The sequence below is a fragment of the Saccoglossus kowalevskii genome, unplaced genomic scaffold (genome assembly GCF_978046115.1).
Source record: "Saccoglossus kowalevskii unplaced genomic scaffold, keSacKowa6.1 SCAFFOLD_88, whole genome shotgun sequence".
NCBI classification, from domain to species: Eukaryota; Metazoa; Hemichordata; class Enteropneusta; family Harrimaniidae; genus Saccoglossus; species Saccoglossus kowalevskii.
This window is the reverse complement of record NW_028188633.1, coordinates 8902-75274: the sequence shown is the minus strand read 5'-3', so window position 1 is coordinate 75274 and position 66373 is coordinate 8902.

Genomic DNA, 66373 nt, shown 5'->3' with positions numbered 1-66373 from the left:
GCAAAGTCGTGGCAAAGTGCTGAAAAGTGTGGCAAAGTACTGAGATGTTGTGGCGAGTGCTGAAAAGTCGTGGCAATGTACTGAAAAGTGTGGCAAAGTACTGAAAAGTTGTGGCAAAGTGCTGAAAAGTCGTGGCAAAGTCGTGGCAAAGTACTGAAAAGTGTGGCAAAGTACTGAAAAGTTGTGGCAAAGTGCTGAAAAGTCGTGGCAAAGTACTGAAAAGTGTGGCAAAGTACTGAAGAGTTGTGGCAAATTCGTGGCAAAGTACTGAAAAGAGTGGCAAAGTGCTGCAAAGTCGTGGCAAAGTACTGAAAAGTGTTGCAAAGTACTGAAAAGTTGTGGCAAAGTACTGAAAAGTGTGGCAAAGTACTGAAAAGTAGTGGCGAAGTGCTGAAAAGTGTGGCAAAGTACTGAAAAGTTGTGGCAAAGTCGTGGCAATGTACTGAAAAGTGTGGCAAAGTACTGAAAAGTAGTGGCGAAGAGCTGAAAAGTCGTGGCAAAGTACTGCAAAGTCGTGGCAAAGTACTGAAAAGTGTGGCAAAGTACTGAAAAGTTGTGGCAAAGTACTGAAAAGTGTGGCAAAGTACTGAAAAGTAGTGGCGAAGTGCTGAAAAGTCGTGGCAAAGTACTGAAAAGTGTGGCAAAGTACTGAAAAGTTGTGGCAAAGTCGTGGCAAAGTACTGAAAAGTGTGGCAAAGTACTGAAAAGTTGTGGCAAAGTCGTGGCAAAGTACTGAAAAGTGTGGCAAAGTACTGAAAAGTAGTGGCAAAGTGCTGAAAAGTGTGGCAAAGTACTGAAAAGTTGTGGCAAAGTGCTGAAAAGTAGTGGCAAAGTACTGAAAAGTCGTGGCAAAGTACTGAAAAGTGTGGCAAAGTACTGAAGAGTTGTGGCAAAGTCGTGGCAAAGTACTGAAAAGAGTGGCAAAGTGCTGCAAAGTCGTGGCAAAGTACTGAAAAGTGTGGCAAAGTACTGAAAAGTTTGGGCAAAGTGCTGAAAAGTGTGGCAAAGTGCTGCAAAGTCGTGGCAAAGTGCTGAAAAGTGTGGCAAAGGACTGAAAAGTTGTGGCAAAGTGCTGACAAGTGTGGCAAAGTCGTGGCAAAGTACTGAAAAGTGTGGCAAAGTACTGAAAAGTTGTGGCAAAGTGCTGAAAAGTGTGGCAAAGTGCTGCAAAGTCGTGGCAAAGTACTGAAAAGTGTGGCAAAGTACTGAAAAGTTGTGGCAAAGTACTGAAAAGTGTGGCAAAGTACTGAAAAGTAGTGGCGAAGTGCTGAAAAGTCGTGGCAAAGTACTGAAAATTGTGGCAAAGTACTGAAAAGTTGTGGCAAATTCGTGGCAAAGTACTGAAAAGAGTGGCAAAGTACTGAAAAGTTGTGGCAAAGTCGTGGCAAAGTAATGAAAAGTGTGGCAAAGTACTGAAATTTTGTGGCGAAGTGCTGAAAAGTCGTGGCAAAGTACTGAAAAGTGTGGCAAAGTACTGAAAAGTAGTGGCAAAGTGCTGAAAAGTGTGGCAAAGTACTGAAAAGTTGTGGCAAAGTGCTGAAAAGTGTGGCAAAGTACTGAAAAGTTGTGGCAAAGTGCTGAAAAGTAGTGGCAAAGTACTGAAAAGTCGTGGCAAAGTACTGAAAAGTGTGGCAAAGTACTGAAGAGTTGTGGCAAAGTCGTGGCAAAGTACTGAAAAGTGTGGCAAAGTACTGAAAAGTTGTGGCAAAGTGCTGAAAAGTGTGGCAAAGTGCTGCAAAGTCGTGGCAAAGTGCTCAAAAGTGTGGCAAAGGACTGAAAAGTTGTGGCAAAGTGCTGAAAAGTGTGGCAAAGTGCTGCAAAGTCGTGGCAAAGTGCTGAAAAGTGTGGCAAAGGACTGAAAAGTTGTGGCAAAGTGCTGAAAAGTGTGGCAAAGTACTGAAAAGTAGTGGCGAAGTGCTGAAAAGTGTGGCAAAGTACTGAAAAGTCGTGGCAAAGTACTGAAAAGTGTGGCAAAGTACTGAAGAGTTGTGGCAAAGTCGTGGCAAAGTACTGAAAAGAGGGCAAAGTGCTGCAAAGTCGTGGCAAAGTACTGAAAAGTTGTGGCAAAGTGTTGAAAAGTAGTGGCAAAGTACTGAAAAGTTGTGGCAAAGTGCTGAAAAGTGTGGCAAAGTACTGAAAAGTAGTGGCGAAGTGCTGAAAAGTCGTGGCAAAGTACTGAAAAGTGTGGCAAAGTACTGAAAAGTTGTGGCAAAGTCGTGGCAAAGTACTGAAAAGTGTGGCAAAGTACTGAAAAGTTGTGGCAAAGTCGTGGCAAAGTACTGAAAAGAGTGGCAAAGTACTGAAAAGTTGTGGCAAAGTCGTGGCAAAGTACTGAAAAGTGTGGCAAAGTACTGAAATTTTGTGGCGAAGTGCTGAAAAGTCGTGGCAAAGTACTGAGAAGTGTGGCAAAGTACTGAAAAGTAGTGGCAAAGTGCTGTAAAGTGTGGCAAAGTACTGAAAAGTTGTGGCAAAGTGCTGAAAAGTGTGGCAAAGTACTGAAAAGTTGTGGCAAAGTGCTGAAAAGTAGTGGCAAAGTACTGAAAAGTCGTGGCAAAGTCCTGAAAAGTGTGGCAAAGTACTGAAGAGTTGTGGCAAAATCGTGGCAAAGTACTGAAAAGAGTGGCAAAGTGCTGCAAAGTCGTGGCAAAGTACTGAAAAGTTGTGGCAAAGTGTTGAAAAGTAGTGGCAAAGTACTGAAAAGTCGTGGCAAAGTACTGAAAAGTGTGGCAAAGTACTGAAGAGTTGTGGCAAAGTCGTGGCAAAGTTCTGAAAAGAGTGGCAAAGTGCTGCAAAGTTGTGGCAAAGTACTGAAAAGTGTGGCCAAGTACTGAAAAGTTGTGGCAAAGTGCTGAAAAGTGTGGCAAAGTGCTGCAAAGTCGTGGCAAAGTGCTGAAAAGTGTGGCAAAGTACTGAAAAGTTGTGGCGAGTGCTGAAAAGTCGTGGCAATGTACTGAAAAGTGTGGCAAAGTACTGAAAAGTTGTGGCAAAGTGCTGAAAAGTAGTGGCAAAGTACTGAAAAGTCGTGGCAAAGTACTGAAAAGTGTGGCAAAGTACTGAAGAGTTGTGGCAAAGTCGTGGCAAAGTACTGAAAAGAGTGGCAAAGTGCTGCAATGTCGTGGCAAAGTACTGAAAAGTTGTGGCAAAGTGTTGAAATGTCGTGGCAAAGTACTGAAAAGTCGTGGCAAAGTACTGAAAAGTGTGGCAAAGTAATGAAGAGTTGTTGCAAAGTCGTGGCAAAGTACTGAAAAGAGTGGCAAAGTGCTGCAAAGTCGTGGCAAAGTGCTGAAAAGTGTGGCAAAGTGCTGCAAAGTCGTGGCAAAGTGCTGCAAAGTCGTGGCAAAGTGCTGAAAAGTGTGGCAAAGTACTGAGATGTTGTGGCGAGTGCTGAAAAGTCGTGGCAATGTACTGAAAAGTGTGGCAAAGTACTGAAAAGTTGTGGCAAAGTGCTGAAAAGTCGTGGCAAAGTCGTGGCAAAGTACTGAAAAGTGTGGCAAAGTACTGAAAAGTTGTGGCAAAGTGCTGAAAAGTCGTGGCAAAGTACTGAAAAGTGTGGCAAAGTACTGAAGAGTTGTGGCAAATTCGTGGCAAAGTACTGAAAAGAGTGGCAAAGTGCTGCAAAGTCGTGGCAAAGTACTGAAAAGTGTGGCAAAGTATTGAAAAGTTGTGGCAAAGTGTTGAAAAGTAGTGGCAAAGTACTGAAAAGTCGTGGCAAAGTACTGAAAAGTGTGGCAAAGTACTGAAGAGTTGTGGCAAAGTCGTGGCAAAGTACTGAAAAGTGTGGCAAAGTACTGAAAAGTTGTGGCAAAGTGCTGAAAAGTGTGGCAAAGTGCTGCAAAGTCGTGGCAAAGTGCTCAAAAGTGTGGCAAAGGACTGAAAAGTTGTGGCAAAGTGCTGAAAAGTGTGGCAAAGTGCTGCAAAGTCGTGGCAAAGTGCTGAAAAGTGTGGCAAAGGACTGAAAAGTTGTGGCAAAGTGCTGAAAAGTGTGGCAAAGTACTGAAAAGTTGTGGCAAAGTCGTGGCAAAGTACTGAAAAGTGTGGCAAAGTACTGAAATTTTGTGGCGAAGTGCTGAAAAGTCGTGGCAAAGTACTGAGAAGTGTGGCAAAGTACTGAAAAGTAATGGCAAAGTGCTGTAAAGTGTGGCAAAGTACTGAAAAGTTGTGGCAAAGTGCTGAAAAGTGTGGCAAAGTACTGAAAAGTTGTGGCAAAGTGCTGAAAAGTAGTGGCAAAGTACTGAAAAGTCGTGGCAAAGTCCTGAAAAGTGTGGCAAAGTACTGAAGAGTTGTGGCAAAATCGTGGCAAAGTACTGAAAAGAGTGGCAAAGTGCTGCAAAGTCGTGGCAAAGTACTGAAAAGTTGTGGCAAAGTGTTGAAAAGTAGTGGCAAAGTACTGAAAAGTCGTGGCAAAGTACTGAAAAGTGTGGCAAAGTACTGAAGAGTTGTGGCAAAGTCGTGGCAAAGTTCTGAAAAGAGTGGCAAAGTGCTGCAAAGTTGTGGCAAAGTACTGAAAAGTGTGGCAAAGTACTGAAAAGTTGTGGCAAAGTGCTGAAAAGTGTGGCAAAGTGCTGCAAAGTCGTGGCAAAGTGCTGAAAAGTGTGGCAAAGTACTGAAAAGTTGTGGCGAGTGCTGAAAAGTCGTGGCAATGTACTGAAAAGTGTGGCAAAGTACTGAAAAGTTGTGGCAAAGTGCTGAAAAGTAGTGGCAAAGTACTGAAAAGTCGTGGCAAAGTACTGAAAAGTGTGGCAAAGTACTGAAGAGTTGTGGCAAAGTCGTGGCAAAGTACTGAAAAGAGTGGCAAAGTGCTGCAATGTCGTGGCAAAGTACTGAAAAGTTGTGGCAAAGTGTTGAAATGTCGTGGCAAAGTACTGAAAAGTCGTGGCAAAGTACTGAAAAGTGTGGCAAAGTAATGAAGAGTTGTTGCAAAGTCGTGGCAAAGTTCTGAAAAGAGTGGCAAAGTGCTGCAAAGTCGTGGCAAAGTGCTGAAAAGTGTGGCAAAGTGCTGCAAAGTCGTGGCAAAGTGCTGCAAAGTCGTGGCAAAGTGCTGAAAAGTGTGGCAAAGTACTGAGATGTTGTGGCGAGTGCTGAAAAGTCGTGGCAATGTACTGAAAAGTGTGGCAAAGTACTGAAAAGTTGTGGCAAAGTGCTGAAAAGTCGTGGCAAAGTCGTGGCAAAGTACTGAAAAGTGTGGCAAAGTACTGAAAAGTTGTGGCAAAGTGCTGAAAAGTCGTGGCAAAGTACTGTAAAGTGTGGCAAAGTACTGAAGAGTTGTGGCAAATTCGTGGCAAAGTACTGAAAAGAGTGGCAAAGTGCTGCAAAGTCGTGGCAAAGTACTGAAAAGTGTGGCAAAGTATTGAAAAGTTGTGGCAAAGTGTTGAAAAGTAGTGGCAAAGTACTGAAAAGTCGTGGCAAAGTACTGAAAAGAGTGGCAAAGTACTGAAGAGTTGTGGCAAAGTCGTGGCAAAGTACTGAAAAGTGTGGCAAAGTACTGAAAAGTTGTGGCAAAGTGCTGAAAAGTGTGGCAAAGTGCTGCAAAGTCGTGGCAAAGTGCTCAAAAGTGTGGCAAAGGACTGAAAAGTTGTGGCAAAGTGCTGAAAAGTGGGGCAAAGTGCTGCAAAGTCGTGGCAAAGTGCTGAAAAGTGTGGCAAAGGACTGAAAAGTTGTGGCAAAGTGCTGAAAAGTGTGGCAAAGTACTGAAAAGTAGTGGCGAAGTGCTGAAAAGTGTGGCAAAGTACTGAAAAGTTGTGGCAAAGTGCTGAAAAGTGTGACAAAGTACTGAAAAGTTGTTAAAGTGCTGAAAAGTAGTGGCAAAGTACTGAAAAGTCGTGGCAAAGTACTGAAAAGTGTGGCAAAGTACTGAAGAGTTGTGGCAAAGTCGTGGCAAAGTACTGAAAAGAGGGCAAAGTGCTGCAAAGTCGTGGCAAAGTACTGAAAAGTTGTGGCAAAGTGTTGAAAAGTAGTGGCAAAGTACTGAAAAGTTGTGGCAAAGTGCTGAAAAGTTTGGCAAAGTACTGAAAAGTAGTGGCGAAGTGCTGAAAAGTCGTGGCAAAGTACTGAAAAGTGTGGCAAAGTACTGAAAAGTTGTGGCAAAGTCGTGGCAAAGTACTGAAAAGTGTGGCAAAGTACTGAAAAGTTGTGGCAAAGTCGTGGCAAAGTACTGAAAAGAGTGGCAAAGTACTGAAAAGTTGTGGCAAAGTCGTGGCAAAGTACTGAAAAGTGTGGCAAAGTACTGAAATTTTGTGGCGAAGTGCTGAAAAGTCGTGGCAAAGTACTGAGAAGTTTGGCAAAGTACTGAAAAGTAGTGGCAAAGTGCTGTAAAGTGTGGCAAAGTACTGAAAAGTTGTGGCAAAGTGCTGAAAAGTGTGGCAAAGTACTGAAAAGTTGTGGCAAAGTGCTGAAAAGTAGTGGCAAAGTACTGAAAAGTCGTGGCAAAGTCCTGAAAAGTGTGGCAAAGTACTGAAGAGTTGTGGCAAAATCGTGGCAAAGTACTGAAAAGAGTGGCAAAGTGCTGCAAAGTCGTGGCAAAGTACTGAAAAGTTGTGGCAAAGTGTTGAAAAGTAGTGGCAAAGTACTGAAAAGTCGTGGCAAAGTACTGAAAAGTGTGGCAAAGTACTGAAGAGTTGTGGCAAAGTCGTGGCAAAGTTCTGAAAAGAGTGGCAAAGTGCTGCAAAGTTGTGGCAAAGTACTGAAAAGTGTGGCAAAGTACTGAAAAATTGTGGCAAAGTGCTGAAAAGTGTGGCAAAGTGCTGCAAAGTCGTGGCAAAGTGCTGAAAAGTGTGGCACAGTACTGAAAAGTTGTGGCGAGTGCTGAAAAGTCGTGGCAATGTACTGAAAAGTGTGGCAAAGTACTGAAAAGTTGTGGCAAAGTGCTGAAAAGTCGTGGCAAAGTAGTGGCAAAGTACTGAAAAGTGTGGCAAAGTACTGAAAAGTTGTGGCAAAGTGCTGAAAAGTAGTGGCAAAGTACTGAAAAGTCGTGGCAAAGTACTGAAAAGTGTGGCAAAGTACTGAAGAGTTGTGGCAAAGTCGTGGCAAAGTACTGAAAAGAGTGGCAAAGTGCTGCAATGTCGTGGCAAAGTACTGAAAAGTTGTGGCAAAGTGTTGAAATGTCGTGGCAAAGTACTGAAAAGTCGTGGCAAAGTACTGAAAAGTGTGGCAAAGTAATGAAGAGTTGTTGCAAAGTCGTGGCAAAGTTCTGAAAAGAGTGGCAAAGTGCTGCAAAGTCGTGGCAAAGTGCTGAAAAGTGTGGCAAAGTGCTGCAAAGTCGTGGCAAAGTGCTGCAAAGTCGTGGCAATGTGCTGAAAAGTGTGGCAAAGTACTGAGATGTTGTGGCGAGTGCTGAAAAGTCGTGGCAATGTACTGAAAAGTGTGGCAAAGTACTGAAAAGTTGTGGCAAAGTGCTGAAAAGTCGTGGCAAAGTCGTGGCAAAGTACTGAAAAGTGTGGCAAAGTACTGAAAAGTTGTGGCAAAGTGCTGAAAAGTCGTGGCAAAGTACTGAAAAGTGTGGCAAAGTACTGAAGAGTTGTGGCAAATTCGTGGCAAAGTACTGAAAAGAGTGGCAAAGTGCTGCAAAGTCGTGGCAAAGTACTGAAAAGTGTGGCAAAGTATTGAAAAGTTGTGGCAAAGTGTTGAAAAGTAGTGGCAAAGTACTGAAAAGTCGTGGCAAAGTACTGAAAAGTGTGGCAAAGTACTGAAGAGTTGTGGCAAAGTCGTGGCAAAGTTCTGAAAAGAGTGGCAAAGTGCTGCAAAGTCGTGGCAAAGTACTGAAAAGTGTGGCAAAGTACTGAAAAGTTGTGGCAAAGTGCTGAAAAGTGTGGCAAAGTGCTGCAAAGTCGTGGCAAAGTGCTGAAAAGTGTGGCAAAGTAATGAGAAGTTGTGGCGATGCTGAAAAGTCGTGGCAAAGTGCTCAAAAGTGTGGCAAAGGACTGAAAAGTTGTGGCAAAGTGCTGAAAAGTGTGGCAAAGTGCTGCAAAGTCGTGGCAAAGTGCTGAAAAGTGTGGCAAAGGACTGAAAAGTTGTGGCAAAGTGCTGAAAAGTGTGGCAAAGTACTGAAAAGTAGTGGCGAAGTGCTGAAAAGTGTGGCAAAGTACTGAAAAGTTGTGGCAAAGTGCTGAAAAGTTGTGGCAAAGTCGTGGCAAAGTACTGAAAAGTGTGGCAATGGAATGAAAAGTTGTGGCAAAGTGCTGAAAAGTGTGGCAAAGTGCTGCAAAGTCGTGGCAAAGTGCTGAAAAGTGTGGCAAAGGACTGAAAAGTTGTGGCAAAGTGCTGAAAAGTCGTGGCAAAGTCGTGGCAAAGTACTGAAAAGTGTGGCAAAGTACTGAAAAGTTGTGGCAAAGTGCTGAAAAGTCGTGGCAAAGTACTGAAAAGTGTGGCAAAGTACTGAAGAGTTGTGGCAAAGTCGTGGCAAAGTACTGAAAAGAGGGCAAAGTGCTGCAAAGTCGTGGCAAAGTACTGAAAAGTTGTGGCAAAGTGTTGAAAAGTAGTGGCAAAGTACTGAAAAGTTGTGGCAAAGTGCTGAAAAGTGTGGCAAAGTACTGAAAAGTAGTGGCGAAGTGCTGAAAAGTCGTGGCAAAGTACTGAAAAGTGTGGCAAAGTACTGAAAAGTTGTGGCAAAGTCGTGGCAAAGTACTGAAAAGTGTGGCAAAGTACTGAAAAGTTGTGGCAAAGTCGTGGCAAAGTACTGAAAAGAGTGGCAAAGTACTGAAAAGTTGTGGCAAAGTCGTGGCAAAGTACTGAAAAGTGTGGCAAAGTACTGAAATTTTGTGGCGAAGTGCTGAAAAGTCGTGGCAAAGTACTGAGAAGTGTGGCAAAGTACTGAAAAGTAGTGGCAAAGTGCTGTAAAGTGTGGCAAAGTACTGAAAAGTTGTGGCAAAGTGCTGAAAAGTGTGGCAAAGTACTGAAAAGTTGTGGCAAAGTGCTGAAAAGTAGTGGCAAAGTACTGAAAAGTCGTGGCAAAGTCCTGAAAAGTGTGGCAAAGTACTGAAGAGTTGTGGCAAAATCGTGGCAAAGTACTGAAAAGAGTGGCAAAGTGCTGCAAAGTCGTGGCAAAGTACTGAAAAGTTGTGGCAAAGTGTTGAAAAGTAGTGGCAAAGTACTGAAAAGTCGTGGCAAAGTACTGAAAAGTGTGGCAAAGTACTGAAGAGTTGTGGCAAAGTCGTGGCAAAGTTCTGAAAAGAGTGGCAAAGTGCTGCAAAGTTGTGGCAAAGTACTGAAAAGTGTGGCAAAGTACTGAAAAGTTGTGGCAAAGTGCTGAAAAGTGTGGCAAAGTGCTGCAAAGTCGTGGCAAAGTGCTGAAAAGTGTGGCAAAGTACTGAAAAGTTGTGGCGAGTGCTGAAAAGTCGTGGCAATGTACTGAAAAGTGTGGCAAAGTACTGAAAAGTTGTGGCAAAGTGCTGAAAAGTCGTGGCAAAGTAGTGGCAAAGTACTGAAAAGTGTGGCAAAGTACTGAAAAGTTGTGGCAAAGTGCTGAAAAGTAGTGGCAAAGTACTGAAAAGTCGTGGCAAAGTACTGAAAAGTGTGGCAAAGTACTGAAGAGTTGTGGCAAAGTCGTGGCAAAGTACTGAAAAGAGTGGCAAAGTGCTGCAATGTCGTGGCAAAGTACTGAAAAGTTGTGGCAAAGTGTTGAAATGTCGTGGCAAAGTACTGAAAAGTCGTGGCAAAGTACTGAAAAGTGTGGCAAAGTAATGAAGAGTTGTTGCAAAGTCGTGGCAAAGTTCTGAAAAGAGTGGCAAAGTGCTGCAAAGTCGTGGCAAAGTGCTGAAAAGTGTGGCAAAGTGCTGCAAAGTCGTGGCAAAGTGCTGCAAAGTCGTGGCAAAGTGCTGAAAAGTGTGGCAAAGTACTGAGATGTTGTGGCGAGTGCTGAAAAGTCGTGGCAATGTACTGAAAAGTGTGGCAAAGTACTGAAAAGTTGTGGCAAAGTGCTGAAAAGTCGTGGCAAAGTCGTGGCAAAGTACTGAAAAGTGTGGCAAAGTACTGAAAAGTTGTGGCAAAGTGCTGAAAAGTCGTGGCAAAGTACTGAAAAGTGTGGCAAAGTACTGAAGAGTTGTGGCAAATTCGTGGCAAAGTACTGAAAAGAGTGGCAAAGTGCTGCAAAGTCGTGGCAAAGTACTGAAAAGTGTGGCAAAGTATTGAAAAGTTGTGGCAAAGTGTTGAAAAGTAGTGGCAAAGTACTGAAAAGTCGTGGCAAAGTACTGAAAAGTGTGGCAAAGTACTGAAGAGTTGTGGCAAAGTCGTGGCAAAGTTCTGAAAAGAGTGGCAAAGTGCTGCAAAGTCGTGGCAAAGTACTGAAAAGTGTGGCAAAGTACTGAAAAGTTGTGGCAAAGTGCTGAAAAGTGTGGCAAAGTGCTGCAAAGTCGTGGCAAATGCTGAAAAGTGTGGCAAAGTAATGAGAAGTTGTGGCGATGCTGAAAAGTCGTGGCAATGTATGAAAAGTGTGGCAAAGTACTGAAAAGTTGTGGCAAAGTGCTGAAACGTCGTGGCAAAGTCGTAGCAAAGTACTGAAAAGTGTGGCAAAGTACTGAAAAGTTGCGGCAAAGTGCTGAAAAGTGTGGCAAAGTACTGAAGAGTTGTGGCAAATTCGTGGCAAAGTACTGAAAAGAGTGGCAAAGTGCTGCAAAGTCGTGGCAAAGTACTGAAAAGTGTGGCAAAGTACTGAAAAGTTGTGGCAAAGTACTGAAAAGTGTGGCAAAGTACTGAAAAGTTGTGGCAAAGTCGTGGCAATGTACTGAAAAGTGTGGCAAAGTACTGGAAAGTAGTGGCGAAGTGCTGAAAAGTCGTGGCAAAGTACTGCAAAGTCGTGGCAAAGTACTGAAAAGTGTGGCAAAGTACTGAAAAGTTGTGGCAAAGTACTGAAAAGTTGGCAAAGTACTGAAAAGTAGTGGCGAAGTGCTGAAAAGTCGTGGCAAAGTACTGAAAAGTGTGGCAAAGTACTGAAAAGTTGTGGCAAAGTCGTGGCAAAGTACTGAAAAGAGTGGCAAAGTACTGAAAAGTTGTGGCAAAGTCGTGGCAAAGTACTGAAAAGTGTGGCAAAGTACTGAAATTTTGTGGCGAAGTGCTGAAAAGTCGTGGCAAAGTACTGAAAAGTGTGGCAAAGTACTGAAAAGTGTGGCAAAGTACTGAAGAGTTGTGGCAAAGTCGTGGCAAAGTACTGAAAAGAGTGGCAAAGTGCTGCAATGTCGTGGCAAAGTACTGAAAAGTTGTGGCAAAGTGTTGAAAAGTCGTGGCAAAGTACTGAAAATCGTGGCAAAATACTGAAAAGTGTGGCAAAGTAATGAAGAGTTGTTGCAAAGTCGTGGCAAAGTTCTGAAAAGAGATGCAAAGTGCTGCAAAGTCGTGGCAAAGTGCTGAAAAGTGTGGCAAAGTGCTGCAAAGTCGTGGCAAAGTGCTGCAAAGTCGTGGCAAAGTGCTGAAAAGTGTGGCAAAGTACTGAGATGTTGTGGCGAGTGCTGAAAAGTCGTGGCAATGTACTGAAAAGTGTGGCAAAGTACTGAAAAGTTGTGGCAAAGTGCTGAAAAGTCGTGGCAAAGTCGTGGCAAAGTACTGAAAAGTGTGGCAAAGTACGAAAAGTTGTGGCAAAGTGCTGAAAAGTCGTGGCAAAGTACTGAAAAGGGTGGCAAAGTACTGAAGAGTTGTGGCAAATTCGTGGCAAAGTACTGAAAAGAGTGGCAAAGTGCTGCAAAGTCGTGGCAAAGTACTGAAAAGTGTGGCAAAGTACTGAAAAGTTGTGGCAAAGTGTTGAAAAGTAGTGGCAAAGTACTGAAAAGTCGTGGCAAAGTACTGAAAAGTGTGGCAAAGTACTGAAGAGTTGTGGCAAAGTCGTGGCAAAGTTCTGAAAAGAGTGGCAAAGTGCTGCAAAGTCGTGGCAAAGTACTGAAAAGTGTGGCAAAGTACTGAAAAGTTGTGGCAAAGTGCTGAAAAGTGTGGCAAAGTGCTGCAAAGTCGTGGCAAAGTGCTGAAAAGTGTGGCAAAGTAATGAGAAGTTGTGGCGATGCTGAAAAGTCGTGGCAATGTATGAAAAGTGTGGCAAAGTACTGAAAAGTTGTGGCAAAGTGCTGAAAAGTCGTGGCAAAGTCGTAGCAAAGTACTGAAAAGTGTGGCAAAGTACTGAAAAGTTGTGGCAAAGTGCTGAAAAGTGTGGCAAAGTACTGAAGAGTTGTGGCAAATTCGTGGCAAAGTACTGAAAAGAGTGGCAAAGTGCTGCAAAGTCGTGGCAAATTACTGAAAAGTGTGGCAAAGTACTGAAAAGTTGTGGCAAAGTACTGAAAAGTGTGGCAAAGTACTGAAAAGTTGTGGCAAAGTCGTGGCAATGTACTGAAAAGTGTGGCAAAGTACTGGAAAGTAGTGGCGAAGTGCTGAAAAGTCGTGGCAAAGTACTGCAAAGTCGTGGCAAAGTACTGAAAAGTGTGGCAAAGTACTGAAAAGTTGTGGCAAAGTCGTGGCAAAGTACTGAAAAGAGTGGCAAAGTACTGAAAAGTTGTGGCAAAGTCGTGGCAAAGTACTGAAAAGTGTGGCAAAGTACTGAAATTTTGTGGCGAAGTGCTGAAAAGTCGTGGCAAAGTACTGAAAAGTGTGGCAAAGTACTGAAAAGTGTGGCAAAGTACTGAAGAGTTGTGGCAAAGTCGTGGCAAAGTACTGAAAAGAGTGGCAAAGTGCTGCAATGTCGTGGCAAAGTACTGAAAAGTTGTGGCAAAGTGTTGAAAAGTCGTGGCAAAGTACTGAAAATCGTGGCAAAATACTGAAAAGTGTGGCAAAGTAATGAAGAGTTGTTGCAAAGTCGTGGCAAAGTTCTGAAAAGAGAAGCAAAGTGCTGCAAAGTCGTGGCAAAGTGCTGAAAAGTGTGGCAAAGTGCTGCAAAGTCGTGGCAAAGTGCTGCAAAGTCGTGGCAAAGTGCTGAAAAGTGTGGCAAAGTACTGAGATGTTGTGGCGAGTGCTGAAAAGTCGTGGCAATGTACTGAAAAGTGTGGCAAAGTACTGAAAAGTTGTGGCAAAGTGCTGAAAAGTCGTGGCAAAGTCGTGGCAAAGTACTGAAAAGTGTGGCAAAGTACGAAAAGTTGTGGCAAAGTGCTGAAAAGTCGTGGCAAAGTACTGAAAAGGGTGGCAAAGTACTGAAGAGTTGTGGCAAATTCGTGGCAAAGTACTGAAAAGAGTGGCAAAGTGCTGCAAAGTCGTGGCAAAGTACTGAAAAGTGTGGCAAAGTACTGAAAAGTTGTGGCAAAGTGTTGAAAAGTAGTGGCAAAGTACTGAAAAGTCGTGGCAAAGTACTGAAAAGTGTGGCAAAGTACTGAAGAGTTGTGGCAAAGTCGTGGCAAAGTTCTGAAAAGAGTGGCAAAGTGCTGCAAAGTCGTGGCAAAGTACTGAAAAGTGTGGCAAAGTACTGAAAAGTTGTGGCAAAGTGCTGAAAAGTGTGGCAAAGTGCTGCAAAGTCGTGGCAAAGTGCTGAAAAGTGTGGCAAAGTAATGAGAAGTTGTGGCGATGCTGAAAAGTCGTGGCAATGTATGAAAAGTGTGGCAAAGTACTGAAAAGTTGTGGCAAAGTGCTGAAAAGTCGTGGCAAAGTCGTAGCAAAGTACTGAAAAGTGTGGCAAAGTACTGAAAAGTTGTGGCAAAGTGCTGAAAAGTGTGGCAAAGTACTGAAGAGTTGTGGCAAATTCGTGGCAAAGTACTGAAAAGAGTGGCAAAGTGCTGCAAAGTCGTGGCAAAGTACTGAAAAGTGTGGCAAAGTACTGAAAAGTTGTGGCAAAGTACTGAAAAGTGTGGCAAAGTACTGAAAAGTTGTGGCAAAGTCGTGGCAATGTACTGAAAAGTGTGGCAAAGTACTGGAAAGTAGTGGCGAAGTGCTGAAAAGTCGTGGCAAAGTACTGCAAAGTCGTGGCAAAGTACTGAAAAGTGTGGCAAAGTACTGAAAAGTTGTGGCAAAGTACTGAAAAGTGTGGCAAAGTACTGAAAAGTAGTGGCGAAGTGCTGAAAAGTCGTGGCAAAGTACTGAAAAGTGTGGCAAAGTACTGAAAAGTTGTGGCAAAGTCGTGGCAAAGTACTGAAAAGAGTGGCAAAGTACTGAAAAGTTGTGGCAAAGTCGTGGCAAAGTACTGAAAAGTGTGGCAAAGTACTGAAATTTTGTGGCGAAGTTCTGAAAAGTCGTGGCAAAGTACTGAAAAGTGTGGCAAAGTACTGAAAAGTAGTGGCAAAGTGCTGAAAAGTGTGGCAAAGTACTGAAAAGTTGTGGCAAAGTGTTGAAAAGTAGTGGCAAAGTACTGAAAAGTCGTGGCAAAGTACTGAAAAGTGTGGCAAAGTACTGAAGAGTTGTGGCAAAGTCGTGGCAAAGTACTGAAAAGAGTGGCAAAGTGCTGCAAAGTCGTGGCAAAGTACTGAAAAGTGTGGCAAAGTACTGAAAAGTTGTGGCAAAGTGCTGAAAAGTGTGGCAAAGTGCTGCAAAGTCGTGGCAAAGTGCTGAAAAGTGTGGCAAAGGACTGAAAAGTTGTGGCAAAGTGCTGAAAAGTGTGGCAAAGTTCTGCAAAGTCGAGGCAAAGTGCTGAAAAGTGTGGCAAAGGACTGAAAAGTTGTGGCAAAGTGCTGGAAAGTGTGGCAAAGTACTGAAAAGTAGTGGCGAAGTGCTGAAAAGTGTGGCAAAGTACTGAAAAGTTGTGGCAAAGTGCTGAAAAGTGTGGCAAAGTACTGAAAAGTGTGGCAAAGTACTGAAGAGTTGTGGCAAAGTCGTGGCAAAGTACTGAAAAGAGTGGCAAAGTGCTGCAATGTCGTGGCAAAGTACTGAAAAGTTGTGGCAAAGTGTTGAAAAGTAGTGGCAAAGTACTGAAAAGTCGTGGCAAAGTACTGAAAAGTGTGGCAAAGTACTGAAGAGTTGTGGCAAAGTCGTGGCAAAGTTCTGAAAAGAGTGGCAAAGTGCTGCAAAGTTGTGGCAAAGTACTGAAAAGTGTGGCAAAGTACTGAAAAGTTGTGGCAAAGTGCTGAAAAGTGTGGCAAAGTGCTGCAAAGTCGTGACAAAGTGCTGAAAAGTGTGGCAAAGTACTGAAAAGTTGTGGCGAGTGCTGAAAAGTCGTGGCAAAGTAGTGGCAAAGTACTGAAAAGTGTGGCAAAGTACTGAAAAGTTGTGGCAAAGTGCTGAAAAGTAGTGGCAAAGTACTGAAAAGTCGTGGCAAAGTACTGAAAAGTGTGGCAAAGTACTGAAGAGTTGTGGCAAAGTCGTGGCAAAGTACTGAAAAGAGTGGCAAAGTGCTGCAATGTCGTGGCAAAGTACTGAAAAGTTGTGGCAAAGTGTTGAAAAGTCGTGGCAAAGTACTGAAAATCGTGGCAAAATACTGAAAAGTGTGGCAAAGTAATGAAGAGTTGTTGCAAAGTCGTGGCAAAGTTCTGAAAAGAGATGCAAAGTGCTGCAAAGTCGTGGCAAAGTGCTGAAAAGTGTGGCAAAGTGCTGCAAAGTCGTGGCAAAGTGCTGCAAAGTCGTGGCAAAGTGCTGAAAAGTGCGGCAAAGTACTGAGATGTTGTGGCGAGTGCTGAAAAGTCGTGGCAATGTACTGAAAAGTGTGGCAAAGTACTGAAAAGTTGTGGCAAAGTGCTGAAAAGTCGTGGCAAAGTCGTGGCAAAGTACTGAAAAGTGTGGCAAAGTACGAAAAGTTGTGGCAAAGTGCTGAAAAGTCGTGGCAAAGTACTGAAAAGGGTGGCAAAGTACTGAAGAGTTGTGGCAAATTCGTGGCAAAGTACTGAAAAGAGTGGCAAAGTGCTGCAAAGTTGTGGCAAAGTACTGAAAAGTGTGGCAAAGTACTGAAGAGTTGTGGCAAAGTCGTGGCAAAGTTCTGAAAAGAGTGGCATAGTGCTGCAAAGTCGTGGCAAAGTACTGTAAAGTGTGGCAAAGTACTGAAAAGTTGTGGCAAAGTGCTGAAAAGTGTGGCAAAGTGCTGCAAAGTCGTGGCAAAGTGCTGAAAAGTGTGGCAAAGTAATGTGAAGTTGTGGCGAGTGCTGAAAAGTCGTGGCAATGTACTGAAAAGTGTGGCAAAGTACTGAAAAGTTGTGGCAAAGTGCTGAAAAGTCGTGGCAAAGTCGTAGCAAAGTACTGAAAAGTTGTGGCAAAGTACTGAAAAGTGTGGCAAAGTACTGAAAAGTTGTGGCAAAGTCGTGGCAATGTACTGAAAAGTGTGGCAAAGTACTGGAAAGTAGTGGCGAAGTGCTGAAAAGTCGTGGCAAAGTACTGCAAAGTCGTGGCAAAGTACTGAAAAGTGTGGCAAAGTACTCAAAAGTTGTGGCAAAGTACTGAAAAGTGTGGCAAAGTACTGAAAAGTAGTGGCGAAGTGCTGAAAAGTCGTGGCAAAGTACTGAAAAGTGTGGCAAAGTACTGAAAAGTTGTGGCAAAGTCGTGGCAAAGTACTGAAAAGAGTGGCAAAGTACTGAAAAGTTGTGGCAAAGTCGTGGCAAAGTACTAAAAAGTGTGGCAAAGTACTGAAATTTTGTGGCGAAGTGCTGAAAAGTCGTGGCAAAGTACTGAAAAGTGTGGCAAAGTACTGAAAAGTAGTGGCAAAGTGCTGAAAAGTGTGGCAAAGTACTGAAAAGTTGTGGCAAAGTGTTGAAAAGTAGTGGCAAAGTACTGAAAAGTCGTGGCAAAGTACTGAAAAGTGTGGCAAAGTACTGAAGAGTTGTGGCAAAGTCGTGGCAAAGTACTGAAAAGAGTGGCAAAGTGCTGCAAAGTCGTGGCAAAGTACTGAAAAGTGTGGCAAAGTACTGAAAAGTTGTGGCAAAGTTCTGAAAAGTGTGGCAAAGTGCTGCAAAGTCGAGGCAAAGTGCTGAAAAGTGTGGCAAAGGACTGAAAAGTTGTGGCAAAGTGCTGGAAAGTGTGGCAAAGTACTGAAAAGTAGTGGCGAAGTGCTGAAAAGTGTGGCAAAGTACTGAAAAGTTGTGGCAAAGTACTGAAAAGTTGTGGCAAAGTGCTGAAAAGTGTGGCAAAGTGCTGCAAAGTCGTGGCAAAGTGCTGAAAAGTGTGGCAAAGTACTGAAGAGTTGTGGCAAAGTCGTGGCAAAGTTCTGAAAAGAGTGGCAAAGTAATGAGAAGTTGTGGCGATGCTGAAAAGTCGTGGCAATGTATGAAAAGTGTGGCAAAGTACTGAAAAGTTGTGGCAAAGTGCTGAAAAGTCGTGGCAAAGTCGTAGCAAAGTACTGAAAAGTGTGGCAAAGTACTGAAAAGTTGTGGCAAAGTGCTGAAAAGTGTGGCAAAGTACTGAAGAGTTGTGGCAAATTCGTGGCAAAGTACTGAAAAGAGTGGCAAAGTGCTGCAAAGTCGTGGCAAAGTACTGAAAAGTGTGGCAAAGTACTGAAAAGTTGTGGCAAAGTACTGAAAAGTGTGGCAAAGTACTGAAAAGTTGTGGCAAAGTCGTGGCAATGTACTGAAAAGTGTGGCAAAGTACTGGAAAGTAGTGGCGAAGTGCTGAAAAGTCGTGGCAAAGTACTGCAAAGTCGTGGCAAAGTACTGAAAAGTGTGGCAAAGTACTGAAAAGTTGTGGCAAAGTACTGAAAAGTGTGGCAAAGTACTGAAAAGTAGTGGCGAAGTGCTGAAAAGTCGTGGCAAAGTACTGAAAAGTGTGGCAAAGTACTGAAAAGTTGTGGCAAAGTCGTGGCAAAGTACTGAAAAGAGTGGCAAAGTACTGAAAAGTTGTGGCAAAGTCGTGGCAAAGTACTGAAAAGTGTGGCAAAGTACTGAAATTTTGTGGCGAAGTGCTGAAAAGTCGTGGCAAAGTACTGAAAAGTGTGGCAAAGTACTGAAAAGTAGTGGCAAAGTGCTGAAAAATGTGGCAAAGTACTGAAAAGTTGTGGCAAAGTGTTGAAAAGTAGTGGCAAAGTACTGAAAAGTCGTGGCAAAGTACTGAAAAGTGTGGCAAAGTACTGAAGAGTTGTGGCAAAGTCGTGGCAAAGTACTGAAAAGAGTGGCAAAGTGCTGCAAAGTCGTGGCAAAGTACTGAAAAGTGTGGCAAAGTACTGAAAAGTTGTGGCAAAGTGCTGAAAAGTGTGGCAAAGTGCTGCAAAGTCGTGGCAAAGTGCTGAAAAGTGTGGCAAAGGACTGAAAAGTTGTGGCAAAGTGCTGAAAAGTGTGGCAAAGTTCTGCAAAGTCGAGGCAAAGTGCTGAAAAGTGTGGCAAAGGACTGAAAAGTTGTGGCAAAGTGCTGGAAAGTGTGGCAAAGTACTGAAAAGTAGTGGCGAAGTGCTGAAAAGTGTGGCAAAGTACTGAAAAGTTGTGGCAAAGTGCTGAAAAGTGTGGCAAAGTACTGAAAAGTGTGGCAAAGTACTGAAGAGTTGTGGCAAAGTCGTGGCAAAGTACTGAAAAGAGTGGCAAAGTGCTGCAATGTCGTGGCAAAGTACTGAAAAGTTGTGGCAAAGTGTTGAAAAGTAGTGGCAAAGTACTGAAAAGTCGTGGCAAAGTACTGAAAAGTGTGGCAAAGTACTGAAGAGTTGTGGCAAAGTCGTGGCAAAGTTCTGAAAAGAGTGGCAAAGTGCTGCAAAGTTGTGGCAAAGTACTGAAAAGTGTGGCAAAGTACTGAAAAGTTGTGGCAAAGTGCTGAAAAGTGTGGCAAAGTGCTGCAAAGTCGTGACAAAGTGCTGAAAAGTGTGGCAAAGTACTGAAAAGTTGTGGCGAGTGCTGAAAAGTCGTGGCAATGTACTGAAAAGTGTGGCAAAGTACTGAAAAGTTGTGGCAAAGTGCTGAAAAGTCGTGGCAAAGTAGTGGCAAAGTACTGAAAAGTGTGGCAAAGTACTGAAAAGTTGTGGCAAAGTGCTGAAAAGTAGTGGCAAAGTACTGAAAAGTCGTGGCAAAGTACTGAAAAGTGTGGCAAAGTACTGAAGAGTTGTGGCAAAGTCGTGGCAAAGTACTGAAAAGAGTGGCAAAGTGCTGCAATGTCGTGGCAAAGTACTGAAAAGTTGTGGCAAAGTGTTGAAAAGTCGTGGCAAAGTACTGAAAATCGTGGCAAAATACTGAAAAGTGTGGCAAAGTAATGAAGAGTTGTTGCAAAGTCGTGGCAAAGTTCTGAAAAGAGATGCAAAGTGCTGCAAAGTCGTGGCAAAGTGCTGAAAAGTGTGGCAAAGTGCTGCAAAGTCGTGGCAAAGTGCTGCAAAGTCGTGGCAAAGTGCTGAAAAGTGTGGCAAAGTACTGAGATGTTGTGGCGAGTGCTGAAAAGTCGTGGCAATGTACTGAAAAGTGTGGCAAAGTACTGAAAAGTTGTGGCAAAGTGCTGAAAAGTCGTGGCAAAGTCGTGGCAAAGTACTGAAAAGTGTGGCAAAGTACGAAAAGTTGTGGCAAAGTGCTGAAAAGTCGTGGCAAAGTACTGAAAAGGGTGGCAAAGTACTGAAGAGTTGTGGCAAATTCGTGGCAAAGTACTGAAAAGAGTGGCAAAGTGCTGCAAAGTCGTGGCAAAGTACTGAAAAGTGTGGCAAAGTACTGAAAAGTTGTGGCAAAGTGTTGAAAAGTAGTGGCAAAGTACTGAAAAGTTGTGGCAAAGTACTGAAAAGTGTGGCAAAGTACTGAAGAGTTGTGGCAAAGTCGTGGCAAAGTTCTGAAAAGAGTGGCATAGTGCTGCAAAGTCGTGGCAAAGTACTGTAAAGTGTGGCAAAGTACTGAAAAGTTGTGGCAAAGTGCTGAAAAGTGTGGCAAAGTGCTGCAAAGTCGTGGCAAAGTGCTGAAAAGTGTGGCAAAGTAATGAGAAGTTGTGGCGAGTGCTGAAAAGTCGTGGCAATGTACTGAAAAGTGTGGCAAAGTACTGAAAAGTTGTGGCAAAGTGCTGAAAAGTCGTGGCAAAGTCGTAGCAAAGTACTGAAAAGTTGTGGCAAAGTACTGAAAAGTGTGGCAAAGTACTGAAAAGTTGTGGCAAAGTCGTGGCAATGTACTGAAAAGTGTGGCAAAGTACTGGAAAGTAGTGGCGAAGTGCTGAAAAGTCGTGGCAAAGTACTGCAAAGTCGTGGCAAAGTACTGAAAAGTGTGGCAAAGTACTCAAAAGTTGTGGCAAAGTACTGAAAAGTGTGGCAAAGTACTGAAAAGTAGTGGCGAAGTGCTGAAAAGTCGTGGCAAAGTACTGAAAAGTGTGGCAAAGTACTGAAAAGTTGTGGCAAAGTCGTGGCAAAGTACTGAAAAGAGTGGCAAAGTACTGAAAAGTTGTGGCAAAGTCGTGGCAAAGTACTAAAAAGTGTGGCAAAGTACTGAAATTTTGTGGCGAAGTGCTGAAAAGTCGTGGCAAAGTACTGAAAAGTGTGGCAAAGTACTGAAAAGTAGTGGCAAAGTGCTGAAAAGTGTGGCAAAGTACTGAAAAGTTGTGGCAAAGTGTTGAAAAGTAGTGGCAAAGTACTGAAAAGTCGTGGCAAAGTACTGAAAAGTGTGGCAAAGTACTGAAGAGTTGTGGCAAAGTCGTGGCAAAGTACTGAAAAGAGTGGCAAAGTGCTGCAAAGTCGTGGCAAAGTACTGAAAAGTGTGGCAAAGTACTGAAAAGTTGTGGCAAAGTTCTGAAAAGTGTGGCAAAGTGCTGCAAAGTCGAGGCAAAGTGCTGAAAAGTGTGGCAAAGGACTGAAAAGTTGTGGCAAAGTGCTGGAAAGTGTGGCAAAGTACTGAAAAGTAGTGGCGAAGTGCTGAAAAGTGTGGCAAAGTACTGAAAAGTTGTGGCAAAGTACTGAAAAGTTGTGGCAAAGTGCTGAAAAGTGTGGCAAAGTGCTGCAAAGTCGTGGCAAAGTGCTGAAAAGTGTGGCAAAGTACTGAAGAGTTGTGGCAAAGTCGTGGCAAAGTTCTGAAAAGAGTGGCAAAGTGCTGCAAAGTTGTGGCAAAGTACTGAAAAGTGTGGCAAAGTACTGAAAAGTTGTGGCAAAGTACTGAAAAGTGTGGCAAAGTGCTGCAAAGTCGTGGCAAAGTGCTGAAAAGTGTGGCAAAGTACTGAAGAGTTGTGGCAAAGTCGTGGCAAAGTTCTGAAAAGAGTGGCAAAGTGCTGCAAAGTTGTGGCAAAGTACTGAAAAGTGTGGCAAAGTACTGAAAAGTTGTGGCAAAGTGCTGAAAAGTGTGGCAAAGTGCTGCAAAGTCGTGGCAAAGTGCTGAAAAGTGTGGCAAAGTACTGAAAAGTTGTGGCGAGTGCTGAAAAGTCGTGGCAATGTACTGAAAAGTGTGGCAAAGTACTGAAAAGTTGTGGCAAAGTGCTTTAAAGTCGTGGCAAAGTAGTGGCAAAGTACTGAAAAGTGTGGCAAAGTACTGAAAAGTTGTGGTAAAGTGCTGAAAAGTAGTGGCAAAGTACTGAAAAGTCGTGGCAAAGTACTGAAAAGTGTGGCAAAGTACTGAAGAGTTGTGGCAAAGTCGTGGCAAAGTACTGAAAAGAGTGGCAAAGTGCTGCAATGTCGTGGCAAAGTACTGAAAAGTTGTGGCAAAGTGTTGAAAAGTCGTGGCAAAGTACTGAAAAGTCGTGGCAAAGTACTGAAAAGTGTGGCAAAGTAATGAAGAGTTGTTGCAAAGTCGTGGCAAAGTTCTGAAAAGAGTGGCAAAGTGCTGCAAAGTCGTGGCAAAGTGCTGAAAAGTGTGGCAAAGTGCTGCAAAGTCGTGGCAAAGTGCTGCAAAGTCGTGGCAAAGTGCTGAAAAGTGTGGCAAAGTACTGAGATGTTGTGGCGAGTGCTGAAAAGTCGTGGCAATGTACTGAAAAGTGTGGCAAAGTACTGAAAAGTTGTGGCAAAGTGCTGAAAAGTCGTGGCAAAGTCGTGGCAAAGTACTGAAAAGTGTGGCAAAGTACTGAAAAGTTGTGGCAAAGTGCTGAAAAGTTGTGGCAAAGTACTGAAAAGTGTGGCAAAGTACTGAAGAGTTGTGGCAAATTCGTAGCAAAGTACTGAAAAGAGTGGCAAAGTGCTGCAAAGTCGTGGCAAAGTACTGAAAAGTGTGGCAAAGTACTGAAAAGTTGTGGCAAAGTGTTGAAAAGTAGTGGCAAAGTACTGAAAAGTCGTGGCAAAGTACTGAAAAGTGTGGCAAAGTACTGAAGAGTTGTGGCAAAGTCGTGGCAAAGTTCTGAAAAGAGTGGCAAAGTGCTGCAAAGTCGTGGCAAATTACTGAAAAGTGTGGCAAAGTACTGAAAAGTTGTGGCAAAGTGCTGAAAAGTGTGGCAAAGTGCTGCAAAGTTGTGACAAAGTGCTGAAAAGTGTGGCAAAGTAATGAGAAGTTGTGGCGAGTGCTGAAAAATCGTGGCAATGTACTGAAAAGTGTGGCAAAGTACTGAAAAGTTGTGGCAAAGTGCTGGAAAGTGTGGCAAAGTACTGAAAAGTAGTGGCGAAGTGCTGAAAAGTGTGGCAAAGTACTGAAAAGTTGTGGCAAAGTGCTGAAAAGTGTGGCAAAGTACTGAAAAGTAGTGAAGTGTGGCAAAGTACTGAAAAGTTGTGGCAAAGTGCTGAAAAGTGTGGCAAAGTACTGAAAAGTGTGGCAAAGTACTGAAGAGTTGTGGCAAAGTCGTGGCAAAGTACTGAAAAGAGTGGCAAAGTGCTGCAATGTCGTGGCAAAGTACTGAAAAGTGTGGCAAAGTACTGAAGAGTTGTGGCAAAGTCGTGGCAAAGTTCTGAAAAGAGTGGCAAAGTGCTGCAAAGTCGTGGCAAAGTACTGAAAAGTGTGGCAAAGTACTGAAAAGTTGTGGCAAAGTGCTGAAAAGTGTGGCAAAGTGCTGCAAAGTCGTGGCAAAGTGCTGAAAAGTGTGGCAAAGTAATGAGAAGTTGTGGCGAGTGCTGAAAAGTCGTGGCAATGTACTGAAAAGTGTGGCAAAGTACTGAAAAGTTGTGGCAAAGTGCTGGAAAGTGTGGCAAAGTACTGAAAAGTAGTGGCGAAGTGCTGAAAATTGTGGCAAAGTACTGAAAAGTTGTGGCAAAGTGCTGAAAAGTGTGGCAAAGTACTGAAAAGTGTGGCAAAGTACTGAAGAGTTGTGGCAAAGTCGTGGCAAAGTACTGAAAAGAGTGGCAAAGTGCTGCAATGTCGTGGCAAAGTACTGAAAAGTTGTGGCAAAGTGTTGAAAAGTGTGGCAAAGTACTGAGATGTTGTGGCGAGTGCTGAAAAGTCGTGGCAATGTACTGAAAAGTGTGGCAAAGTACTGAAAAGTTGTGGCAAAGTGCTGAAAAGTCGTGGCAAAGTCGTGGCAAAGTACTGAAAAGTGTGGCAAAGTACTGAAAAGTTGTGGCAAAGTGCTGAAAAGTCGTGGCAAAGTACTGAAAAGTGTGGCAAAGTACTGAAGAGTTGTGGCAAATTCGTAGCAAAGTACTGAAAAGAGTGGCAAAGTGCTGCAAAGTCGTGGCAAAGTACTGAAAAGTGTGGCAAAGTACTGAAAAGTTGTGGCAAAGTGTTGAAAAGTAGTGGCAAAGTACTGAAAAGTCGTGGCAAAGTACTGAAAAGTGTGGCAAAGTACTGAAGAGTTGTGGCAAAGTCGTGGCAAAGTTCTGAAAAGAGTGGCAAAGTGCTGCAAAGTCGTGGCAAAGTACTGAAAAGTGTGGCAAAGTACTGAAAAGTTGTGGCAAAGTGCTGAAAAGTGTGGCAAAGTGCTGCAAAGTCGTGGCAAAGTGCTGAAAAGTGTGGCAAAGTAATGAGAAGTTGTGGCGAGTGCTGAAAAGTCGTGGCAATGTACTGAAAAGTGTGGCAAAGTACTGAAAAGTTGTGGCAAAGTGCTGGAAAGTGTGGCAAAGTACTGAAAAGTAGTGGCGAAGTGCTGAAAAGTGTGGCAAAGTACTGAAAAGTTGTGGCAAAGTGCTGAAAAGTGTGGCAAAGTACTGAAAAGTGTGGCAAAGTACTGAAGAGTTGTGGCAAAGTCGTGGCTGAAAAGTACTGAAAAAGTACTGAAAAGAGTGGCAAAGTGCTGCAATGTCGTGGCAAAGTACTGAAAAGTTGTGGCAAAGTGTTGAAAAGTAGTGGCAAAGTACTGAAAAGTCGTGGCAAAGTACTGAAAAGTGTGGCAAAGTACTGAAGAGTTGTGGCAAAGTCGTGGCAAAGTTCTGAAAAGAGTGGCAAAGTGCTGCAAAGTTGTGGCAAAGTACTGAAAAGTGTGGCAAAGTACTGAAAAGTTGTGGCAAAGTGCTGAAAAGTGTGGCAAAGTGCTGCAAAGTCGTGGCAAAGTGCTGAAAAGTGTGGCAATGTACTGAAAAGTTGTGGCGAGTGCTGAAAAGTCGTGGCAATGTACTGAAAAGTGTGGCAAAGTACTGAAAAGTTGTGGCAAAGTGCTGAAAAGTCGTGGCAAAGTAGTGGCAAAGTACTGAAAAGTGTGACAAAGTACTGAAAAGTTGTGGCAAAGTGCTGAAAAGTAGTGGCAAAGTACTGAAAAGTCGTGGCAAAGTACTGAAAAGTGTGGCAAAGTACTGAAGAGTTGTGGCAAAGTCGTGGCAAAGTACTGAAAAGAGTGGCAAAGTGCTGCAATGTCGTGGCAAAGTACTGAAAAGTTGTGGCAAAGTGTTGAAAAGTCGTGGCAAAGTACTGAAAAGTCGTGGCAAAATACTGAAAAGTGTGGCAAAGTAATGAAGAGTTGTTGCAAAGTCGTGGCAAAGTTCTGAAAAGAGTGGCAAAGTGCTGCAAAGTCGTGGCAAAGTGCTGAAAAGTGTGGCAAAGTGCTGCAAAGTCGTGGCAAAGTGCTGCAAAGTCGTGGCAAAGTGCTGAAAAGTGTGGCAAAGTACTGAGATGTTGTGGCGAGTGCTGAAAAGTCGTGGCAATGTACTGAAAAGTGTGGCAAAGTACTGAAAAGTTGTGGCAAAGTGCTGAAAAGTCGTGGCAAAGTCGTGGCAAAGTACTGAAAAGTGTGGCAAAGTACGAAAAGTTGTGGCAAAGTGCTGAAAAGTCGTGGCAAAGTACTGAAAAGTGTGGCAAAGTACTGAAGAGTTGTGGCAAATTCGTGGCAAAGTACTGAAAAGAGTGGCAAAATGCTGCAAGTCGTGGCAAAGTACTGAAAAGTGTGGCAAAGTACTGAAAAGTTGTGGCAAAGTGTTGAAAAGTAGTGGCAAAGTACTGAAAAGTCGTGGCAAAGTACTGAAAAGTGTGGCAAAGTACTGAAGAGTTGTGGCAAAGTCGTGGCAAAGTTCTGAAAAGAGTGGCAAAGTGCTGCAAAGTCGTGGCAAAGTACTGAAAAGTGTGGCAAAGTACTGAAAAGTTGTGGCAAAGTGCTGAAAAGTGTGGCAAAGTGCTGCAAAGTCGTGGCAAAGTGCTGAAAAGTGTGGCAAAGTAATGAGAAGTTGTGGCGAGTGCTGAAAAGTCGAGGCAATGTACTGAAAAGTGTGGCAAAGTACTGAAAAGTTGTGGCAAAGTGCTGAAAAGTCGTGGCAAAGTCGTAGCAAAGTACTGAAAAGTGTGGCAAAGTACTGAAAAGTTGTGGCAAAGTGCTGAAAAGTCGTGGCAAAGTACTGAAAAGTGTGGCAAAGTACTGAAGAGTTGTGGCAAATTCGTGGCAAAGTACTGAAAAGAGTGGCAAAGTGCTGCAAAGTCGTGGCAAAGTACTGAAAAGTGTGGCAAAGTACTGAAAAGTTGTGTCAAAGTACTGAAAAGTGTGGCAAAGTACTGAAAAGTTGTGGCAAAGTCGTGGCAATGTACTGAAAAGTGTGGCAAAGTACTGGAAAGTAGTGGCAAAGTGCTGAAAAGTCGTGGCAATGTACTGAAAAGTGTGGCAAAGTACTGAAAAGTTGTGGCAAAGTGCTGAAAAGTCGTGGCAAAGTCGTGGCAAAGTACTGAAAAGTGTGGCAAAGTACGAAAAGTTGTGGCAAAGTGCTGAAAAGTCGTGGCAAAGTACTGAAAAGTGTGGCAAAGTACTGAAGAGTTGTGGCAAATTCGTGGCAAAGTACTGAAAAGAGTGGCAAAATGCTGCAAAGTCGTGGCAAAGTACTGAAAAGTTGTGGCAAAGTGCTGAAAAGTCGTGGCAAAGTCGTGGCAAAGTACTGAAAAGTGTGGCAAAGTACGAAAAGTTGTGGCAAAGTGCTGAAAAGTCGTGGCAAAGTACTGAAAAGTGTGGCAAAGTACTGAAGAGTTGTGGCAAATTCGTGGCAAAGTACTGAAAAGAGTGGCAAAATGCTGCAAAGTCGTGGCAAAGTACTGAAAAGTTGTGGCAAAGTGCTGAAAAGTCGTGGCAAAGTCGTGGCAAAGTACTGAAAAGTGTGGCAAAGTACGAAAAGTTGTGGCAAAGTGCTGAAAAGTCGTGGCAAAGTACTGAAAAGTGTGGCAAAGTACTGAAGAGTTGTGGCAAATTCGTGGCAAAGTACTGAAAAGAGTGGCAAAATGCTGCAAAGTCGTGGCAAAGTACTGAAAAGTGTGGCAAAGTACTGAAAAGTTGTGGCAAAGTGTTGAAAAGTAGTGGCAAAGTACTGAAAAGTCGTGGCAAAGTACTGAAAAGTGTGGCAAAGTACTGAAGAGTTGTGGCAAAGTCGTGGCAAAGTTCTGAAAAGAGTGGCAAAGTGCTGCAAAGTCGTGGTAAAGTACTGAAAAGTGTGGCAAAGTACTGAAAAGTTGTGGCAAAGTGCTGAAAAGTGTGGCAAAGTGCTGCAAAGTCGTGGCAAAGTGCTGAAAAGTGTGGCAAAGTAATGAGAAGTTGTGGCGAGTGCTGAAAAGTCGAGGCAATGTACTGAAAAGTGTGGCAAAGTACTGAAAAGTTGTGGCAAAGTGCTGAAAAGTCGTGGCAAAGTAGTGGCAAAGTACTGAAAAGTGTGGCAAAGTACTGAAAAGTTGTGGCAAAGTGCTGAAAAGTAGTGGCAAAGTACTGAAAAGTCGTGGCAAAGTACTGAAAAGTGTGGCAAAGTACTGAAGAGTTGTGGCAAAGTCGTGGCAAAGTACTGAAAAGAGTGGCAAAGTGCTGCAATGTCGTGGCAAAGTACTGAAAAGTTGTGGCAAAGTGTTGAAAAGTCGTGGCAAAGTACTGAAAATCGTGGCAAAATACTGAAAAGTGTGGCAAAGTAATGAAGAGTTGTTGCAAAGTCGTGGCAAAGTTCTGAAAAGAGATGCAAAGTGCTGCAAAGTCGTGGCAAAGTGCTGAAAAGTGTGGCAAAGTGCTGCAAAGTCGTGGCAAAGTGCTGCAAAGTCGTGGCAAAGTGCTGAAAAGTGTGGCAAAGTACTGAGATGTTGTGGCGAGTGCTGAAAAGTCGTGGCAATGTACTGAAAAGTGTGGCAAAGTACTGAAAAGTTGTGGCAAAGTGCTGAAAAGTCGTGGCAAAGTCGTGGCAAAGTACTGAAAAGTGTGGCAAAGTACGAAAAGTTGTGGCAAAGTGCTGAAAAGTGTGGCAAAGTACTGAAGAGTTGTGGCAAAGTCGTGGCAAAGTTCTGAAAAGAGTGGCAAAGTACTGCAAAGTCGTGGTAAAGTACTGAAAAGTGTGGCAAAGTACTGAAAAGTTGTGGCAAAGTGTTGAAAAGTAGTGGCAAAGTACTGAAAAGTTGTGGCAAAGTACTGAAAAGTGTGGCAAAGTACTGAAGAGTTGTGGCAAAGTCGTGGCAAAGTTCTGAAAAGAGTGGCATAGTGCTGCAAAGTCGTGGCAAAGTACTGTAAAGTGTGGCAAAGTACTGAAAAGTTGTGGCAAAGTGCTGAAAAGTGTGGCAAAGTGCTGCAAAGTCGTGGCAAAGTGCTGAAAAGTGTGGCAAAGTAATGAGAAGTTGTGGCGAGTGCTGAAAAGTCGTGGCAATGTACTGAAAAGTGTGGCAAAGTACTGAAAAGTTGTGGCAAAGTGCTGAAAAGTCGTGGCAAAGTCGTAGCAAAGTACTGAAAAGTTGTGGCAAAGTACTGAAAAGTGTGGCAAAGTACTGAAAAGTTGTGGCAAAGTCGTGGCAATGTACTGAAAAGTGTGGCAAAGTACTGGAAAGTAGTGGCGAAGTGCTGAAAAGTCGTGGCAAAGTACTGCAAAGTCGTGGCAAAGTACTGAAAAGTGTGGCAAAGTACTCAAAAGTTGTGGCAAAGTACTGAAAAGTGTGGCAAAGTACTGAAAAGTAGTGGCGAAGTGCTGAAAAGTCGTGGCAAAGTACTGAAAAGTGTGGCAAAGTACTGAAAAGTTGTGGCAAAGTCGTGGCAAAGTACTGAAAAGAGTGGCAAAGTACTGAAAAGTTGTGGCAAAGTCGTGGCAAAGTACTAAAAAGTGTGGCAAAGTACTGAAATTTTGTGGCGAAGTGCTGAAAAGTCGTGGCAAAGTACTGAAAAGTGTGGCAAAGTACTGAAAAGTAGTGGCAAAGTGCTGAAAAGTGTGGCAAAGTACTGAAAAGTTGTGGCAAAGTGTTGAAAAGTAGTGGCAAAGTACTGAAAAGTCGTGGCAAAGTACTGAAAAGTGTGGCAAAGTACTGAAGAGTTGTGGCAAAGTCGTGGCAAAGTACTGAAAAGAGTGGCAAAGTGCTGCAAAGTCGTGGCAAAGTACTGAAAAGTGTGGCAAAGTACTGAAAAGTTGTGGCAAAGTTCTGAAAAGTGTGGCAAAGTGCTGCAAAGTCGAGGCAAAGTGCTGAAAAGTGTGGCAAAGGACTGAAAAGTTGTGGCAAAGTGCTGGAAAGTGTGGCAAAGTACTGAAAAGTAGTGGCGAAGTGCTGAAAAGTGTGGCAAAGTACTGAAAAGTTGTGGCAAAGTACTGAAAAGTTGTGGCAAAGTGCTGAAAAGTGTGGCAAAGTGCTGCAAAGTCGTGGCAAAGTGCTGAAAAGTGTGGCAAAGTACTGAAGAGTTGTGGCAAAGTCGTGGCAAAGTTCTGAAAAGAGTGGCAAAGTGCTGCAAAGTTGTGGCAAAGTACTGAAAAGTGTGGCAAAGTACTGAAAAGTTGTGGCAAAGTACTGAAAAGTGTGGCAAAGTGCTGCAAAGTCGTGGCAAAGTGCTGAAAAGTGTGGCAAAGTACTGAAGAGTTGTGGCAAAGTCGTGGCAAAGTTCTGAAAAGAGTGGCAAAGTGCTGCAAAGTTGTGGCAAAGTACTGAAAAGTGTGGCAAAGTACTGAAAAGTTGTGGCAAAGTGCTGAAAAGTGTGGCAAAGTGCTGCAAAGTCGTGGCAAAGTGCTGAAAAGTGTGGCAAAGTACTGAAAAGTTGTGGCGAGTGCTGAAAAGTCGTGGCAATGTACTGAAAAGTGTGGCAAAGTACTGAAAAGTTGTGGCAAAGTGCTTTAAAGTCGTGGCAAAGTAGTGGCAAAGTACTGAAAAGTGTGGCAAAGTACTGAAAAGTTGTGGTAAAGTGCTGAAAAGTAGTGGCAAAGTACTGAAAAGTCGTGGCAAAGTACTGAAAAGTGTGGCAAAGTACTGAAGAGTTGTGGCAAAGTCGTGGCAAAGTACTGAAAAGAGTGGCAAAGTGCTGCAATGTCGTGGCAAAGTACTGAAAAGTTGTGGCAAAGTGTTGAAAAGTCGTGGCAAAGTACTGAAAAGTCGTGGCAAAGTACTGAAAAGTGTGGCAAAGTAATGAAGAGTTGTTGCAAAGTCGTGGCAAAGTTCTGAAAAGAGTGGCAAAGTGCTGCAAAGTCGTGGCAAAGTGCTGAAAAGTGTGGCAAAGTGCTGCAAAGTCGTGGCAAAGTGCTGCAAAGTCGTGGCAAAGTGCTGAAAAGTGTGGCAAAGTACTGAGATGTTGTGGCGAGTGCTGAAAAGTCGTGGCAATGTACTGAAAAGTGTGGCAAAGTACTGAAAAGTTGTGGCAAAGTGCTGAAAAGTCGTGGCAAAGTCGTGGCAAAGTACTGAAAAGTGTGGCAAAGTACTGAAAAGTTGTGGCAAAGTGCTGAAAAGTTGTGGCAAAGTACTGAAAAGTGTGGCAAAGTACTGAAGAGTTGTGGCAAATTCGTAGCAAAGTACTGAAAAGAGTGGCAAAGTGCTGCAAAGTCGTGGCAAAGTACTGAAAAGTGTGGCAAAGTACTGAAAAGTTGTGGCAAAGTGTTGAAAAGTAGTGGCAAAGTACTGAAAAGTCGTGGCAAAGTACTGAAAAGTGTGGCAAAGTACTGAAGAGTTGTGGCAAAGTCGTGGCAAAGTTCTGAAAAGAGTGGCAAAGTGCTGCAAAGTCGTGGCAAAGTACTGAAAAGTGTGGCAAAGTACTGAAAAGTTGTGGCAAAGTGCTGAAAAGTGTGGCAAAGTGCTGCAAAGTTGTGACAAAGTGCTGAAAAGTGTGGCAAAGTAATGAGAAGTTGTGGCGAGTGCTGAAAAATCGTGGCAATGTACTGAAAAGTGTGGCAAAGTACTGAAAAGTTGTGGCAAAGTGCTGGAAAGTGTGGCAAAGTACTGAAAAGTAGTGGCGAAGTGCTGAAAAGTGTGGCAAAGTACTGAAAAGTTGTGGCAAAGTGCTGAAAAGTGTGGCAAAGTACTGAAAAGTAGTGGCGAAGTGCTGAAAAGTGTGGCAAAGTACTGAAAAGTTGTGGCAAAGTGCTGAAAAGTGTGGCAAAGTACTGAAAAGTGTGGCAAAGTACTGAAGAGTTGTGGCAAAGTCGTGGCAAAGTACTGAAAAGAGTGGCAAAGTGCTGCAATGTTGTGGCAAAGTACTGAAAAGTGTGGCAAAGTACTGAAGAGTTGTGGCAAAGTCGTGGCAAAGTTCTGAAAAGAGTGGCAAAGTGCTGCAAAGTCGTGGCAAAGTACTGAAAAGTGTGGCAAAGTACTGAAAAGTTGTGGCAAAGTGCTGAAAAGTGTGGCAAAGTGCTGCAAAGTCGTGGCAAAGTGCTGAAAAGTGTGGCAAAGTAATGAGAAGTTGTGGCGAGTGCTGAAAAGTCGTGGCAATGTACTGAAAAGTGTGGCAAAGTACTGAAAAGTTGTGGCAAAGTGCTGGAAAGTGTGGCAAAGTACTGAAAAGTAGTGGCGAAGTGCTGAAAAGTGTGGCAAAGTACTGAAAAGTTGTGGCAAAGTGCTGAAAAGTGTGGCAAAGTACTGAAAAGTGTGGCAAAGTACTGAAGAGTTGTGGCAAAGTCGTGGCAAAGTACTGAAAAGAGTGGCAAAGTGCTGCAATGTCGTGGCAAAGTACTGAAAAGTTGTGGCAAAGTGTTGAAAAGTGTGGCAAAGTACTGAGATGTTGTGGCGAGTGCTGAAAAGTCGTGGCAATGTACTGAAAAGTGTGGCAAAGTACTGAAAAGTTGTGGCAAAGTGCTGAAAAGTCGTGGCAAAGTCGTGGCAAAGTACTGAAAAGTGTGGCAAAGTACTGAAAAGTTGTGGCAAAGTGCTGAAAAGTCGTGGCAAAGTACTGAAAAGTGTGGCAAAGTACTGAAAAGTTGTGGCAAAGTGCTGAAAAGTCGTGGCAAAGTACTGAAAAGTTGTGGCAAAGTGTTGAAAAGTAGTGGCAAAGTACTGAAAAGTCGTGGCAAAGTACTGAAAAGTGTGGCAAAGTACTGAAGAGTTGTGGCAAAGTCGTGGCAAAGTTCTGAAAAGAGTGGCAAAGTGCTGCAAAGTCGTGGCAAAGTACTGAAAAGTGTGGCAAAGTACTGAAAAGTTGTGGCAAAGTGCTGAAAAGTGTGGCAAAGTGCTGCAAAGTCGTGGCAAAGTGCTGAAAAGTGTGGCAAAGTAATGAGAAGTTGTGGCGAGTGCTGAAAAGTCGTGGCAATGTACTGAAAAGTGTGGCAAAGTACTGAAAAGTTGTGGCAAAGTGCTGGAAAGTGTGGCAAAGTACTGAAAAGTAGTGGCGAAGTGCTGAAAAGTGTGGCAAAGTACTGAAAAGTTGTGGCAAAGTGCTGAAAAGTGTGGCAAAGTACTGAAAAGTGTGGCAAAGTACTGAAGAGTTGTGGCAAAGTCGTGGCAAAGTACTGAAAAGAGTGGCAAAGTGCTGCAATGTCGTGGCAAAGTACTGAAAAGTTGTGGCAAAGTGTTGAAAAGTAGTGGCAAAGTACTGAAAAGTCGTGGCAAAGTACTGAAAAGTGTGGCAAAGTACTGAAGAGTTGTGGCAAAGTCGTGGCAAAGTTCTGAAAAGAGTGGCAAAGTGCTGCAAAGTTGTGGCAAAGTACTGAAAAGTGTGGCAAAGTACTGAAAAGTTGTGGCAAAGTGCTGAAAAGTGTGGCAAAGTGCTGCAAAGTCGTGGCAAAGTGCTGAAAAGTGTGGCAAAGTACTGAAAAGTTGTGGCGAGTGCTGAAAAGTCGTGGCAATGTACTGAAAAGTGTGGCAAAGTACTGAAAAGTTGTGGCAAAGTGCTGAAAAGTCGTGGCAAAGTAGTGGCAAAGTACTGAAAAGTGTGACAAAGTACTGAAAAGTTGTGGCAAAGTGCTGAAAAGTAGTGGCAAAGTACTGAAAAGTCGTGGCAAAGTACTGAAAAGTGTGGCAAAGTACTGAAGAGTTGTGGCAAAGTCGTGGCAAAGTACTGAAAAGAGTGGCAAAGTGCTGCAATGTCGTGGCAAAGTACTGAAAAGTTGTGGCAAAGTGTTGAAAAGTCGTGGCAAAGTACTGAAAAGTCGTGGCAAAATACTGAAAAGTGTGGCAAAGTAATGAAGAGTTGTTGCAAAGTCGTGGCAAAGTTCTGAAAAGAGTGGCAAAGTGCTGCAAAGTCGTGGCAAAGTGCTGAAAAGTGTGGCAAAGTGCTGCAAAGTCGTGGCAAAGTGCTGCAAAGTCGTGGCAAAGTGCTGAAAAGTGTGGCAAAGTACTGAGATGTTGTGGCGAGTGCTGAAAAGTCGTGGCAATGTACTGAAAAGTGTGGCAAAGTACTGAAAAGTTGTGGCAAAGTGCTGAAAAGTCGTGGCAAAGTCGTGGCAAAGTACTGAAAAGTGTGGCAAAGTACGAAAAGTTGTGGCAAAGTGCTGAAAAGTCGTGGCAAAGTACTGAAAAGTGTGGCAAAGTACTGAAGAGTTGTGGCAAATTCGTGGCAAAGTACTGAAAAGAGTGGCAAAATGCTGCAAAGTCGTGGCAAAGTACTGAAAAGTGTGGCAAAGTACTGAAAAGTTGTGGCAAAGTGTTGAAAAGTAGTGGCAAAGTACTGAAAAGTCGTGGCAAAGTACTGAAAAGTGTGGCAAAGTACTGAAGAGTTGTGGCAAAGTCGTGGCAAAGTTCTGAAAAGAGTGGCAAAGTGCTGCAAAGTCGTGGCAAAGTACTGAAAAGTGTGGCAAAGTACTGAAAAGTTGTGGCAAAGTGCTGAAAAGTGTGGCAAAGTGCTGCAAAGTCGTGGCAAAGTGCTGAAAAGTGTGGCAAAGTAATGAGAAGTTGTGGCGAGTGCTGAAAAGTCGAGGCAATGTACTGAAAAGTGTGGCAAAGTACTGAAAAGTTGTGGCAAAGTGCTGAAAAGTCGTGGCAAAGTCGTAGCAAAGTACTGAAAAGTGTGGCAAAGTACTGAAAAGTTGTGGCAAAGTGCTGAAAAGTCGTGGCAAAGTACTGAAAAGTGTGGCAAAGTACTGAAGAGTTGTGGCAAATTCGTGGCAAAGTACTGAAAAGAGTGGCAAAGTGCTGCAAAGTCGTGGCAAAGTACTGAAAAGTGTGGCAAAGTACTGAAAAGTTGTGTCAAAGTACTGAAAAGTGTGGCAAAGTACTGAAAAGTTGTGGCAAAGTCGTGGCAATGTACTGAAAAGTGTGGCAAAGTACTGGAAAGTAGTGGCAAAGTGCTGAAAAGTCGTGGCAATGTACTGAAAAGTGTGGCAAAGTACTGAAAAGTTGTGGCAAAGTGCTGAAAAGTCGTGGCAAAGTCGTGGCAAAGTACTGAAAAGTGTGGCAAAGTACGAAAAGTTGTGGCAAAGTGCTGAAAAGTCGTGGCAAAGTACTGAAAAGTGTGGCAAAGTACTGAAGAGTTGTGGCAAATTCGTGGCAAAGTACTGAAAAGAGTGGCAAAATGCTGCAAAGTCGTGGCAAAGTACTGAAAAGTTGTGGCAAAGTGCTGAAAAGTCGTGGCAAAGTCGTGGCAAAGTACTGAAAAGTGTGGCAAAGTACGAAAAGTTGTGGCAAAGTGCTGAAAAGTCGTGGCAAAGTACTGAAAAGTGTGGCAAAGTACTGAAGAGTTGTGGCAAATTCGTGGCAAAGTACTGAAAAGAGTGGCAAAATGCTGCAAAGTCGTGGCAAAGTACTGAAAAGTTGTGGCAAAGTGCTGAAAAGTCGTGGCAAAGTCGTGGCAAAGTACTGAAAAGTGTGGCAAAGTACGAAAAGTTGTGGCAAAGTGCTGAAAAGTCGTGGCAAAGTACTGAAAAGTGTGGCAAAGTACTGAAGAGTTGTGGCAAATTCGTGGCAAAGTACTGAAAAGAGTGGCAAAATGCTGCAAAGTCGTGGCAAAGTACTGAAAAGTGTGGCAAAGTACTGAAAAGTTGTGGCAAAGTGTTGAAAAGTAGTGGCAAAGTACTGAAAAGTCGTGGCAAAGTACTGAAAAGTGTGGCAAAGTACTGAAGAGTTGTGGCAAAGTCGTGGCAAAGTTCTGAAAAGAGTGGCAAAGTGCTGCAAAGTCGTGGCAAAGTACTGAAAAGTGTGGCAAAGTACTGAAAAGTTGTGGCAAAGTGCTGAAAAGTGTGGCAAAGTGCTGCAAAGTCGTGGCAAAGTGCTGAAAAGTGTGGCAAAGTAATGAGAAGTTGTGGCGAGTGCTGAAAAGTCGAGGCAATGTACTGAAAAGTGTGGCAAAGTACTGAAAAGTTGTGGCAAAGTGCTGAAAAGTCGTGGCAAAGTCGTAGCAAAGTACTGAAAAGTGTGGCAAAGTACTGAAAAGTTGTGGCAAAGTGCTGAAAAGTCGTGGCAAAGTACTGAAAAGTGTGGCAAAGTACTGAAGAGTTGTGGCAAATTCGTGGCAAAGTACTGAAAAGAGTGGCAAAGTGCTGCAAAGTCGTGGCAAAGTACTGAAAAGTGTGGCAAAGTACTGAAAAGTTGTGTCAAAGTACTGAAAAGTGTGGCAAAGTACTGAAAAGTTGTGGCAAAGTCGTGGCAATGTACTGAAAAGTGTGGCAAAGTACTGGAAAGTAGTGGCAAAGTGCTGCAAAGTCGTGGCAAAGTGCTGAAAAGTGTGGCAAAGTACTGAGATGTTGTGGCGAGTGCTGAAAAGTCGTGGCAATGTACTGAAAAGTGTGGCAAAGTACTGAAAAGTTGTGGCAAAGTGCTGAAAAGTCGTGGCAAAGTCGTGGCAAAGTACTGAAAAGTGTGGCAAAGTACGAAAAGTTGTGGCAAAGTGCTGAAAAGTCGTGGCAAAGTACTGAAAAGTGTGGCAAAGTACTGAAGAGTTGTGGCAAATTCGTGGCAAAGTACTGAAAAGAGTGGCAAAATGCTGCAAAGTCGTGGCAAAGTACTGAAAAGTGTGGCAAAGTACTGAAAAGTTGTGGCAAAGTGTTGAAAAGTAGTGGCAAAGTACTGAAAAGTCGTGGCAAAGTAATGAAAAGTGTGGCAAAGTACTGAAGAGTTGTGGCAAAGTCGTGGCAAAGTTCTAAAAAGAGTGGCAAAGTGCTGCAAAGTCGTGGCAAAGTACTGAAAAGTGTGGCAAAGTACTGAAAAGTTGTGGCAAAGTGCTGAAAAGTGTGGCAAAGTGCTGCAAAGTCGTGGCAAAGTGCTGAAAAGTGTGGCAAAGTAATGAGAAGTTGTGGCGAGTGCTGAAAAGTCGAGGCAATGTACTGAAAAGTGTGGCAAAGTACTGAAAAGTTGTGGCAAAGTGCTGAAAAGTCGTGGCAAAGTCGTAGCAAAGTACTGAAAAGTGTGGCAAAGTACTGAAAAGTTGTGGCAAAGTGCTGAAAAGTCGTGGCAAAGTACTGAAAAGTGTGGCAAAGTACTGAAGAGTTGTGGCAAATTCGTGGCAAAGTACTGAAAAGAGTGGCAAAGTGCTGCAAAGTCGTGGCAAAGTACTGAAAAGTGTGGCAAAGTACTGAAAAGTTGTGTCAAAGTACTGAAAAGTGTGGCAAAGTACTGAAAAGTTGTGGCAAAGTCGTGGCAATGTACTGAAAAGTGTGGCAAAGTACTGGAAAGTAGTGGCGAAGTGCTGAAAAGTCGTGGCAAAGTACTGCAAAGTCGTGGCAAAGTACTGAAAAGTGTGGCAAAGTACTCAAAAGTTGTGGCAAAGTACTGAAAAGTGTGGCAAAGTACTGAAAAGTAGTGGCGAAGTGCTGAAAAGTCGTGGCAAAGTACTGAAAAGTGTGGCAAAGTACTGAAAAGTTGTGGCAAAGTCGTGGCAAAGTACTGAAAAGAGTGGCAAAGTACTGAAAAGTTGTGGCAAAGTCGTGGCAAAGTACTGAAAAGTGTGGCAAAGTACTGAAATTTTGTGGCGAAGTGCTGAAAAGTCGTGGCAAAGTACTGAAAAGTGTGGCAAAGTACTGAAAAGTAGTGGCAAAGTGCTGAAAAGTGTGGCAAAGTACTGAAAAGTTGTGGCAAAGGGTTGAAAAGTAGTGGCAAAGTACTGAAAAGTCGTGGCAAAGTACTGAAAAGTGTGGCAAAGTACTGAAGAGTTGTGGCAAAGTCGTGGCAAAGTACTGAAAAGAGTGGCAAAGTGCTGCAAAGTCGTGGCAAAGTACTGAAAAGTGTGGCAAAGTACTGAAAAGTTGTGGCAAAGTGCTGAAAAGTGTGGCAAAGTGCTGCAAAGTCGTGGCAAAGTGCTGAAAAGTGTGGCAAAGGACTGAAAAGTTGTGGCAAAGTGCTGAAAAGTGTGGCAAAGTTCTGCAAAGTCGAGGCAAAGTGCTGAAAAGTGTGGCAAAGTGCTGCAAAGTCGTGGCAAAGTGCTGAAAAGTGTGGCAAAGTACTGAAAAGTTGTGGCGAGTGCTGAAAAGTCGTGGCAATGTACTGAAAAGTGTGGCAAAGTACTGAAAAGTTGTGGCTAAGTGCTTAAAAGTCGTGGCAAAGTAGTGGCAAAGTACTGAAAAGTGTGGCAAAGTACTGAAAAGTTGTGGCAAAGTGCTGAAAAGTAGTGGCAAAGTACTGAAAAGTCGTGGCAAAGTACTGAAAAGTGTGGCAAAGTACTGAAGAGTTGTGGCAAAGTCGTGGCAAAGTACTGAAAAGAGTGGCAAAGTGCTGCAATGTCGTGGCAAAGTACTGAAAAGTTGTGGCAAAGTGTTGAAAAGTCGTGGCAAAGTACTGAAAAGTCGTGGCAAAGTACTGAAAAGTGTGGCAAAGTAATGAAGAGTTGTTGCAAAGTCGTGGCAAAGTTCTGAAAAGAGTGGCAAAGTGCTGCAAAGTCGTGGCAAAGTGCTGAAAAGTGTGGCAAAGTGCTGCAAAGTCGTGGCAAAGTGCTGCAAAGTCGTGGCAAAGTGCTGAAAAGTGTGGCAAAGTACTGAGATGTTGTGGCGAGTGCTGAAAAGTCGTGGCAATGTACTGAAAAGTGTGGCAAAGTACTGAAAAGTTGTGGCAAAGTGCTGAAAAGTCGTGGCAAAGTCGTGGCAAAGTACTGAAAAGTGTGGCAAAGTACTGAAAAGTTGTGGCAAAGTGCTGAAAAGTCGTGGCAAAGTACTGAAAAGTGTGGCAAAGTACTGAAAAGTTGTGGCAAAGTGTTGAAAAGTAGTGGCAAAGTACTGAAAAGTCGTGGCAAAGTACTGAAAAGTGTGGCAAAGTACTGAAGAGTTGTGGCAAAGTCGTGGCAAAGTTCTGAAAAGAGTGGCAAAGTGCTGCAAAGTCGTGGCAAAGTACTGAAAAGTGTGGCAAAGTACTGAAAAGTTGTGGCAAAGTGCTGAAAAGTGTGGCAAAGTGCTGCAAAGTTGTGGCAAAGTGCTGAAAAGTGTGGCAAAGTAATGAGAAGTTGTGGCGAGTGCTGAAAAATCGTGGCAATGTACTGAAAAGTGTGGCAAAGTACTGAAAAGTTGTGGCAAAGTGCTGGAAAGTGTGGCAAAGTACTGAAAAGTAGTGGCGAAGTGCTGAAAAGTGTGGCAAAGTACTGAAAAGTTGTGGCAAAGTGCTGAAAAGTGTGGCAAAGTACTGAAAAGTAGTGGCGAAGTGCTGAAAAGTGTGGCAAAGTACTGAAAAGTTGTGGCAAAGTGCTGAAAAGTGTGGCAAAGTACTGAAAAGTGTGGCAAAGTACTGAAGAGTTGTGGCAAAGTCGTGGCAAAGTACTGAAAAGAGTGGCAAAGTGCTGCAATGTCGTGGCAAAGTACTGAAAAGTGTGGCAAAGTACTGAAGAGTTGTGGCAAAGTCGTGGCAAAGTTCTGAAAAGAGTGGCAAAGTGCTGCAAAGTCGTGGCAAAGTACTGAAAAGTGTGGCAAAGTACTGAAAAGTTGTGGCAAAGTGCTGAAAAGTGTGGCAAAGTGCTGCAAAGTCGTGGCAAAGTGCTGAAAAGTGTGGCAAAGTAATGAGAAGTTGTGGCGAGTGCTGAAAAGTCGTGGCAATGTACTGAAAAGTGTGGCAAAGTACTGAAAAGTTGTGGCAAAGTGCTGGAAAGTGTGGCAAAGTACTGAAAAGTAGTGGCGAAGTGCTGAAAAGTGTGGCAAAGTACTGAAAAGTTGTGGCAAAGTGCTGAAAAGTGTGGCAAAGTACTGAAAAGTGTGGCAAAGTACTGAAGAGTTGTGGCAAAGTCGTGGCAAAGTACTGAAAAGAGTGGCAAAGTGCTGCAATGTCGTGGCAAAGTACTGAAAAGTTGTGGCAAAGTGTTGAAAAGTGTGGCAAAGTACTGAGATGTTGTGGCGAGTGCTGAAAAGTCGTGGCAATGTACTGAAAAGTGTGGCAAAGTACTGAAAAGTTGTGGCAAAGTGCTGAAAAGTCGTGGCAAAGTCGTGGCAAAGTACTGAAAAGTGTGGCAAAGTACTGAAAAGTTGTGGCAAAGTGCTGAAAAGTCGTGGCAAAGTACTGAAAAGTGTGGCAAAGTACTGAAGAGTTGTGGCAAATTCGTAGCAAAGTACTGAAAAGAGTGGCAAAGTGCTGCAAAGTCGTGGCAAAGTACTGAAAAGTGTGGCAAAGTACTGAAAAGTTGTGGCAAAGTGTTGAAAAGTAGTGGCAAAGTACTGAAAAGTCGTGGCAAAGTACTGAAAAGTGTGGCAAAGTACTGAAGAGTTGTGGCAAAGTCGTGGCAAAGTTCTGAAAAGAGTGGCAAAGTGCTGCAAAGTCGTGGCAAAGTACTGAAAAGTGTGGCAAAGTACTGAAAAGTTGTGGCAAAGTGCTGAAAAGTGTGGCAAAGTGCTGCAAAGTCGTGGCAAAGTGCTGAAAAGTGTGGCAAAGTAATGAGAAGTTGTGGCGAGTGCTGAAAAGTCGTGGCAATGTACTGAAAAGTGTGGCAAAGTACTGAAAAGTTGTGGCAAAGTGCTGGAAAGTGTGGCAAAGTACTGAAAAGTAGTGGCGAAGTGCTGAAAAGTGTGGCAAAGTACTGAAAAGTTGTGGCAAAGTGCTGAAAAGTGTGGCAAAGTACTGAAAAGTGTGGCAAAGTACTGAAGAGTTGTGGCAAAGTCGTGGCAAAGTACTGAAAAGAGTGGCAAAGTGCTGCAATGTCGTGGCAAAGTACTGAAAAGTTGTGGCAAAGTGTTGAAAAGTAGTGGCAAAGTACTGAAAAGTCGTGGCAAAGTACTGAAAAGTGTGGCAAAGTACTGAAGAGTTGTGGCAAAGTCGTGGCAAAGTTCTGAAAAGAGTGGCAAAGTGCTGCAAAGTTGTGGCAAAGTACTGAAAAGTGTGGCAAAGTACTGAAAAGTTGTGGCAAAGTGCTGAAAAGTGTGGCAAAGTGCTGCAAAGTCGTGGCAAAGTGCTGAAAAGTGTGGCAAAGTACTGAAAAGTTGTGGCGAGTGCTGAAAAGTCGTGGCAATGTACTGAAAAGTGTGGCAAAGTAATGAAAAGTTGTGGCAAAGTGCTGAAAAGTCGTGGCAAAGTAGTGGCAAAGTACTGAAAAGTGTGACAAAGTACTGAAAAGTTGTGGCAAAGTGCTGAAAAGTAGTGGCAAAGTACTGAAAAGTCGTGGCAAAGTACTGAAAAGTGTGGCAAAGTACTGAAGAGTTGTGGCAAAGTCGTGGCAAAGTACTGAAAAGAGTGGCAAAGTGCTGCAATGTCGTGGCAAAGTACTGAAAAGTTGTGGCAAAGTGTTGAAAAGTCGTGGCAAAGTACTGAAAAGTCGTGGCAAAATACTGAAAAGTGTGGCAAAGTAATGAAGAGTTGTTGCAAAGTCGTGGCAAAGTTCTGAAAAGAGTGGCAAAGTGCTGCAAAGTCGTGGCAAAGTGCTGAAAAGTGTGGCAAAGTGCTGCAAAGTCGTGGCAAAGTGCTGCAAAGTCGTGGCAAAGTGCTGAAAAGTGTGGCAAAGTACTGAGATGTTGTGGCGAGTGCTGAAAAGTCGTGGCAATGTACTGAAAAGTGTGGCAAAGTACTGAAAAGTTGTGGCAAAGTGCTGAAAAGTCGTGGCAAAGTCGTGGCAAAGTACTGAAAAGTGTGGCAAAGTACTGAAAAGTTGTGGCAAAGTGCTGAAAAGTCGTGGCAAAGTACTGAAAAGTGTGGCAAAGTACTGAAGAGTTGTGGCAAATTCGTAGCAAAGTACTGAAAAGAGTGGCAAAGTGCTGCAAAGTCGTGGCAAAGTACTGAAAAGTGTGGCAAAGTACTGAAAAGTTGTGGCAAAGTGTTGAAAAGTAGTGGCAAAGTACTGAAAAGTCGTGGCAAAGTACTGAAAAGTGTGGCAAAGTACTGAAGAGTTGTGGCAAAGTCGTGGCAAAGTTCTGAAAAGAGTGGCAAAGTGCTGCAAAGTCGTGGCAAAGTACTGAAAAGTGTGGCAAAGTACTGAAAAGTTGTGGCAAAGTGCTGAAAAGTGTGGCAAAGTGCTGCAAAGTTGTGGCAAAGTGCTGAAAAGTGTGGCAAAGTAATGAGAAGTTGTGGCGAGTGCTGAAAAATCGTGGCAATGTACTGAAAAGTGTGGCAAAGTACTGAAAAGTTGTGGCAAAGTGCTGGAAAGTGTGGCAAAGTACTGAAAAGTAGTGGCGAAGTGCTGAAAAGTGTGGCAAAGTACTGAAAAGTTGTGGCAAAGTGCTGAAAAGTGTGGCAAAGTACTGAAAAGTAGTGGCGAAGTGCTGAAAAGTGTGGCAAAGTACTGAAAAGTTGTGGCAAAGTGCTGAAAAGTGTGGCAAAGTACTGAAAAGTGTGGCAAAGTACTGAAGAGTTGTGGCAAAGTCGTGGCAAAGTACTGAAAAGAGTGGCAAAGTGCTGCAATGTCGTGGCAAAGTACTGAAAAGTGTGGCAAAGTACTGAAGAGTTGTGGCAAAGTCGTGGCAAAGTTCTGAAAAGAGTGGCAAAGTGCTGCAAAGTCGTGGCAAAGTACTGAAAAGTGTGGCAAAGTACTGAAAAGTTGTGGCAAAGTGCTGAAAAGTGTGGCAAAGTGCTGCAAAGTCGTGGCAAAGTGCTGAAAAGTGTGGCAAAGTAATGAGAAGTTGTGGCGAGTGCTGAAAAGTCGTGGCAATGTACTGAAAAGTGTGGCAAAGTACTGAAAAGTTGTGGCAAAGTGCTGGAAAGTGTGGCAAAGTACTGAAAAGTAGTGGCGAAGTGCTGAAAAGTGTGGCAAAGTACTGAAAAGTTGTGGCAAAGTGCTGAAAAGTGTGGCAAAGTACTGAAAAGTGTGGCAAAGTACTGAAGAGTTGTGGCAAAGTCGTGGCAAAGTACTGAAAAGAGTGGCAAAGTGCTGCAATGTCGTGGCAAAGTACTGAAAAGTTGTGGCAAAGTGTTGAAAAGTGTGGCAAAGTACTGAGATGTTGTGGCGAGTGCTGAAAAGTCGTGGCAAAGTACTGAAGAGTTGTGGCAAATTCGTAGCAAAGTACTGAAAAGAGTGGCAAAGTGCTGCAAAGTCGTGGCAAAGTACTGAAAAGTGTGGCAAAGTACTGAAAAGTTGTGGCAAAGTGTTGAAAAGTTGTGGCAAAGTACTGAAAAGTCGTGGCAAAGTACTGAAAAGTGTGGCAAAGTACTGAAGAGTTGTGGCAAAGTCGTGGCAAAGTTCTGAAAAGAGTGGCAAAGTGCTGCAAAGTCGTGGCAAAGTACTGAAAAGTGTGGCAAAGTACTGAAAAGTTGTGGCAAAGTGCTGAAAAGTGTGGCAAAGTGCTGCAAAGTCGTGGCAAAGTGCTGAAAAGTGTGGCAAAGTAATGAGAAGTTGTGGCGAGTGCTGAAAAGTCGTGGCAATGTACTGAAAAGTGTGGCAAAGTACTGAAAAGTTGTGGCAAAGTGCTGGAAAGTGTGGCAAAGTACTGAAAAGTAGTGGCGAAGTGCTGAAAAGTGTGGCAAAGTACTGAAAAGTTGTGGCAAAGTGCTGAAAAGTGTGGCAAAGTACTGAAAAGTGTGGCAAAGTACTGAAGAGTTGTGGCAAAGTCGTGGCAAAGTACTGAAAAGAGTGGCAAAGTGCTGCAATGTCGTGGCAAAGTACTGAAAAGTTGTGGCAAAGTGTTGAAAAGTAGTGGCAAAGTACTGAAAAGTCGTGGCAAAGTACTGAAAAGTGTGGCAAAGTACTGAAGAGTTGTGGCAAAGTCGTGGCAAAGTTCTGAAAAGAGTGGCAAAGTGCTGCAAAGTTGTGGCAAAGTACTGAAAAGTGTGGCAAAGTACTGAAAAGTTGTGGCAAAGTGCTGAAAAGTGTGGCAAAGTGCTGCAAAGTCGTGGCAAAGTGCTGAAAAGTGTGGCAAAGTACTGAAAAGTTGTGGCGAGTGCTGAAAAGTCGTGGCAATGTACTGAAAAGTGTGGCAAAGTACTGAAAAGTTGTGGCAAAGTGCTGAAAAGTCGTGGCAAAGTAGTGGCAAAGTACTGAAAAGTGTGACAAAGTACTGAAAAGTTGTGGCAAAGTGCTGAAAAGTAGTGGCAAAGTACTGAAAAGTCGTGGCAAAGTACTGAAAAGTGTGGCAAAGTACTGAAGAGTTGTGGCAAAGTCGTGGCAAAGTACTGAAAAGAGTGGCAAAGTGCTGCAATGTCGTGGCAAAGTACTGAAAAGTTGTGGCAAAGTGTTGAAAAGTCGTGGCAAAGTACTGAAAAGTCGTGGCAAAATACTGAAAAGTGTGGCAAAGTAATGAAGAGTTGTTGCAAAGTCGTGGCAAAGTTCTGAAAAGAGTGGCAAAGTGCTGCAAAGTCGTGGCAAAGTGCTGAAAAGTGTGGCAAAGTGCTGCAAAGTCGTGGCAAAGTGCTGCAAAGTCGTGGCAAAGTGCTGAAAAGTGTGGCAAAGTACTGAGATGTTGTGGCGAGTGCTGAAAAGTCGTGGCAATGTACTGAAAAGTGTGGCAAAGTACTGAAAAGTTGTGGCAAAGTGCTGAAAAGTCGTGGCAAAGTCGTGGCAAAGTACTGAAAAGTGTGGCAAAGTACGAAAAGTTGTGGCAAAGTGCTGAAAAGTCGTGGCAAAGTACTGAAAAGTGTGGCAAAGTACTGAAGAGTTGTGGCAAATTCGTGGCAAAGTACTGAAAAGAGTGGCAAAATGCTGCAAAGTCGTGGCAAAGTACTGAAAAGTGTGGCAAAGTACTGAAAAGTTGTGGCAAAGTGTTGAAAAGTAGTGGCAAAGTACTGAAAAGTCGTGGCAAAGTACTGAAAAGTGTGGCAAAGTACTGAAGAGTTGTGGCAAAGTCGTGGCAAAGTTCTGAAAAGAGTGGCAAAGTGCTGCAAAGTCGTGGCAAAGTACTGAAAAGTGTGGCAAAGTACTGAAAAGTTGTGGCAAAGTGCTGAAAAGTGTGGCAAAGTGCTGCAAAGTCGTGGCAAAGTGCTGAAAAGTGTGGCAAAGTAATGAGAAGTTGTGGCGAGTGCTGAAAAGTCGAGGCAATGTACTGAAAAGTGTGGCAAAGTACTGAAAAGTTGTGGCAAAGTGCTGAAAAGTCGTGGCAAAGTCGTAGCAAAGTACTGAAAAGTGTGGCAAAGTACTGAAAAGTTGTGGCAAAGTGCTGAAAAGTCGTGGCAAAGTACTGAAAAGTGTGGCAAAGTACTGAAGAGTTGTGGCAAATTCGTGGCAAAGTACTGAAAAGAGTGGCAAAGTGCTGCAAAGTCGTGGCAAAGTACTGAAAAGTGTGGCAAAGTACTGAAAAGTTGTGGCAAAGTACTGAAAAGTGTGGCAAAGTACTGAAAAGTTGTGGCAAAGTCGTGGCAATGTACTGAAAAGTGTGGCAAAGTACTGGAAAGTAGTGGCGAAGTGCTGAAAAGTCGTGGCAAAGTACTGCAAAGTCGTGGCAAAGTACTGAAAAGTGTGGCAAAGTACTCAAAAGTTGTGGCAAAGTACTGAAAAGTGTGGCAAAGTACTGAAAAGTAGTGGCGAAGTGCTGAAAAGTCGTGGCAAAGTACTGAAAAGTGTGGCAAAGTACTGAAAAGTTGTGGCAAAGTCGTGGCAAAGTACTGAAAAGTGTGGCAAAGTACTGAAAAGTTGTGGCAAAGTCGTGGCAAAGTACTGAAAAGTGTGGCAAAGTACTGAAATTTTGTGGCGAAGTGCTGAAAAGTCGTGGCAAAGTACTGAAAAGTGTGGCAAAGTACTGAAAAGTAGTGGCAAAGTGCTGAAAAGTGTGGCAAAGTACTGAAAAGTTGTGGCAAAGTGTTGAAAAGTAGTGGCAAAGTACTGAAAAGTCGTGGCAAAGTACTGAAAAGTGTGGCAAAGTACTGAAGAGTTGTGGCAAAGTCGTGGCAAAGTACTGAAAAGAGTGGCAAAGTGCTGCAAAGTCGTGGCAAAGTACTGAAAAGTGTGGCAAAGTACTGAAAAGTTGTGGCAAAGTGCTGAAAAGTGTGGCAAAGTGCTGCAAAGTCGTGGCAAAGTGCTGAAAAGTGTGGCAAAGGACTGAAAAGTTGTGGCAAAGTGCTGAAAAGTGTGGCAAAGTTCTGCAAAGTCGAGGCAAAGTGCTGAAAAGTGTGGCAAAGGACTGAAAAGTTGTGGCAAAGTGCTGGAAAGTGTGGCAAAGTACTGAAAAGTAGTGGCGAAGTGCTGAAAAGTGTGGCAAAGTACTGAAAAGTTGTGGCAAAGTACTGAAAAGTTGTGGCAAAGTGCTGAAAAGTGTGGCAAAGTGCTGCAAAGTCGTGGCAAAGTGCTGAAAAGTGTGGCAAAGTACTGAAGAGTTGTGGCAAAGTCGTGGCAAAGTTCTGAAAAGAGTGGCAAAGTGCTGCAAAGTTGTGGCAAAGTACTGAAAAGTGTGGCAAAGTACTGAAAAGTTGTGGCAAAGTGCTAAAAAGTGTGGCAAAGTGCTGCAAAGTCGTGGCAAAGTGCTGAAAAGTGTGGCAAAGTACTGAAAAGTTGTGGCGAGTGCTGAAAAGTCGTGGCAATGTACTGAAAAGTGTGGCAAAGTACTGAAAAGTTGTGGCAAAGTGCTGAAAAGTCGTGGCAAAGTAGTGGCAAAGTACTGAATAGTGTGGCAAAGTACTGAAAAGTTGTGGCAAAGTGCTGAAAAGTAGTGACAAAGTACTGAAAAGTCGTGGCAAAGTACTGAAAAGTGTGGCAAAGTACTGAAGAGTTGTGGCAAAGTCGTGGCAAAGTACTGAAAAGAGTGGCAAAGTGCTGAAATGTCGTGGCAAAGTACTGAAAAGTTGTGGCAAAGTGTTGAAAAGTCGTGGCAAAGTACTGAAAAGTCGTGGCAAAATACTGAAAAGTGTGGCAAAGTAATGAAGAGTTGTTGCAAAGTCGTGGCAAAGTTCTGAAAAGAGTGGCAAAGTGCTGCAAAGTCGTGGCAAAGTGCTGAAAAGTGTGGCAAAGTGCTGCAAAGTCGTGGCAAAGTGCTGCAAAGTCGTGGCAAAGTGCTGAAAAGTGTGGCAAAGTACTGAGATGTTGTGGCGAGTGCTGAAAAGTCGTGGCAATGTACTGAAAAGTGTGTCAAAGTACTGAAAAGTTGTGGCAAAGTGCTGAAAAGTCGTGGCAAAGTCGTGGCAAAGTACTGAAAAGTGTGGCAAAGTACTGAAAAGTTGTGGCAAAGTGCTGAAAAGTCGTGGCAAAGTACTGAAAAGTGTGGCAAAGTACTGAAGAGTTGTGGCAAATTCGTAGCAAAGTACTGAAAAGAGTGGCAAAGTGCTGCAAAGTCGTGGCAAAGTACTGAAAAGTGTGGCAAAGTACTGAAAAGTTGTGGCAAAGTGTTGAAAAGTAGTGGCAAAGTACTGAAAAGTCGTGGCAAAGTACTGAAAAGTGTGGCAAAGTACTGAAGAGTTGTGGCAAAGTCGTGGCAAAGTTCTGAAAAGAGTGGCAAAGTGTTGCAAAGTCGTGGCAAAGTACTGAAAAGTGTGGCAAAGTACTGAAAAGTTGTGGCAAAGTGCTGAAAAGTGTGGCAAAGTGCTGCAAAGTCGTGGCAAAGTGCTGAAAAGTGTGGCAAAGTAATGAGAAGTTGTGGCGAGTGCTGAAAATTCGTGGCAATGTACTGAAAAGTGTGGCAAAGTACTGAAAAGTTGTGGCAAAGTGCTGAAAAGTCGTGGCAAAGTCGTAGCAAAGTACTGAAAAGTGTGGCAAAGTACTGAAAAGTTGTGGCAAAGTGCTGAAAAGTCGTGGCAAAGTACTGAAAAGTGTGGCAAAGTACTGAAGAGTTGTGGCAAATTCGTGGCAAAGTACTGAAAAGAGTGGCAAAGTGCTGCAAAGTCGTGGCAAAGTACTGAAAAGTGTGGCAAAGTACTGAAAAGTTGTGGCAAAGTACTGAAAAGTGTGGCAAAGTACTGAAAAGTTGTGGCAAAGTCGTGGCAATGTACTGAAAAGTGTGGCAAAGTACTGGAAAGTAGTGGCGAAGTGCTGAAAAGTCGTGGCAAAGTACTGCAAAGTCGTGGCAAAGTACTGAAAAGTGTGGCAAAGTACTCAAAAGTTGTGGCAAAGTACTGAAAAGTGTGGCAAAGTACTGAAAAGTAGTGGCGAAGTGCTGAAAAGTCGTGGCAAAGTACTGAAAAGTGTGGCAAAGTACTGAAAAGTTGTGGCAAAGTCGTGGCAAAGTAATGAAAAGAGTGGCAAAGTACTGAAAAGTTGTGGCAAAGTCGTGGCAAAGTACTGAAAAGTGTGGCAAAGTACTGAAATTTTGTGGCGAAGTGCTGAAAAGTCGTGGCAAAGTACTGAAAAGTGTGGCAAAGTACTGAAAAGTAGTGGCAAAGTGCTGAAAAGTGTGGCAAAGTGCTGCAAAGTCGTGGCAAAGTACTGAAAAGTGTGGCAAAGTGCTGCAAAGTCGTGGCAAAGTCGTGGCAAAGTACTGAAAAGAGTGGCAAAGTACTGAAAAGTTGTGGCAAAGTCGTGGCAAAGTACTGAAAAGTGTGGCAAAGTACTGAAATTTTGTGGCGAAGTGCTGAAAAGTCGTGGCAAAGTACTGAAAAGTGTGGCAAAGTACTGAAAAGTAGTGGCAAAGTGCTGAAAAGTGTGGCAAAGTACTGAAAAGTTGTGGCAAAGTGTTGAAAAGTAGTGGCAAAGTACTGAAAAGTCGTGGCAAAGTACTGAAAAGTGTGGCAAAGTACTGAAGAGTTGTGGCAAAGTCGTGGCAAAGTACTAAAAAGAGTGGCAAAGTGCTGCAAAGTCGTGGCAAAGTACTGAAAAGTGTGGCAAAGTACTGAAAAGTTGTGGCAAAGTGCTGAAAAGTTGGCAAAGTGCTGCAAAGTCGTGGCAAAGTGCTGAAAAGTGTGGCAAAGTAATGAGAAGTTGTGGCGAGTGCTGAAAAGTCGTGGCAATGTACTGAAAAGTGTGGCAAAGTACTGAAAAGTTGTGGCAAAGTGCTGAAAAGTCGTGGCAAAGTCGTAGCAAAGTACTGAAAAGTGTGGCAAAGTACTGAAAAGTTGTGGCAAAGTGCTGAAAAGTCGTGGCAAAGTACTGAAAAGTGTGGCAAAGTACTGAAGAGTTGTGGCAAATTCGTGGCAAAGTACTGAAAAGAGTGGCAAAGTGCTGCAAAGTCGTGGCAAAGTACTGAAAAGTGTGGCAAAGTACTGAAAAGTTGTGGCAAAGTACTGAAAAGTGTGGCAAAGTATGAAAAGTTGTGGCAAAGTCGTGGCAATGTACTGAAAAGTGTGGCAAAGTACTGGAAAGTAGTGGCGAAGTGCTGAAAAGTCGTGGCAAAGTACTGCAAAGTCGTGGCAAAGTACTGAAAAGTGTGGCAAAGTACTGAAAAGTGTGGCAAAGTACTGAAAAGTAGTGGCGAAGTGCTGAAAAGTCGTGGCAAAGTACTGAAAAGTGTGGCAAAGTACTGAAAAGTTGTGGCAAAGTCGTGGCAAAGTACTGAAAAGAGTGGCAAAGTACTGAAAAGTACTGAAAAGTTGTGGCAAAGTCGTGGCAAAGTACTGAAAAGTGTGGCAAAGTACTGAAATGAAATTTTGTGGCGAAGTGCTGAAAAGTCGTGGCAAAGTACTGAAAAGTGTGGCAAAGTACTGAAAAGTAGTGGCAAAGTGCTGAAAAGTGTGGCAAAGTACTGAAAAGTTGTGGCAATGTGTTGAAAAGTGTGGCAAAGTGCTGCAAAGTCGTGGCAAAGTGCTGAAAAGTGTGGCAAAGGACTGAAAAGTTGTGGCAAAGTGCTGAAAAGTGTGGCAAAGTTCTGCAAAGTCGTGGCAAAGTGCTGAAAAGTGTGGCAAAGGACTGAAAAGTTGTGGCAAAGTGCTGAAAAGTGTGGCAAAGTGCTGCAAAGTCGTGGCAAAGTGCTGAAAAGTGTGGCAAAGGACTGAAAAGTTGTGGCAAAGTGCTGAAAAGTGTGGCAAAGTTCTGCAAAGTCGTGGCAAAGTGCTGAAAAGTGTGGCAAAGGACTGAAAAGTTGTGGCAAAGTGCTGGAAAGTGTGGCAAAGTACTGAAAAGTAGTGGTGAAGTGCTGAAAAGTGTGGCAAAGTACTGAAAAGTTGTGGCAAAGTGCTGAAAAGTGTGGCAAAGTACTGAAGAGTTGTGGCAAAGTCGTGGCAAAGTACTGAAAAGAGTGGCAAAGTGCTGCAATGTCGTGGCAAAGTACTGAAAAGTTGTGGCAAAGTGTTGAAAAGTAGAGGCAAAGTACTGAAAAGTCGTGGCAAAGTACTGAAAAGTGTGGCAAAGTACTGAAGAGTTGTGGCAAAGTCGTGGCAAAGTTCTGAAAAGAGTGGCAAAGTGCTGCAAAGTCGTGGCAAAGTACTGAAAAGTGTGGCAAAGTACTGAAAAGTTGTGGCAAAGTGCTGAAAAGTGTGGCAAAGTGCTGCAAAGTCGTGGCAAAGTGCTGAAAAGTGTGGCAAAGTACTGAGAAGTTGTGGCGAGTTCTGAAATGTCGTGGCAATGTACTGAAAAGTGTGGCAAAGTACTGAAAAGTTGTGGCAAAGTGCTGAAAAGTCGTGGCAAAGTCGTAGCAAAGTACTGAAAAGTGTGGCAAAGTACTGAAAAGTTGTGGCAAAGTGCTGAAAAGTCGTGGCAAAGTACTGAAAAGTGTGGCAAAGTACTGAAGAGTTGTGGCAAATTCGTGGCAAAGTACTGAAAAGAGTGGCAAAGTGCTGCAAAGTCGTGGCAAAGTACTGAAAAGTGTGGCAAAGTATGAAAAGTTGTGGCAAAGTACTGAAAAGTGTGGCAAAGTACTGAAGAGTTGTGGCAAAGTCGTGGCAAAGTACTGAAAAGAGTGGCAAAGTGCTGCAAAGTCGTGGCAAAGTACTGAAAAGTGTGGCAAAGTACTGAAAAGTTGTGGCAAAGTGCTGAAAAGTGTGGCAAAGTGCTGCAAAGTCGTGGCAAAGTGCTGAAAAGTGTGGCGAAGTAATGAGAAGTTGTGGCGAGTGCTGAAAAGTCGTGGCAATGTACTGAAAAGTGTGGCAAAGTACTGAAAAGTTGTGGCAAAGTGCTGAAAAGTCGTGGCAAAGTCGTAGCAAAGTACTGAAAAGTGTGGCAAAGTACTGAAAAGTTGTGGCAAAGTGCTGAAAAGTCGTGGCAAAGTACTGAAAAGTGTGGCAAAGTACTGAAGAGTTGTGGCAAATTCGTGGCAAAGTACTGAAAAGAGTGGCAAAGTGCTGCAAAGTCGTGGCAAAGTACTGAAAAGTGTGGCAAAGTACTGAAAAGTTGTGGCAAAGTACTGAAAAGTGTGGCAAAGTATGAAAAGTTGTGGCAAAGTCGTGGCAATGTACTGAAAAGTGTGGCAAAGTACTGGAAAGTAGTGGCGAAGTGCTGAAAAGTCGTGGCAAAGTACTGCAAAGTCGTGGCAAAGTACTGAAAAGTGTGGCAAAGTACTGAAAAGTGTGGCAAAGTACTGAAAAGTAGTGGCGAAGTGCTGAAAAGTCGTGGCAAAGTACTGAAAAGTGTGGCAAAGTACTGAAAAGTTGTGGCAAAGTCGTGGCAAAGTACTGAAAAGAGTGGCAAAGTACTGAAAAGTTGTGGCAAAGTCGTGGCAAAGTACTGAAAAGTGTGGCAAAGTACTGACATTTTGTGGCGAAGTGCTGAAAAGTCGTGGCAAAGTACTGAAAAGTGAGGCAAAGTACTGAAAAGTAGTGGCAAAGTAATGAAAAGTGTGGCAAAGTACTGAAAAGTTGTGGCAAAGTGCTGAAAAGTGTGGCAAAGTACTGAAAAGTTGTGGCAAAGTGCTGAAAAGTAGTGGCAAAGTACTGAAAAGTCGTGGCAAAGTACTGAAAAGTGTGGCAAAGTACTGAAGAGTTGTGGCAAAGTCGTGGCAAAGTACTGAAAAGAGTGGCAAAGTGCTGCAAAGTCGTGGCAAAGTACTGAAAATTTGTGGCAAAGTGTTGAAAAGTAGTGGCAAAGTACTGAAAAGTCGTGGCAAAGTACTGAAAAGTGTGGCAAAGTACTGAAGAGTTGTGGCAAAGTCGTGGCAAAGTACTGAAAAGAGTGGCAAAGTGCTGCAAAGTCGTGGCAAAGTACTGAAAAGTGTGGCAAAGTACTGAAAAGTTGTGGCAAAGTCGTGGCAAAGTACTGAAAAGTGTGGCAAAGTACTGAAAAGTTGTGGCAAAGTCGTGGCAAAGTACTGAAAAGTGTGGCAAAGTACTGAAAAGTAGTGGCAAAGTGCTGAAAAGTGTGGCAAAGTACTGAAAAGTTGTGGCAAAGTGCTGAAAAGTAGTGGCAAAGTACTGAAAAGTCGTGGCAAAGTACTGAAAAGTGTGGCAAAGTACTGAAGAGTTGTGGCAAAGTCGTGGCAAAGTATTGAAAAGAGTGGCAAAGTGCTGCAAAGTCGTGGCAAAGTACTGAAAAGTGTGGCAAAGTACTGAAAAGTTTGGGCAAAGTGCTGAAAAGTGTGGCAAAGTGCTGCAAAGTCGTGGCAAAGTGCTGAAAAGTGTGGCAAAGGACTGAAAAGTTGTGGCAAAGTGCTGACAAGTGTGGCAAAGTCGTGGCAAAGTACTGAAAAGTGTGGCAAAGTACTGAAAAGTTGTGGCAAAGTGCTGAAAAGTTTGGCAAAGTGCTGCAAAGTCGTGGCAAAGTACTGAAAAGTGCGGCAAAGTACTGAAAAGTTGTGGCAAAGTACTGAAAAGTGTGGCAAAGTACTGAAAAGTAGTGGCGAAGTGCTGAAAAGTCGTGGCAAAGTACTGAAAATTGTGGCAAAGTACTGAAAAGTTGTGGCAAAGTCGTGGCAAAGTACTGAAAAGAGTGGCAAAGTACTGAAAAGTTGTGGCAAAGTCGTGGCAAAGTAATGAAAAGTGTGGCAAAGTACTGAAATTTTGTGGCGAAGTGCTGAAAAGTCGTGGCAAAGTACTGAAAAGTGTGGCAAAGTACTGAAAAGTAGTGGCAAAGTGCTGAAAAGTGTGGCAAAGTACTGAAAAGTTGTGGCAAAGTGCTGAAAAGTGTGGCAAAGTACTGAAAAGTTGTGGCAAAGTGCTGAAAAGTAGTGGCAAAGTACTGAAAAGTCGTGGCAAAGTACTGAAAAGTGTGGCAAAGTACTGAAGAGTTGTGGCAAAGTCGTGGCAAAGTACTGAAAAGAGTGGCAAAGTGCTGCAAAGTCGTGGCAAAGTACTGAAAATTTGTGGCAAAGTGTTGAAAAGTAGTGGCAAAGTACTGAAAAGTCGTGGCAAAGTACTGAAAAGTGTGGCAAAGTAGTGAAGAGTTGTGGCAAAGTCGTGGCAAAGTTCTGAAAAGAGTGGCAAAGTGCTGCAAAGTCGTGGCAAAGTACTAAAAAGTGTGGCAAAGTACTGTAAAGTTGTGGCAAAGTGCTGAAAAGTAGTGGCAATGTACTGAAAAGTCGTGGCAAAGTACTGAAAAGTGTGGCAAAGTACTGAAGAGTTGTGGCAAAGTCGTGGCAAAGTACTGAAAAGAGTGGCAAAGTGCTGCAAAGTCGTGGCAAAGTACTGAAAAGTGTGGCAAAGTACTGAAAAGTTGTGGCAAAGTGCTGAAAAGTGTGGCAAAGTACTGAAAAGTTGTGGCAAAGTTCTGAAAAGTGTGGCAAAGTGCTGCAAAGTCGTGGCAAAGTGCTGAAAAGTGTGGCAAAGTCCTGAGATGTTGTGGCGAGTGCTGAAAAGTCGTGGCAATGTACTGAAAAGTGTGGCAAAGTACTGAAAAGTTGTGGCAAAGTGCTGAAAAGTCGTGGCAAAGTCGTGGCAAAGTACTGAAAAGTGTGGCAAAGTACTGAAAAGTTGTGGCAAAGTGCTGAAAAGTCGTGGCAAAGTACTGAAAAGTGTGGCAAAGTACTGAAGAGTTGTGGCAAATTCGTGGCAAAGTACTGAAAAGAGTGGCAAAGTGCTGCAAAGTCGTGGCAAAGTACTGAAAAGTGTGGCAAAGTACTGAAAAGTTGTGGCAAAGTACTGAAAAGTGTGGCAAAGTACTGAAAAGTAGTGGCGAAGTGCTGAAAAGTGTGGCAAAGTACTGAAAAGTTGTGGCAAAGTCGTGGCAATGTACTGAAAAGTGTGGCAAAGTACTGAAAAGTAGTGGCGAAGAGCTGAAAAGTCGTGGCAAAGTACTGCAAAGTCGTGGCAAAGTACTGAAAAGTGTGGCAAAGTACTGAAAAGTTGTGGCAAAGTACTGAAAAGTGTGGCAAAGTACTGAAAAGTAGTGGCGAAGTGCTGAAAAGTCGTGGCAAAGTACTGAAAAGTGTGGCAAAGTACTGAAAAGTTGTGGCAAAGTCGTGGCAAAGTACTGAAAAGTGTGGCAAAGTACTGAAAAGTTGTGGCAAAGTCGTGGCAAAGTACTGAAAAGTGTGGCAAAGTACTGAAAAGTAGTGGCAAAGTGCTGAAAAGTGTGGCAAAGTACTGAAAAGTTGTGGCAAAGTGCTGAAAAGTAGTGGCAAAGTACTGAAAAGTCGTGGCAAAGTACTGAAAAGTGTGGCAAAGTACTGAAGAGTTGTGGCAAAGTCGTGGCAAAGTACTGAAAAGAGTGGCAAAGTGCTGCAAAGTCGTGGCAAAGTACTGAAAAGTGTGGCAAAGTACTGAAAAGTTTGGGCAAAGTGCTGAAAAGTGTGGCAAAGTGCTGCAAAGTCGTGGCAAAGTGCTGAAAAGTGTGGCAAAGGACTGAAAAGTTGTGGCAAAGTGCTGACAAGTGTGGCAAAGTCGTGGCAAAGTACTGAAAAGTGTGGCAAAGTACTGAAAAGTTGTGGCAAAGTTCTGAAAAGTGTGGCAAAGTGCTGCAAAGTCGTGGCAAAGTACTGAAAAGTGTGGCAAAGTACTGAAAAGTTGTGGCAAAGTACTGAAAAGTGTGGCAAAGTACTGAAAAGTAGTAGCGAAGTGCTGAAAAGTCGTGGCAAAGTACTGAAAATTGTGGCAAAGTACTGAAAAGTTGTGGCAAAGTCGTGGCAAAGTACTGAAAAGAGTGGCAAAGTACTGAAAAGTTGTGGCAAAGTCGTGGCAAAGTACTGAAAAGTGTGGCAAAGTACTGAAATTTTGTGGCGAAGTGCTGAAAAGTCGTGGCAAAGTACTGAAAAGTGTGGCAAAGTACTGAAAAGTAGTGGCAAAGTGCTGAAAAGTGTGGCAAAGTACTGAAAAGTTGTGGCAAAGTGCTGAAAAGTGTGGCAAAGTACTGAAAAGTTGTGGCAAAGTGCTGAAAAGTAGTGGCAAAGTACTGAAAAGTCGTGGCAAAGTACTGAAAAGTGTGGCAAAGTACGAAAGGTTGTGGCGAAGTCGTGGCAAAGTACTGAAAAGAGTGGCAAAGTGCTGCAAAGTCGTGGCAAAGTACTGAAAATTTGCGGCAAAGTGTTGAAAAGTAGTGGCAAAGTACTGAAAAGTCGTGGCAAAGTACTGAAAAGTGTGGCAAAGTACTGAAGAGTTGTGGCAAAGTCGTGGCAAAGTACTGAAAAGTGTGGCAAAGTACTGAAAAGTTGTGGCAAAGTGCTGAAAAGTGTGGCAAAGTGCTGCAAAGTCGTGGCAAAGTGCTCAAAAGTGTGGCAAAGGACTGAAAAGTTGTGGCAAAGTGCTGAAAAGTGTGGCAAAGTGCTGAAAAGTGTGGCAAAGTACTGAAAAGTTGTGGCAAAGTGCTGAAAAGTAGTGGCAAAGTACTGAAAAGTCGTGGCAAAGTACTGAAAAGTGTGGCAAAGTACTGAAGAGTTGTGGCAAAGTCGTGGCAAAGTACTGAAAAGAGTGGCAAAGTGCTGCAAAGTCGTGGCAAACTACTGAAAATTTGTGGCAAAGTGTTGAAAAGTAGTGGCAAAAAGTACTGAAAAGTCGTGGCAAAGTACTGAAAAGTGTGGCAAAGTAGTGAAGAGTTGTGGCAAAGTCGTGGCAAAGTTCTGAAAAGAGTGGCAAAGTGCTGCAAAGTCGTGGCAAAGTACTGAAAAGTGTGGCAAAGTACTGAAAAGTCGTGGCAAAGTACTGAAAAGTGTGGCAAAGTACTGAAAAGTTGTGGCAAAGTCGTGGCAAAGTACTGAAAAGTGTGGCAAAGTACTGAAAAGTAGTGGCAAAGTGCTGAAAAGTGTGGCAAAGTACTGAAAAGTTGTGGCAAAGTGCTGAAAAATAGTGGCAAAGTACTGAAAAGTCGTGGCAAAGTGCTGAAAAGTGTGGCTAAGTACTGAAAAGTGTGGCAAAGTACTGAAAAGTTTGGGCAAAGTGCTGAAAAGTGTGGCAAAGTGCTGCAAAGTCGTGGCAAAGTGCTGAAAAGTGTGGCAAAGGACTGAAAAGTTGTGGCAAAGTGCTGACAAGTGTGGCAAAGTCGTGGCAAAGTACTGAAAAGTGTGGCAAAGTACTGAAAAGTTGTGGCAAAGTGCTGAAAAGTGTGGCAAAGTGCTGCAAAGTCGTGGCAAAGTACTGAAAAGTGTGGCAAAGTACTGAAAAGTTGTGGCAAAGTACTGAAAAGTGTGGCAAAGTACTGAAAAGTAGTGGCGAAGTGCTGAAAAGTCGTGGCAAAGTACTGAAAAGTGTGGCAAAGTACTGAAAAGTTTGGGCAAAGTGCTGAAAGTGTGGCAAAGTGCTGCAAAGTCGTGGCAAAGTGCTGAAAAGCGTGGCAAAGGACTGAAAAGTTGTGGCAAAGTGCTGACAAGTGTGGCAAAGTCGTGGCAAAGTACTGAAAAGTGTGGCAAAGTACTGAAAAGTTGTGGCAAAGTGCTGAAAAGTGTGGCAAAGTGCTGCAAAGTCGTGGCAAAGTACTGAAAAGTGTGGCAAAGTACTGAAAAGTGTGGCAAAGTACTGAAGAGTTGTGGCAAAGTCGTGGCAAAGTACTGAAAAGAGTGGCAAAGTGCTGCAAAGTCGTGGCAAAGTACTGAAAATTTGTGGCAAAGTGTTGAAAAGTAGTGGCAAAGTACTGAAAAGTCGTGGCAAAGTACTGAAAGTGTGGCAAAGTAGTGAAGAGTTGTGGCAAAGTCGTGGCAAAGTTCTGAAAAGAGTGGCAAAGTGCTGCAAAGTCGTGGCAAAGTACTAAAAAGTGTGGCAAAGTACTGAAAAGTTGTGGCAAAGTGCTGAAAAGTAGTGGCAATGTACTGAAAAGTCGTGGCAAAGTACTGAAAAGTGTGGCAAAGTACTGAAGAGTTGTGGCAAAGTCGTGGCAAAGTACTGAAAAGAGTGGCAAAGTGCTGCAAAGTCGTGGCAAAGTACTGAAAAGTGTGGCAAAGTACTGAAAAGTTGTGGCAAAGTGCTGAAAAGTGTGGCAAAGTACTGAAAAGTTGTGGCAAAGTGCTGAAAAGTGTGGCAAAGTGCTGCAAAGTCGTGGCAAAGTGCTGAAAAGTGTGGCAAAGTCCTGAGATGTTGTGGCGAGTGCTGAAAAGTCGTGGCAATGTACTGAAAAGTGTGGCAAAGTACTGAAAAGTTGTGGCAAAGTGCTGAAAAGTCGTGGCAAAGTCGTGGCAAAGTACTGAAAAGTGTGGCAAAGTACTGAAAAGTTGTGGCAAAGTGCTGAAAAGTCGTGGCAAAGTACTGAAAAGTGTGGCAAAGTACTGAAGAGTTGTGGCAAATTCGTGGCAAAGTACTGAAAAGAGTGGCAAAGTGCTGCAAAGTCGTGGCAAAGTACTGAAAAGTGTGGCAAAGTACTGAAAAGTTGTGGCAAAGTACTGAAAAGTGTGGCAAAGTACTGAAAAGTTGTGGCAAAGTCGTGGCAATGTACTGAAAAGTGTGGCAAAGTACTGAAAAGTAGTGGCGAAGAGCTGAAAAGTCGTGGCAAAGTACTGCAAAGTCGTGGCAAAGTACTGAAAAGTGTGGCAAAGTACTGAAAAGTTGTGGCAAAGTACTGAAAAGTGTGGCAAAGTACTGAAAAGTAGTGGCGAAGTGCTGAAAAGTCGTGGCAAAGTACTGAAAAGTGTGGCAAAGTACTGAAAAGTTGTGGCAAAGTCGTGGCAAAGTACTGAAAAGTGTGGCAAAGTACTGAAAAGTTGTGGCAAAGTCGTGGCAAAGTACTGAAAAGTGTGGCAAAGTACTGAAAAGTAGTGGCAAAGTGCTGAAAAGTGTGGCAAAGTACTGAAAAGTTGTGGCAAAGTGCTGAAAAGTAGTGGCAAAGTACTGAAAAGTCGTGGCAAAGTACTGAAAAGTGTGGCAAAGTACTGAAGAGTTGTGGCAAAGTCGTGGCAAAGTACTGAAAAGAGTGGCAAAGTGCTGCAAAGTCGTGGCAAAGTACTGAAAAGTGTGGCAAAGTACTGAAAAGTTTGGGCAAAGTGCTGAAAAGTGTGGCAAAGTGCTGCAAAGTCGTGGCAAAGTGCTGAAAAGTGTGGCAAAGGACTGAAAAGTTGTGGCAAAGTGCTGACAAGTGTGGCAAAGTCGTGGCAAAGTACTGAAAAGTGTGGCAAAGTACTGAAAAGTTGTGGCAAAGTGCTGAAAAGTGTGGCTAAGTGCTGCAAAGTCGTGGCAAAGTACTGAAAAGTGTGGCAAAGTACTGAAAAGTTGTGGCAAAGTACTGAAAAGTGTGGCAAAGTACTGAAAAGTAGTAGCGAAGTGCTGAAAAGTCGTGGCAAAGTACTGAAAATTGTGGCAAAGTACTGAAAAGTTGTGGCAAAGTCGTGGCAAAGTACTGAAAAGAGTGGCAAAGTATTGAAAAGTTGTGGCAAAGTCGTGGCAAAGTAATGAAAAGTGTGGCAAAGTACTGAAATTTTGTGGCGAAGTGCTGAAAAGTCGTGGCAAAGTACTGAAAAGTGTGGCAAAGTACTGAAAAGTAGTGGCAAAGTGCTGAAAAGTGTGGCAAAGTACTGAAAAGTTGTGGCAAAGTGCTGAAAAGTGTGGCAAAGTACTGAAAAGTTGTGGCAAAGTGCTGAAAAGTAGTGGCAAAGTACTGAAAAGTCGTGGCAAAGTACTGAAAAGTGTGGCAAAGTACGAAAGGTTGTGGCGAAGTCGTGGCAAAGTACTGAAAAGAGTGGCAAAGTGCTGCAAAGTCGTGGCAAAGTACTGAAAATTTGCGGCAAAGTGTTGAAAAGTAGTGGCAAAGTACTGAAAAGTCGTGGCAAAGTACTGAAAAGTGTGGCAAAGTACTGAAGAGTTGTGGCAAAGTCGTGGCAAAGTACTGAAAAGTGTGGCAAAGTACTGAAAAGTTGTGGCAAAGTGCTGAAAAGTGTGGCAAAGTGCTGCAAAGTCGTGGCAAAGTGCTCAAAAGTGTGGCAAAGGACTGAAAAGTTGTGGCAAAGTGCTGAAAAGTGTGGCAAAGTGCTGAAAAGTGTGGCAAAGTACTGAAAAGTTGTGGCAAAGTGCTGAAAAGTAGTGGCAAAGTACTGAAAAGTCGTGGCAAAGTACTGAAAAGTGTGGCAAAGTACTGAAGAGTTGTGGCAAAGTCGTGGCAAAGTACTGAAAAGAGTGGCAAAGTGCTGCAAAGTCGTGGCAAACTACTGAAAATTTGTGGCAAAGTGTTGAAAAGTAGTGGCAAAGTACTGAAAAGTCGTGGCAAAGTACTGAAAAGTGTGGCAAAGTAGTGAAGAGTTGTGGCAAAGTCGTGGCAAAGTTCTGAAAAGAGTGGCAAAGTGCTGCAAAGTCGTGGCAAAGTACTGAAAAGTGTGGCAAAGTACTGAAAAGTCGTGGCAAAGTACTAAAAAGTGTGGCAAAGTACTGAAAAGTTGTGGCAAAGTCGTGGCAAAGTACTGAAAAGTGTGGCAAAGTACTGAAAAGTAGTGGCAAAGTGCTGAAAAGTGTGGCAAAGTACTGAAAAGTTGTGGCAAAGTGCTGAAAAATAGTGGCAAAGTACTGAAAAGTCGTGGCAAAGTACTGAAAAGTGTGGCAAAGTACTGAAAAGTGTGGCAAAGTACTGAAAAGTTTGGGCAAAGTGCTGAAAAGTGTGGCAAAGTGCTGCAAAGTCGTGGCAAAGTGCTGAAAAGTGTGGCAAAGGACTGAAAAGTTGTGGCAAAGTGCTGACAAGTGTGGCAAAGTCGTGGCAAAGTACTGAAAAGTGTGGCAAAGTACTGAAAAGTTGTGGCAAAGTGCTGAAAAGTGTGGCAAAGTGCTGCAAAGTCGTGGCAAAGTACTGAAAAGTGTGGCAAAGTACTGAAAAGTTGTGGCAAAGTACTGAAAAGTGTGGCAAAGTACTGAAAAGTAGTGGCGAAGTGCTGAAAAGTCGTGGCAAAGTACTGAAAAGTGTGGCAAAGTACTGAAAAGTTTGGGCAAAGTGCTGAAAAGTGTGGCAAAGTGCTGCAAAGTCGTGGCAAAGTGCTGAAAAGCGTGGCAAAGGACTGAAAAGTTGTGGCAAAGTGCTGACAAGTGTGGCAAAGTCGTGGCAAAGTACTGAAAAGTGTGGCAAAGTACTGAAAAGTTGTGGCAAAGTGCTGAAAAGTGTGGCAAAGTGCTGCAAAGTCGTGGCAAAGTACTGAAAAGTGTGGCAAAGTACTGAAAAGTTGTGGAAAAGTACTGAAAAGTGTGGCAAAGTACTGAAAAGTAGTGGCGAAGTGCTGAAAAGTCGTGGCAAAGTACTGAAAATTGTGGCAAAGTACTGAAAAGTTGTGGCAAAGTCGTGGCAAGGTACTGAAAAGAGTGGCAAAGTACTGAAAAGTTGTGGCAAAGTCGTGGCAAAGTAATGAAAAGTGTGGCAAAGTACTGAAATTTTGTGGCGAAGTGCTGAAAAGTCGTGGCAAAGTACTGAAAAGTGTGGCAAAGTACTGAAAAGTAGTGGCAAAGTGCTGAAAAGTGTGGCAAAGTACTGAAAAGTTGTGGCAAAGTGCTGAAAAGTGTGGCAAAGTACTGAAAAGTTGTGGCAAAGTGCTGAAAAGTAGTGGCAAAGTACTGAAAAGTCGTGGCAAAGTACTGAAAAGTGTGGCAAAGTACTGAAGAGTTGTGGCAAAGTCGTGGCAAAGTACTGAAAAGTGTGGCAAAGTACTGAAAAGTTGTGGCAAAGTGCTGAAAAGTGTGGCAAAGTGCTGCAAAGTCGTTGCAAAGTGCTGAAAAGTGCGCAAAGGACTGAAAAGTTGTGGCAAAGTGCTGAAAAGTGTGGCAAAGTACTGAAAAGTAGTGGCGAAGTGCTAAAAAGTGTGGCAAAGTACTGAAAAGTTGTGGCAAAGTGCTGAAAAGTGTGGCAAAGTACTGAAAAGTTGCGGCAAAGTGTTGAAAAGTAGTGGCAAAGTACTGAAAAGTCGTGGCAAAGTACTGAAAAGTGTGGCAAAGTACTGAAGAGTTGTGGCAAAGTCGTGGCAAAGTTCTGAAAAGAGTGGCAAAGTGCTGCAAAGTCGTGGCAAAGTACTGAAAAGTGTGGCAAAGTACTGAAAAGTTGTGGCAAAGTGCTGAAAAGTAGTGGCAATGTACTGAAAAGTCGTGGCAAAGTACTGAAAAGTGTGGCAAAGTACTGAAGAGTTGTGGCAAAGTCGTGGCAAAGTACTGAAAAGAGTGGCAAAGTGCTGCAAAGTCGTGGCAAAGTACTGAAAAGTGTGGCAAAGTACTGAAAAGTTGTGGCAAAGTGCTGAAAAGTGTGGCAAAGTACTGAAAAGTTGTGGCAAAGTGCTGAAAAGTGTGGCAAAGTGCTGCAAAGTCGTGGCAAAGTGCTGAAAAGTGTGGCAAAGTACTGAGATGTTGTGGCGAGTGCTGAAAAGTCGTGGCAATGTACTGAAAAGTGTGGCAAAGTACTGAAAAGTTGTGGCAAAGTGCTGAAAAGTCGTGGCAAAGTCGTGGCAAAGTACTGAAAAGTGTGGCAAAGTACTGAAAAGTTGTGGCAAAGTGCTGAAAAGTCGTGGCAAAGTACTGAAAAGTGTGGCAAAGTACTGAAGAGTTGTGGCAAATTCGTGGCAAAGTACTGAAAAGAGTGGCAAAGTGCTGCAAAGTCGTGGCAAAGTACTGAAAAGTGTTGCAAAGTACTGAAAAGTTGTGGCAAAGTACTGAAAAGTGTGGCAAAAAACTGAAAAGTAGTGGCGAAGTGCTGAAAAGTGTGGCAAAGTACTGAAAAGTTGTGGCAAAGTCGTGGCAATGTACTGAAAAGTGTGGCAAAGTACTGAAAAGTAGTGGCGAAGAGCTGAAAAGTCGTGGCAAAGTACTGCAAAGTCGTGGCAAAGTACTGAAAAGTGTGGCAAAGTACTGAAAAGTTGTGGCAAAGTACTGAAAAGTGTGGCAAAGTACTGAAAAGTAGTGGCGAAGTGCTGAAAAGTCGTGGCAAAGTACTGAAAAGTGTGGCAAAGTACTGAAAAGTTGTGGCAAAGTCGTGGCAAAGTACTGAAAAGTGTGGCAAAGTACTGAAAAGTTGTGGCAAAGTCGTGGCAAAGTACTGAAAAGTGTGGCAAAGTACTGAAAAGTAGTGGCAAAGTACTGAAAAGTCGTGGCAAAGTACTGAAAAGTGTGGCAAAGTACTGAAGAGTTGTGGCAAAGTCGTGGCAAAGTACTGAAAAGAGTGGCAAAGTGCTGCAAAGTCGTGGCAAAGTACTGAAAAGTGTGGCAAAGTACTGAAAAGTTTGGGCAAAGTGCTGAAAAGTGTGGCAAAGTGCTGCAAAGTCGTGGCAAAGTGCTGAAAAGTGTGGCAAAGGACTGAAAAGTTGTGGCAAAGTGCTGACAAGTGTGGCAAAGTCGTGGCAAAGTACTGAAAAGTGTGGCAAAGTACTGAAAAGTTGTGGCAAAGTGCTGAAAAGTGTGGCAAAGTGCTGCAAAGTCGTGGCAAAGTACTGAAAAGTGTGGCAAACTACTGAAAAGTTGTGGCAAAGTACTGAAAAGTGTGGCAAAGTACTGAAAAGTAGTGGCGAAGTGCTGAAAAGTCGTGGCAAAGTACTGAAAATTGTGGCAAAGTACTGAAAAGTTGTGGCAAAGTCGTGGCAAAGTACTGAAAAGAGTGGCAAAGTACTGAAAAGTTGTGGCAAAGTCGTGGCAAAGTAATGAAAAGTGTGGCAAAGTACTGAAATTTTGTGGCGAAGTGCTGAAAAGTCGTGGCAAAGTACTGAAAAGTGTGGCAAAGTACTGAAAAGTAGTGGCAAAGTGCTGAAAAGTGTGGCAAAGTACTGAAAAGTTGTGGCAAAGTGCTGAAAAGTGTGGCAAAGTACTGAAAAGTTGTGGCAAAGTGCTGAAAAGTAGTGGCAAAGTACTGAAAAGTCGTGGCAAAGTACTGAAAAGTGTGGCAAAGTACTGAAGAGTTGTGGCAAAGTATGGCAAAGTACTGAAAAGAGTGGCAAAGTGCTGCAAAGTCGTGGCAAAGTACTGAAAATTTGTGGCAAAGTGTTGAAAAGTAGTGGCAAAGTACTGAAAAGTCATGGCAAAGTACTGAAAAGTGTGGCAAAGTACTGAAGAGTTGTGGCAAAGTCGTGGCAAAGTACTGAAAAGTGTGGCAAAGTACTGAAAAGTTGTGGCAAAGTGCTGAAAAGTGTGGCAAAGTGCTGCAAAGTCGTGGCAAAGTGCTCAAAATGTGGCAAAGGACTGAAAAGTTGTGGCAAAGTGCTGAAAAGTGTGGCAAAGGACTGAAAAGTTGTGGCAAAGTACTGAAAAGTGTGGCAAAGTACTGAAAAGTAGTGGCGAAGTGCTGAAAAGTCGTGGCAAAGTACTGAAAAGTGTGACAAAGTACTGAAAAGTTGTGGCAAAGTCGTGGCAAAGTACTGAAAAGTGTGGCAAAGTACTGAAAAGTTGTGGCAAAGTCGTGGCAAAGTACTGAAAAGTGTGGCAAATTACTGAAAAGTAGTGGCAAAGTGCTGAAAAGTCGTGGCAAAGTACTGAAAAGTGTGGCAAAGTACTGAAAAGTAGTGGCAAAGTGCTGAAAAGTCGTGGCAAAGTACTGAAAAGAGTGGCAAAGTAGTGAAAAGTTGTGGCAAAGTCGTTGCAAAGTACTGAAAAGTGTGGCAAAGTACTGAAAAGTTGTGGCGAAGTGCTGAAAAGTGTGGCAAAGTACTGAAAAGTTGTTGCAAAGTGCTGAAAAGTGTGGCAAAGTGCTGCAAAGTCGTGGCAAAGTACTGAAAAGTGTGGCAAAGTACTGAAAAGTTGTGGCAAAGTACTGAAAAGTGTGGCAAAGTACTGAAAAGTAGTGGCGAAGTGCTGAAAAGTCGTGGCAAAGTACTGAAAAGTGTGGCAAAGTACTGAAAAGTTGTGGCAAAGTCGTGGCAAAGTACTGAAAAGAGTGGCAAAGTACTGAAAAGTTGTGGCAAAGTCGTGGCAAAGTACTGAAAAGTGTGGCAAAGTACTGAAAAGTTGTGGCGAAGTGCTGAAAAGTCGTGGCAAAGTACTGAAAAGTGTGGCAAAGTACTGAAAAGTAGTGGCAAAGTGCTGAAAAGTGTGGCAAAGTACTGAAAAGTTGTGGCAAAGTGCTGAAAAGTGTGGCAAAGTACTGAAAAGTTGTTGCAAAGTGCTGAAAAGTGTGGCAAAGTGCTGCAAAGTCGTGGCAAAGTACTGAAAAGTGTGGCAAAGAACTGAAAAGTTGTGGCAAAGTACTGAAAAGTGTAGCAAAGTACTGAAAAGTAGTGGCGAAGTGCTGAAAAGTAGTGGCAAAGTACTGAAAAGTGTGGCAAAGTACTGAAAAGTTGTGGCAAAGTGCTGAAAAGTGTGGCAAAGTGCTGCAAAGTCGTGGCAAAGTGCCTAAAAGTGTGGCAAAGGACTGAAAAGTTGTGGCAAAGTGCTGAAAAGTGTGGCAAAGTACTGAAAAGTAGTGGCGAAGTGCTGAAAAATCGTGGCAAAGTACTGAAAAGTGTGGCAAAGTACGGAAAAGTTGTGGCAAAGTCGTGGCAAAGTACTGAAAAGAGTGGCAAAGTACTGAAAAGTTGTGGCAAAGTACTGAAAAGTGAGGCAAAGTACTGAAAAGTTGTGGCAAAGTCGTGGCAAAGTACTGAAAAGAGTGGCAAAGTACTGAAAAGTTGTGGCAAAGTCGTGGCAAAGTACTGAAAAGAGTGGCAAAGTACTGAAAAGTCGTGGCAAAGTACTGAAAAGTGTGGCAAAGTACTGAAGAGTTGTGGCAAAGTCGTGGCAAAGTACTGAAAAGAGTGGCAAAGTGCTGCAAAGTCGTGGCAAAGTACTGAAAAGTGTGGTAAAGTACTGAAAAGTTTGGGCAAAGTGCTGAAAAGTGTGGCAAAGTGCTGCAAAGTCGTGGCAAAGTGCTGAAAAGTGTGGCAAAGGACTGAAAAGTTGTGGCAAAGTGCTGACAAGTGTGGCAAAGTCGTGGCAAAGTACTGAAAAGTGTGGCAAAGTACTGAAAAGTTGTGGCAAAGTGCTGAAAAGTGTGGCAAAGTGCTGCAAAGTCGTGGCAAAGTACTGAAAAGTGTGGCAAACTACTGAAAAGTTGTGGCAAAGTACTGAAAAGTGTGGCAAAGTACTGAAAAGTAGTGGCGAAGTGCTGAAAAGTCGTGGCAAAGTACTGAAAATTGTGGCAAAGTACTGAAAAGTTGTGGCAAAGTCGTGGCAAAGTACTGAAAAGAGTGGCAAAGTACTGAAAAGTTGTGGCAAAGTCGTGGCAAAGTAATGAAAAGTGTGGCAAAGTACTGAAATTTTGTGGCGAAGTGCTGAAAAGTCGTGGCAAAGTACTGAAAAGTGTGGCAAAGTACTGAAAAGTAGTGGCAAAGTGCTGAAAAGTGTGGCAAAGTACTGAAGAGTTGTGGCAAAGTCGTGGCAAAGTACTGAAAAGTGTGGCAAAGTACTGAAAAGTTGTGGCAAAGTGCTGAAAAGTGTGGCAAAGTGCTGCAAAGTCGTGGCAAAGTGCTCAAAAGTGTGGCAAAGGACTGAAAAGTTGTGGCAAAGTGCTGAAAAGTGTGGCAAAGGACTGAAAAGTTGTGGCAAAGTACTGAAAAGTGTGGCAAAGTACTGAAAAGTAGTGGCGAAGTGCTGAAAAGTCGTGGCAAAGTACTGAAAAGTGTGGCAAAGTACTGAAAAGTTGTGGCAAAGTCGTGGCAAAGTACTGAAAAGTGTGGCAAAGTACTGAAAAGTTGTGGCAAAGTCGTGGCAAAGTACTGAAAAGTGTGGCAAAGTACTGAAAAGTAGTGGCAAAGTGCTGAAAAGTGTGGCAAAGTACTGAAAAGTTGTGGCAAAGTGCTGAAAAGTAGTGGCAAAGTACTGAAAAGTCGTGGCAAAGTACTGAAAAGTGTGGCAAAGTACTGAAGAGTTGTGGCAAAGTCGTGGCAAAGTACTGAAAAGAGTGGCAAAGTGCTGCAAAGTCGTGGCAAAGTACTGAAAAGTGTGGCAAAGTACTGAAAAGTTTGGGCAAAGTGCTGAAAAGTGTGGCAAAGTGCTGCAAAGTCGTGGCAAAGTGCTGAAAAGTGTGGCAAAGGACTGAAAAGTTGTGGCAAAGTGCTGACAAGTAAGGCAAAGTCGTGGCAAAGTACTGAAAAGTGTGGCAAAGTACTGAAAAGTTGTGGCAAAGTGCTGAAAAGTGTGGCAAAGTGCTGCAAAGTCGTGGCAAAGTACTGAAAAGTGTGGCAAACTACTGAAAAGTTGTGGCAAAGTACTGAAAAGTGTGGCAAAGTACTGAAAAGTAGTGGCGAAGTGCTGAAAAGTCGTGGCAAAGTACTGAAAATTGTGGCAAAGTACTGAAAAGTTGTGGCAAAGTCGTGGCAAAGTACTGAAAAGAGTGGCAAAGTACTGAAAAGTTGTGGCAAAGTCGTGGCAAAGTAATGAAAAGTGTGGCAAAGTACTGAAATTTTGTGGCGAAGTTCTGAAAAGTCGTGGCAAAGTACTGAAAAGTGTGGCAAAGTACTGAAAAGTAGTGGCAAAGTGCTGAAAAGTGTGGCAAAGTACTGAAAAGTTGTGGCAAAGTGCTGAAAAGTGTGGCAAAGTACTGAAAAGTTGTGGCAAAGTGCTGAAAAGTAGTGGCAAAGTACTGAAAAGTCGTGGCAAAGTACTGAAAAGTGTGGCAAAGTACTGAAGAGTTGTGGCAAAGTATGGCAAAGTACTGAAAAGAGTGGCAAAGTGCTGCAAAGTCGTGGCAAAGTACTGAAAATTTGTGGCAAAGTGTTGAAAAGTAGTGGCAAAGTACTGAAAAGTCATGGCAAAGTACTGAAAAGTGTGGCAAAGTACTGAAGAGTTGTGGCAAAGTCGTGGCAAAGTACTGAAAAGTGTGGCAAAGTACTGAAAAGTTGTGGCAAAGTGCTGAAAAGTGTGGCAAAGTGCTGCAAAGTCGTGGCAAAGTGCTCAAAAGTGTGGCAAAGGACTGAAAAGTTGTGGCAAAGTGCTGAAAAGTGTGGCAAAGTGCTGCAAAGTCGTGGCAAAGTGCTGAAAAGTGTGGCAAAGGACTGAAAAGTTGTGGCAAAGTGCTGAAAAGTGTGGCAAAGTACTGAAAAGTAGTGGCGAAGTGCTGAAAAGTGTGGCAAAGTACTGAAAACTTGTGGCAAAGTGCTGAAAAGTGTGGCAAAGTACTGAAAAGTTGTTAAAGTGCTGAAAAGTAGTGGCAAAGTACTGAAAAGTCGTGGCAAAGTACTGAAAAGTGTGGCAAAGTACTGAAGAGTTGTGGCAAAGTGGTGCAAAGTACTGAAAAGAGGGCAAAGTGCTGCAAAGTCGTGGCAAAGTACTGAAAAGTTGTGGCAAAGTGTTGAAAAGTAGTGGCAAAGTACTGAAAAGTCGTGGCAAAGTACTGAAAAGTGTGGCAAAGTACTGAAATTTTGTGGCGAAGTGCTGAAAAGTCGTGGCAAAGTACTGAGAAGTGTGGCAAAGTACTGAAAGTAGTGGCAAAGTGCAAGTACTGAAAAGTTGTGGCAAAGTGCTGAAAAGTGTGGCAAAGTACTGAAAAGTTGTGGCAAAGTGCTGAAAAGTAGTGGCAAAGTATTGAAAAGTCGTGGCAAAGTCCTGAAAAGTGTGGCAAAGTACTGAAGAGTTGTGGCAAAATCGTGGCAAAGTACTGAAAAGAGTGGCAAAGTGCTGCAAAGTCGTGGCAAAGTACTGAAAAGTTGTGGCAAAGTGTTGAAAAGTAGTGGCAAAGTACTGAAAAGTCGTGGCAAAGTACTGAAAAGTGTGGCAAAGTACTGAAGAGTTGTGGCAAAGTCGTGGCAAAGTTCTGAAAAGAGTGGCAAAGTGCTGCAAAGTTGTGGCAAAGTACTGAAAAGTGTGGCAAAGTACTGAAAAGTTGTGGCAAAGTGCTGAAAAGTGTGGCAAAGTGCTGCAAAGTCGTGGCAAAGTGCTGAAAAGTGTGGCAAAGTACTGAAAAGTTGTGGCGAGTGCTGAAAAGTCGTGGCAATGTACTGAATAGT